Here is a 72,089-nt window from a genome sequence, read left to right as displayed (position 1 = left end):
GCAATCTTAGCAAGTTTAGAATAGCTGGGCCTAAGATTTTCATCAGATTCATTCTCACTTGATTCAGATGAGGTATATTTGAGTACCTTGGCACCCTTTGCCATGAAGCAGTAGGTGGGAGCGTAGTCATCATCCCCTTCATCAGCTTTGTTGGTGAGGTTATTTTCTTCAGTGTTGAAGATAGACTTGCTGACGAATGTAGTAGCGAGAGCTAGGCTCGCCACTCCGGATTCGGACTCCTCAGATGACTCCTCTTCCTCGTTTTCTTCAGATTCAGCTTCAGAGTCCATTTCCTTGCCAATGAATGCCCTGGCCTTCTTGGAGCTGCTGCTCTTGTGATATGAAGGCTTTGAGGATTTTGATGATGAGGATTTTGAGGATTTCTTCTTTTTCTTCGCATCATCAGAACTGTAATCCTTGTATTTCTTCTTCTTTGATTCCTTTTCCCATTGAGGACAACCTTGAATGTAGTGTCCAGGCTTCTTGCATTTGTGGCAGAGCCTCCTCTTGTAGTCACTTGATGAGGAATTATTGCTCCTTGAGGGTCTTCCAAGGCGACCACGTCTTGAGAACTTTTGGAACTACTTCACGAGCAGAGCCAGATCATGGCTCAGTTCTTCAGGATCACCAAGGCTGCTATCAGAGTCTTCATCTTCGGACTCAGATACTGCCTTGGCCTTTAGTGCACGTGATCTGCCATAGCTTGAACCATAGAGATCTCTCTTTTCAGCAAGTTGGAACTCATGAGTATTTAGCCTCTCGAGAATATCAGAGGGATCAAGTGACTTGTAATCAGCACGTTCTTGTATCATCAATGCCAGAGTGTCAAATGAGGAATCAAGCGATCTCAGCAATTTCTTCACCACCTCATGGTCGGTGATGTCCGTGGCACCAAGTGCTTGAAGCTCATTTGAGATGTCAGTGATGCGATCAAAGGTTTGTTGAACATTTTCATTGTCGAGTCTTTTGAAGCGGTTGAAGAGATTGCGAAGAACATCAACTCGAGAGTCACGCTGAGTTGAGACTCCTTCATTCACTTTGGACAACCTGTCCCAGATAAGCTTCGCTGTCTCCAAAGCACTCACTCTGCCATACTGTCCTTTGCTCAGATGGCCACATATGATATTCTTCGCTTGAGAGTCGAGTTGCTTGAATCTCTTCACATCGGCAGCATTCAGAGAAGGTGTGTCTGAGGGAACACCATTTTCCACAACATACCAGAGATCGTTATCAATTGCTTCAAGATGCATTCGCATCTTATTCTTCTAGTAGGGGTAGTCCGTCCCATCGAAGGTAGGACACCCAGCAGAGACCTTGATCATACCTGTGGTCGACATAACTAAAACTCCAGGCGGTTAAACCAAAATCACACAGAACAAGGGAGTACCTTGCTCTGATACCAATTGAAAGTGCGTTATATCGACTAGAGGGGGGTGAATAGGCGATTTTTATGAAATTCTTCACTGAGGAATTTGCCGGTGAGGAAATTCCTTAGCGAAGAACTACTAGCAGCAGAATGAGTACTCAAAAGTAAACATAAAAGAATACAAGCATAGTCATCATGATGAAATGAAGACAGGCACAGAGTACATGAAGCGTAATCACAGGATAACACAGGATGAAGACAAACAGACTGAAGAAATTGAACTGAGGAAATTTGAGGAAGTCTTCGGTCAAAGTCTTCAAACACAGATATGAACAAACACACAACATAGTTATGAGGAAATGAAAGAGTTGAGGAAATAGAACCAGTAAGCTTGGTGAAGACAAAGATTTGGTAGACCAGTTCCAACTGCTGTCTCAGTTATACGTCTGGTTGGAGCGGCTGAGTATTTAAACTCGAGGACACACAGTCCCGGACACCCAGTCCTGAACACGCAGCTCAGGACACCCAGTCCTCACCGTATTCTCCCTGAACTAAGGTCACACAGACCTCGTCCAATCACTCGTGGTAAGTCTTCAGGCGACTTCCAAACCTTCACAAACTTGGTCACTCGGCGATCCACAATTCCTCTTGGATGTTCTAGACCATGACGCCTAACCGTCTGGAAGAAGCACAATCTTCAAAGGTAACAAGCGTCGGATCCACTCAGGATCAATCTCTTCAGTGATGCTCAATCACTTGGGGTTTGTAGGTGTTTGGGTTTTGGGTTTTTGGTTTTTCCTCACTTGATGATTTTCGCTCAAAGTCCTCAAAGGATGGGTTGCTCTCAAATGACAAGTGTCAGTTTCTCTCGGAGCAGCCAACCAGCTAGTGGTTGTAGGGGGCGGCTATTTATAGCCTAGGGAGCAGCCCGTCATGATAAGACATAAATGCCCTTCAATGATATGACCGTTAGGTGGATAGATATTTTGGGACAGCTGGCGCATAGCATAGCAACGGTCGGAATTTTGAGTAGCAAAATCCTCAGGGCTATCATGTTCCTCACTGTGTAGGCAATCCGCACTGGCGAATTCCTAACTCCTCAGTCAGGACAAATTCCTCAGAGACCAGAAGAACTTCGTCTCTGTCACTGAAGAAATTGACTGAACTGTATGAGATTTCCAATGGCTTCACTCGAAGGGATTGGTAGATGTAGGATTTTGAGTTGAGCATCACATGGAAATTTTTCCTTAGTATTTCCTCGACCCCCTTTAACAGTACGGTGTTTCCTATGACTCAAGAAAGAGAAAAACAAAACTATGAAAATGAAAGTCTTCAAGCTTCATATTCCTCGCATGAATATCAAGTCTTCATGGACACACCAATTTCTTCACTTTCAAAGTCTTCATGGAAGTCTTCAGAAATACCAAAATCTTCAATCGAAGATATTCATTTTTAGGGGTCGACTTTTCCTATAAATATCAAACTCCTCATAGACTTATAGACATGTGTACACTCACAAACGCATTAGTCCCTTAACCTATAAGTCTTCAATACACCAAAATCGTAAGGGGCACTAGATGCACTTAGAGTAGTGAGCACAAAGTAACATATATCATGCAACAACGAAGTCTAACGTAGAGAGGTGGAGATATAGTTCCGCTCTCATAATAATTGCAAGTAGGAGCAGCAAGCACATGCATATTATATTCATCAAAATCATCATGTGTAACAGTAAGACGCAACCCATCAATATAATCCTTAATAAGTGCAAACTTCTCTGACATAGTGTAGTCGGGAGAATTCAAAAAGATAATAGGACTATCATGCGTGGATGCAATAGCAACAATTTCATGTTTAACATAAGGAATTATAGCAAGTTCATCTCCATAAGCATAATTCATATTGGCATCTTGGCCACAAGCATAGCAAGCATCATCAAAAAGGGATATTTCAAGAGAATCAACGGGATCATAACAATCATCATAGCAATCATCCTTCGGTAGGAACGATGGGAAATTAAACAATGTATGAGTTGAAGAGTTACTCTCATTAGAAGGTGGGCACGAGTAGCTAATCCGCTCTTCCTCCTTTTGTTCTTCACTCTCCTCCTCATCCTTTTCATCCAATGAGCTCATAGTTTCATCAACTTCTTCCATAGATTCCTGCAAAATATTAGTCTCTTCTTGGACAGCGAAGACTTTCTCAATAAGCGCATTAATATAGGAATTATATTCATAATTATCATAGCAATATTTTAGGATAGATAAATTTTCAGGCCTATAAACATCATCATCAAAATCTTCAAACTCTTTAAACATAGATTCAATTTCATAAGCACCCATAAAAGCAACAAATTCTTCTATTTGTTCCACATCATAGTAATCATATATACCATTAGCATAAGAAGCTAAGGTTTTATTATCATTAAATTCGCATAAAAAGGGAAGGTGTGGAGCCTTCATCCTAGAGCAACAAGTATAATCATATCTCAAGCATAGTTGCCTAGCATACCAATTCAATATATGAATTTGATCCCATAATAGTTTCCCTTTTCGTGTCAAGCGGTAATCCCTAAAGTATTCACGTTGATCCAACATTACTCCCATTACATAATTGAATGGAGTTTTCTCAGGATTATTAAAGTAGTACATAATATCTTTCACATAACCAGCATCGAGGGTTTTAGGAGGTTCCCCGTCTCCATGAGTAGCAAGTACACCTAATTTTTTTGGTATTTCGTGTTCCATATCCATAACTAAAGATAAAGAACAACTAAGAACAACGAATAAAAATTACTTAGTGATAAAGCAAACAAGCACACACGAGAATATTCACCCCACGCTATTGCTCCCCGGCAATGGCGCCAGAAAAAGGTCTTGATAACCCACAAGTATAGGGGATCGCAACAATTTATGATAAGTAAGAGTGTCGAACCCAACGAGGAGCTAAAGGCAGAACAAATATTCCCTCAAGTACTATCGACCACCGATACAACTCTACGCACACTTGATGTTCGCTTTACCTAGAACAAGTATGAAACTAGAAGTACTTTGTAGGTGTTGTTGGATAGGTTTGCAAGATAATAAAGATTACATAAATAAAAAGTAGGGGTTGTTGTAAGTAAGGAAGCAATAAAGTAAATATAGCGAGTGTGGAAAAGTGATGGTAGGAGTTGCGAAATTGCCCCTAAGCAATTGACTACTTTACTAGACCGATAGCAAGTATTATGTGGGAGAGGCCACTGCTAGCATGTCATCCCTAACTTGGAATTCTATGCACTTATGATTGGAACTATTAGCAAGCGTCCGCAACTACTAACGTTCATTAAGGTAAAACCCAACCATAGCATTAAGATATATTGGTCCCCCTTCAATCCTGTATGCATTAATTTCTATGCTAGGTTGAAGCTTATGTCACTCTTGCCCTCCAATACATAGTCCTATCAACATACAACTAACCATATGGTGTGATCCACGCGCCCGCTCATATGATGGGCACCAAAGGACAGCAACATAACCACAAGCAAATTAAATCAATCATAGCAATCCATCAACCACCGATAGGACAACGAAAATCTACCCAGACATCATAGGATGGCAACACATCATTGGATAATAATATGAAGCATAAAGCACCATGTTCAAGTAGAGGGTACAGCGGGTTGCGGGAGAGTGGGCCACTGTAGATAGAGGGGGAAGGTGATGGAGATGTTGGTGAAGATGGCGGAGGTGTTGGTGTAGATCGCGGTGATGATGATGATGATGGCCACGGCAGCGTTCCGACGCCACCATAAGAGAAGGGGAGAGGGGGTCCCTTCGTCTTCTTCTTCCTTGACCTCCTCCCTAGATGGGACAAGGGTTTCCCCTCTGGTCCTTGGCCTCCATGGCATGGGAGGGGCGAGAGCCCCTCCGAGATTAGATATGTCTCTCTGTCTCTCTCTGTTTCTGCGTTCTGTTCTGCTGCCCTTTCACCATTTCGTATACATATATGGAGATCCGTAACTCCGATTGGCCTGAAACCTTCGCCGTGATTTTTTATACCAAAAATTAGCTTTCTTGCGGCCAAATAAGGGCATCAACCGCCTTACGGGTGGCCCACGAGGGTCAGGGGCGCGCCTAGGGGGGCAGGCGCGCCCCCTGCCTTGTGGCCACCTCGGGCACCATCTCGCGTGGATTTTTCTTCCGGAATTCTCCAAATGTCCCAAAAATATGCTCCGTCCGTTTTTATCCCATTTAGATTCCGTTTGATATGGATATTCTGCGAAACATAAAACATGCAACAAACAGGAACTGGCACTAGGCACTGGATCAATATGTTAGTCCCAAAAAATAGTATAAAAAGTTGCCAAAAGTATATGAAAGTTGTATAATATTGGCATGGAACAATAAAAAATTATAGATACGATGGAGATGTATCACATATCTCTGGTCAATAACCAACAGCGAAACCTCGATGCTCATATTGGTTCCTACATATTCTACGAAGATCTTTATCACTCAAACCGCAGTGACAACATATGTTACTCCCTTTGTCATCGGTATGTTACTTGCCCGAGATTCGATCGTCGGCATCCTCATACCTAGTTCAATCTCGTTATCGGCAAGTCTCTTTACTCGTTCCGTAATGCATCATCCCGCAACTAACTCATTAGTCACATTGCTTGCAAGGCTTATCGTGATGTGCATTACTGAGAGGGCCCAGAGATACCTCTCCGATACTCGGAGTGACAAATCCTAATCTCGATCTATGTCAACCCAACAAACACCTTCGGAGACACCTATAGAGCATCTTTATAATCACCCAATTACGTTGTGACGTTTGATAGCACACAAGGTGTTCCTGCGGTATTCGGGAGTTGCATAATCTCATAGTCAGAGGAATATGTATAAGTCATGAAGAAAGCAATAGCAATAAAACTTAACGGTCGTTATGCTAAGCTAACGGATGGGTCTTGTCCATCACATCATTCTCCTAATGATGTGATCCCATCCATCAAGTGGCAACACATGTCAATGGTTAGGAAACTTAACCATCTTTGATTAACGAGCTAGTCAAGTAGAGGCATACTAGGGACACTTTGTTTTGTCTATGTATTCACACATGTATCAAGTTTCCGGTTAATACAATTCTAGCATGAATAATAAACATTTATCATGATATAAGGAGATATAAATAACAACTTTATTATTGCCTCTAGGGCATATTTCCTTCACAAATAACAATTATTTAGGTCTAAAACTAATCTCGAAGGTAGATGTAGAGGTAGCGTGCCAACGACGATCACATCAACCTTGGAACCATTCCTGACGCGCATCGTCACCTCGTCCTTAGCCAATCTTGGTTTAATCTGTAGCTCCTGTTTCGAGTTATGAATATGAGCAACCGAACCAGTATCAAATACCCAGGCGCTATTAAGAGCATTAGTAAGGTACACATCAATAACATGTATATCAAATATACCGTTCACTTTGCCATCCTTCTTATCCACCAAGTATCTGGGCAGTTCCGCTTCCAGTGACCAGTCCCTCTGCAGTAGAAGCACTTAGTTTCAGGCTTGGGTCTAGCTTTGGGCTTCTTCCTGGGAGTGGCAACTTGCTTGCCATTCTTCTTGAAGTTCCCTTTCTTTCCCTTTCCCTTTTTCTTGAAACTGGTGGTCTTGTTAACCATCAACACTTGATGCTCCTTCTTGATTTCTACCTCCGTGGCTTTAAGCATTGCGAAGAGCTCGGGAATTTTTTGTTCATCCCTTGCATATTATAGTTCATCATGAAGCCTTTGTAGCTTGGTGACAGTGATTGAAGAACTCTTTCAATAACACAATCAACCGGAGATCAACTCCCAGCTGAGTCAAGTGATTATAATACCCAGATATTTTGAGTATGTGTTCACTGACAGAACTGTTCTCCTCCATCTTCAATCTATAGAACTTGTTGGAGACTTCATATCTCTCAACCTGGGTATTTGCTTGAAATATTAACTTCAACTCTTGGAACATCTCATATGCTCCATGACGTTCAAAACGTCTTTGAAGTCTCGGTTCTAAGCCGTAAAGCATGGCACACTGAACTATAGAGTAGTCATTAGATAGAGCTTGCCAGACGTTCATAACATCAGCTTCAGCTCCTGCAGGAGGCCTTTCACCTAGCGGTGCATCAAGGACATAATTCTTCTGTGCAGCAATGAGGATAATCCTCAAGCTATAGACCTAGTCCATGTAGTTTGTACCATCATCTTTCAACTTAGCTTTCTCTAGGAACACATTAAAATTCAGGGGAACGGTAGCTCGGGCCATTGATCTACAACATAGATGTGCAAAACTATAAGACTAAGTTCATAATAAATTAAGTTCAATTAATCGAATTACTAAAGAACCCCCACTTAAATAGACATCCCTCAAGTCATCTAAGTGATACGTGATCCAAATCAACTAACCCATGTCTGATCATCACGTGAGATGGGGTAGTCATCAATGGTGAACATCTCTCTGTTGATCATATCTACTATATGACCCACGTTCGACCTTTTGATATCCAGTGTTACGAGACCATGTCTGTACATGCTAGGCTCGTCAAGTTTAACCCAAGTATTATGCATGTGCAAAACTGTCTTACACCTGTAGTATGTGAACATAGAGTCTATCACACCCGATCATCACGTGGTGTCTCGAGACAACGAACTGTAGCAATGGTGCATACTCATGGAGAACACTTTTATCTTGAAATTAAGTGAAGGGATCATCTTATAATGCTACTGTCATTCTAAGCAAAATAATATGCATAAAAGATAAACATCACATGCAATCAAAATATGTGGCATGATACGACCATCATCTTGTGCTTTTGATCTCCATCTCCAAAGCATTGTCATGATCTCCATCATCACCGACTTGACACCTTGATCTCCATCGTAGCGTCGTTGCATCGAGGTTGTCACGCCAACTATTGCTTTTACAACTATCGCTAACACATAGTGATAAAGTAAAGCAATTACATGGCGCTTGCACTTCATACAATAAAGAGACAACCCTAAGGCTCATGCCGGTTGTCAATATTACAAAACATGATCATCTCATACATCAACATATATCACATCATATCTTGACCATATCACATCACAACATGCCCTGCAAAAACAAGTTAGACGTCCTCTACTTTGTTGTTGCAAGTTTTACGTGGCTGCTACGGGCTTCTAGCAAGAACTGTTCCTACCTACGCATAAAACCACAATGGTGATTCATCAAGTTTGCAGTTTTAAACTTCTTCAAGGACCGGTTGCAATCAAATTTGATTCAACTAAGGTAGGAAAAACAGACACCCGCCAGCCACCTTTATGCAAAACTAGTTGCATGTCAGTCGGTGGAACCGGTCTCATGTGCGTGGACATGTAAGGTTGGTCCGGGACGCTTCATCCCACAATACCGCCGAATCAAAATAAGACGTTGGCGGTAAGTACTATTGAAGGAAATATGCCCTAGAGGCAGTAATAAAGTTGTTATTTATATTTCCTTATATCATGATAAATGTTTATTATTCATGCTAGAATTGTATTAACCGGAAACTTAGTACATGTGTGAATACATACACAAACAGAGTGTCACTAGTTTGCCTCTACTTAACTAGCTTGTTGAATCAATGATGGTTATGTTTCCTAACCATAGACATGAGTTGTCATTTTATTAACGGGATCACATCATTAGAGAATGATGTGATTGACTTGACCCAATCCGTTAGCTTAGCACGATGATCGTTTAGTTTATTGCTATTGCTTTCTCCATAACTATACATGTTCCTATGACTATGAGTCATGCAACTCCCGAATATCGGAGGAACACTTTGTGTGCTACCAAACGTCACAACATAACTGGTGTTGGAAATATGCCCTAGAGGCAATAATAAAATGGTTATTATTATATTTCTTTGTTCATGATAATTGTCTATTGTTCATGCTATAATTGTGTTATCCGGAAATCGTAATACATGTGTGAATACATAGACCACAACACGTCCCTAGTGAGCCTCTAGTTGACTAGCTCGTTGATCAAAAGATAGTCATGGTTTCCTGACTATGGGCATTGGATGTCATTGATAACGGGATCACATCATTAGGAGAATGATGTGATGGACAAGACCCAATCCTAAGCATAGCTCAAAGATCGTGTAGTTCGTTTGCTATAGCTTTTCCGAATGTCAAGTATCATTTCCTTAGACCATGAGATTGTACAACTCCCGGATATCTCCGAAAGGTACACTACGGGTATCTCCGAAAGTGTTTGTTGGGTTGGCACGAATCGAGACTGGGATTTGTCACTCCGTATGATGGAGAGGTATCTCTGGGCCCACTCGGTAATGCATCATCATAATGAGCTCAATGTGACCAAGTGGTTGATCACATGATCATGCATTACGGTACGAGTAAAGTGACTTGCCGGTAACGAGATTGAACGAGGTATTGGGATACCGACGATCGAGTCTCGGGCAAGTAACGCACCGATTGATAAAGGGAATTGTATATGGGATTGATTGAATCCTCGATATCGTGGTTCATCCGATGAGATCATCGAGGAGCATGTGGGAGCCAACATGGGTATCCAGATCCCATTGTTGGTTATTGACTGGAGAGTCGTCTCAGTCATGTCTGCGTGTCTCCCGAACCCGTAGGGTCTACACACTTAAGGTTCGGTGACGCTAGGGTTGTTGAGATATTAGTATACGGTAACCCGAAAGTTGTTTGGAGTCCCGGATGAGATCCCGGACGTCACGAGGAGTTTCCGAATGGTCCGGAGGTGAAGATTTATATATAGGAAGTTAAGTTTCGGCCATCGGGAAAGTTTCGGGGGTAATCGGTATTGTACCGGGACCACCGGAAGGGTCCTGGGGGTCCACCGGGTGGGGCCACCTATCCCGGAGGGCCCCATGGGCTGAAGTGGGAGGGTAACCAGCCCCTAGTGGGCTGGTGCGCCCCCCCATGGGCCTCCCCTGCGCCTAGGGTTGGAAACCCTAGGGGTGGGGGCACCCCACTTGGCTTGGGGGGCACTCCACCCCCCTTGGCCGCCGCCCCCTAGGGGTCCTATATATAGTGGGGGGAGGGAGGGAAGCTACACCCTAGCCCCTGGCGCCTCCCTCTCCCTCCCGTGGCACTCCTCCCTCTCCCTGAGCTTGGCGAAGCCCTGCCGAGATCACCGTTGCTTCCACCACCACGCCGTCGTGCTGCTGGATCTTCATCAACTTCTCCTTCCCCCTTGCTGGATCAAGTTGGAGGAGACGTCTTCCCAACCGTACGTGTGTTGAACGCGGAGGTGCCGTCCGTTCGGTGCTAGGCCATCGGTGATTTGGATCACGACGAGTACGACTCCATCAACCCCGTTCTCTTGAACGCTTCCGCGCGCGATCTACAAGGGTATGTAGATGCACTCCCCTCTCCCTCGTTGCTAGATGACTCCATAGATTGATCTTGGTGATGATTAGAAAACTTTAAAATTCTGCTACGTTCCCCAACAGTGGCATCATGAGCTAGGTCTATGCGTAGTTACTATGCACGAGTAGAACACAAAACAGTTGTGGGCGTGGATATTGTCAATTTGCTTGCCGTTACTAGTCTTATCTTGATTCGGCGGCATCGTGGGATGAAGCGGCCCGGACCGACCTTACACGTACGCTTACGTGAGACTGGTTCCACCGATTGACATGCACTAGTTGCATAAGGTGGCTGGCGGGTGTCTGTCTCTCCCACTTTAGTCGGATCGGATTCGATGAAAAGGGTCCTTATGAAGGGTAAATAGATATTGGCATATCATGTTGTGGTTTTGGCATAGGTAAGAAACGTTCTTGCTAGAAACCTATAGCAGCCACGTAAAAACTTGCAACAACAATTAGAGGACGTCTAACTTGTTTTTGCAGCATGTGTCGTGTGATGTGATATGGCCAAAAGGATGTGATGAATGATATATGTGATGTATGAGATTGATCATGTTCTTGTAATAGGAATCACGACTTGCATGTCGATGAGTATGACAACCGGCAGGAGCCATAGGAGTTGTCTTAATTTATTTATTACCCGCGTGTCAACATAAACGTCATGTAATTACTTTACTTTATTGCTAAAGCGTTAGCCATAGTAGTAGAAGTAATAGATGACGAGACAACTTCAAGAAGACACGATGATGGAGATCATGGTGTCATGCCTGTGACAACGATGATCATGGAGCCCCGAAGATGGAGATCAAAAGGAGCAAATGATATTGGCCATATCATGTCACTATTTGATTGCATGTGATGTTTATCATGTTTTGCATCTTATTTGCTTAGAATGATGGTAGCTTAAATAAGATGATCCCTCATAATAATTTCAAGAAAGTGTTCCCCCTAACTGTGCACCGTTGCGAAGGTTCGTTGTTTTGAAGCACCACGTGATGATCGGGTGTGATAGATTCTAACGTTCGAATACAACGGGTGTAAGACAGATTTACACACGCAATACACTTAGGTTGACTTGACGAGCCTAGCATGTACAAACATGGCCTCGGAACACGGAAGACCGAAAGGTCGAGCATGAGTCGTATAGAAGATACGATCAACATGAAGATGTTCACCGATGTTGACTAGTCCGTCTCACGTGATGATCGGACACGGCCTAGTTGACTCGGATCATGTTTCACTTAGATGACTAGAGGGATGTCTATCTGAGTGGGAGTTCATTGAATAATTTGATTAGATGAACTTAATTATCATGAACTTAGTCTAAAATCTTTACACTATGTCTTGTAGATCAAATGGCCCACGCTAATGTTGCCCTCAACTTCAACGCGTTCCTAGAGAAAACCAAGCTGAAAGATGATGGCAGCAACTATACGGACTGGGTCCGGAACCTGAGGATCATCCTCATAATTGCCAAGAAAGATTATGTCCTAGAAGCACCGCTAGGTGATGCACCCATCCCAGAGAACCAAGACGTTATGAACGCTTGGCAGTCACGTGCTGATGATTACTCCCTCGTTCAGTGCGGCATGCTTTACAGCTTAGAACCGGGGCTCCAAAAGCGTTTTGAGCGACACGGAGCATATGAGATGTTCGAAGAGCTGAAAATGGTTTTCCAAGCTCATGCCCGGGTCGAGAGATATGAAGTCTCCGACAAGTTCTTCAGTTGTAAGATGGAGGAAAATAGTTCTGTCAGTGAGCACATACTCAAAATGTCTGGGTTACATAACCGCTTGACTCAGCTGGGAGTTAATCTCCCGGATGACGCGGTCATTGACAAAATCCTTCAGTCGCTTCCACCGAGCTACAAGAGCTTTGTGCTGAACTTCAATATGCAGGGGATGGAAAAGACCATTCCTGAGGTATATTCAATGCTGAAATCAGCAGAGGTGGAAATCAAAAAGGAACATCAAGTGTTGATGGTGAATAAAACCACTAAGTTCAAGAAAGGCAAGGGTAAGAAGAACTTCAAGAAGGACGGCAAGGGGGTTGCCGCGCCCGGTAAGCAAGCTGCCGGGAAGAAGTCAAAGAATGGACCCAAGCCTGAGACTGAGTGTTTTTATTGCAAGGGAAGTGGTCACTGGAAGCGGAACTGCCCCAAATACTTAGCGGACAAGAAGGCCGGCAACACTAAAGGTATATGTGATATACATGTAATTGATGTGTACCTTACCAGTACTCGTAGTAGCTCCTAGGTATTTGATACCGGTGCAGTTGCTCACATTTGTAACTCAAAGCAGGAGCTGCGGAATAAGCGGAGACTGGCGAAGGACGAGGTGACGATGCACGTCGGGAATGGTTCCAAGGTCGATGTGATCGTCGTCGGCACGCTACCTCTACATTTACCTATGGGATTAGTTTTAAACCTCAATAATTGTTATTTAGTGCCAGCTTTGAGCATGAACATTGTATCAGGATCTCGTTTAATTCGAGATGGCTACTCATTTAAATCCGAGAATAATGGTTGTTCTATTTATATGAGAGATATGTTTTATGGTCATGCCCCGCTGGTGAATGGTTTATTCTTAATGAATCTCGAGCGTAATGTTACACATATTCATAGTGTGAATACCAAAAGATGTAAGGTTGATAATGATAGTCCCACATACTTGTGGCACTTCCGCCTTGGTCACATAGGTGTCAAACGCATGAAGAAGCTCCATGCAGATGGACTTTTGGAGTCTCTTGATTACGAATCATTTGACACGTGCGAACCATGCCTCATGGGTAAAATGACCAAGACTCCGTTCTCAGGAACAATGGAGCGAGCAACCAACTTATTGGAAATCATACATACTGATGTGTGCGGTCCAATGAGTGTTGAGGCTCGCGGTGGCTATCGTTATGTTCTCACCCTCACTGATGACTTGAGTAGATATGGGTATGTCTACTTAATGAAACACAAGTCTGAGACCTTTGAAAAGTTCAAGGAATTTCAGAGTGAGGTTGAGAATCAATGTGACAGAAAAATCAAGTTCTTGTGATCAGATCGTGGGGGAGAATACTTGAGTCACGAATTTCGCACGCACTTAAGGAAATGTGGAATAGTTTCACAACTCACGCCGCCTGGAACACCTCAGCGTAATGGTGTGTCCGAACGTCGTAATCGCACTCTATTGGATATGGTGCGATCTATGATGTCTCTCACCGATTTACTGCTGTCATTTTGGGGCTATGCTTTAGAGACTGCCGCATTCACTTTAAATAGGGCTCCGTCGAAATCCGTTGAGACGACACCGTATGAATTATGGTTTGGGAAGAAACCTAAGCTGTCGTTTCTAAAAGTTTGGGGATGCGATGCTTATGTCAAGAAACTTCAACCTGAAAAGCTCGAACCCAAATCGGAAAAATGTGTCTTCATAGGATACCCTAAAGAAACTATTGGTCTATCTCAGACCCGAAGGCAAGATCTTTGTTGCCAAGAATGGATCCTTTCTAGAGAAAGATTTTCTCTCGAAAGAAATGTAACATCCCAAATTTTCAATTTGGAATGTTATACACTGGATCATCATTGCATATCATAATTATTGCATTTTGGTTGATCCTAGAAATTTCACGCAACTCAAGGACCCTCGGAGGGAGTTGGGGATTTTGTTATTTTCATATTTGAGTTGTCTCAAATTTTGAAAATAGGATCATTTGATTTGATTTATTTTATCTTCAATTATTTCTTTTATAAAAATTATGAGAGAGGGAATAAAATGACTTTCCCAAAATAAAGAAATATTGAGGATTTAATAAAAAATCAAATAAGATTTTATTGGGTTTTATTTGCTATTTTATTTGAATTTAGGAAAATTGTGCATTTTTCAAAATTGCATTTAGGCCCCAAATAAATGTTCATCCTGTGCGGCTTGATTTTAGAAGCCAGGGAAAATTTATTTCAGGATTTTTGGAGTCCGTTTAGTAGTCCTTTAGTTTTTTTCTGAGCGTAACTATTTATAAAAAAACGCGCAACCGACCTACGGGTCGTGCCCGACCCGGACACTAAGGCCCGTCCGGCTTTAAAAGCCGGGGAGGCCTAGCCAGAAGCCCCCCCAAACCCTAGCTGCCCCGCGCCGCCGCCGCCGCTGCCGCCGCCGCCGCCTTCGCCCCGCGCCGCCCCGCCGCCCCGCGCCATCCCGCGCCGCCGCCGCCGCTGCCACCGCCCGCCGGAGCTGCCGCCGCCGCCGCCCGCCGCCGCCGGAGCCGGAGCTGCCGGACCCGCCGCCCGAGGTTTACCTCGATCCCGCCGCCGTTTTTTTCAGAAAAAAAACCATTCGGTTTTCCGACGAGCTTTACGCAAAACTGTAACCATAGAGCTTTCCACCAGCCAAATATGCATATAGAATAGCTGTTTCATTCCATTACTCTCTATGTGTTACATTGCCAGCATATTCCATGTGCTGACCCGTTTTTAGGCTGCAACGTTAATGTTGCAGACTTTTCAGACAACGATTAAGGAGTTTTAGGTCGTGGTTCTATACTCAGTGATGCCGTTGGAGTTGATGGACTCACTTATCTTCCAAGCCTTCTGCTGTTATCGTTATTAGATGGCCTTAAGCCATATTTATTGTAATAAGTTCTCCTTGAGACACTCGATGTAATAAGTGTGTGATTGCTACTCTGCTATAAATCCTTCAAGTACTGTGTGGTGTCAGCATTGCTGATCCAGGGATGACACCAGAGCATAGAGATTGGACCGTTTGAGGTCTGGTCGATACAAGATGGTATCAGAGCACACGCTGACTGTAGGACACGACCACTAAGCTAAAGACCTAGATCACTACTCACTCTCTTCTCTTCTGACCTCTCATCTTTTCTACTCTTTTAGGATGGCGGATGCAAGGAACAAGTTCACTCAACCGGATGAAGATACACCCTTTGGACGTCACTTGAAGGAAGTCACTAGATACCTGAACATAGGAGTACCAAGCTTCACCGGAACATACAACGCCACTCTACCTGAAGAAGAGCGCTGGATGATTCAAGTTCAAGTTCCAGGAAGGACGTTCATGCCAGTCATTGAGCCCATAGAGTTTTCTTTTGATGCACCAACTTGGAATCTAGGAAAGAGCATGGCAGCTCACATCGCCATGGGACGCATTGGAGAAGTCTACCGCAATGATCTCAAGGATACTATCTACCAGATTTGTGGGCACCGAGATGAGCACTAGGAGATGATCAGCACCAGAAAGGATAGATCCATTGCTGCTTTTATCCGGGAGTTAAACTAGCACATTCGACGTCAGGAGAACCAGATGTGCGCCGACATGATAGACCTGAAGAAGTCAAAGACAAGAATCAAGGAACTGGAGGAAGAACTCAAGGCTACACGTGAAGATTTTGAAGAAGAAATTGAAGTATTAGTGGAGAAGAATGACGATCTGATCAAGAAGATTGGAATATTTATGGGAGGCCCTACACCAGTAGAAGAAGACGAAGAACCCAAGGAGATTCGCCTGGAAGACTACATCATCATCGACGACACCGACTCGGATCCAGATGATAGCGATGATGACTATGTTGATGAAGCTGGAGCAGATATCATGGAGTCTGCAACCGAAGAATATTTCTAGTAGACCACCCCAACAGTAGTAGTAGTCCACCATGTAAATATAGTAGTCCGAGCACTTTTACGATAGTTAGATCGATTGTATGCCCTTGTTTGATTGATTGAATGAAGTGAATTGTTTGCTTTTGCCTCATGTGCATATGGGTAGTGTTTTCTCTTTAGACCCCCTCTATTCTTAAATCTCATCTTTTCTAAACCCTCAGATGCCTCCGAGACGTGACCCCGGATTTACCTTTCCACCGGAGCTCACTCAGTTCATCCAGCAGCAGAACACATTGATGCAGTTACTAGTCCAGAATCAGAACCAGGGGAACAACAACAACAACCCACCACCACCACCACCTGTTGATCACTTAGCCCGTTTTCTTAGGCTGAATCCACCGGTGTTTTCCAGTAGCACTGAGCCGATAGTAGCAGATGATTGGCTCCGCAAGACAGCTAGAGAGTTGACCATAGCAGGATGCACGGATGCGGAGAAGGTGAAGTTTGCCGCACATCAGCTTGAAGGACCCGCAGCATCATGGTGGGAGAATTTCACAGCCACTTTCCCTGTCGATACTATCACATGGGACCAGTTTCAGCAGGCTTTTCGTACTGCCCATGTTTCAGCAGGAGCTATGGCCATGAAGAAGCGAGAGTTTCGTAACTTGCGCCAAGGAGGACGGACAGTTGGCCAGTATGTGGAGGACTTTAGTAAATTAGCACGTTATGCCCCAGATGACGTTGCTATGGATGCAGCAAAGCAGGAGAAGTTTCTGGAAGGATTGAATGATGAGTTGAGCATGCAGTTGATGGTAGCAACCTTCAACAACTACCAGGAGTTGGTAGATCGTGCTCTTATGATTGAAGGGAAACAGCAGCAAATTGAGAATCGCAAGAGGAAGTATGCACAAGGAAAGTACAATTCAGGAGCTCAGCAAAAGCCATGATTTACCCCTAGGCCGGGAGGACATTTTCAGCATACCCATGGAGGAGGAAGCTCGCACAATCACAATGGCCCCAGGAATGGTAATGGGAATGGGGGAAGCAACGGCCAGAACCGCACCAACCCATCAACCCCAGCCAAGAAAGACCTGAGTCAAGTCACTTGTTTTAAGTGCCAGAAGACCGGACATTATGCCAATGAATGTCCTGAATCCCAGAATGGAAATGGCAATGGAAGCTCTGGGAAGAAGCCGAACCCTTTCAACAGGGGACAGGTGAACCACGTTAACATGGAGGAGGTTGAAGAGCAGCCGGATGCAGTAATCGGTAAGTTTTTGGTTAAGTCATTTACTGCACTCGTTCTTTTCGATACTGGTGCATCACATTCATACATATCAAGGGGATTTGTGGATAAGTATAAACTGCCAACCCAAGCCCTTAGGTCACCCATGTTAGTAACTTCACCTGGAGCAGAATATATGGCTAGTCTATGGTGTGATCGGTTACCATTAAGAATTGGTAACTATGTTTTTCCCTCAGACCTAATAGTGTTGGAATCCCAAGGATTGGATGTGATATTAGGCATGGATTGGTTGTCAAAGTATGAAGGGAATATTGAATGTGCCAGTAAGTCAATTTTACTTACCACCCCAGAAGGGAGAAGGATCAAGTATGTATCCCGACATGTGCCAAAGAGGACTCAAGTAAATTGTTTAACCGGAGTGGTGCAGGAGGAAGTACCAGTAGTGAAGGATTTCCCCGAAGTATTTCCAGAAGAGTTGCCAGGCATGCCACCGGATAGAGATATTGAGTTTTTGATTGAGCTTTTGCCAGGCACAGGGCCAATATCAAAGAGACCATATAGGATGCCTGCAAAGGATTTGGTGGAAATTAAGAAGCAGATTAAGGAGTTACTGGATAAAGGATATATTCGCCCAAGTTCATCGCCTTGGGGATCGCCAGTACTTCTAGTAGAGAAGAAGGATGGATCGTTAAGGATGGTTGTCGATTATCGAGGATTGAATGAAGTAACCATCAAGAACAAGTACCCACTACCGATGATCAATGATCTGTTTGATCGATTGCAAGGAGCTAAGGTATTTTCCAAGATCGATCTGCGATCAGGATACCACCAGTTGAAGATTCGGGAACAGGATATACCCAAGACGGCTTTTACCACCAGGTATGGGCTGTACGAGTATACCGTTATGTCATTTGGTCTGACTAACGCACCTGCATATTTTATGAACATGATGAACAAGGTGTTTATGGAGTTCTTGGATAAGTTCGTCGTAGTGTTCATTGATGATATCCTGGTTTACTCGAAGAATGAAGAGGAGCATAAGGAACATTTGCGTTTGGTTCTTGGAAAGCTCAGAGAACATCAATTATATGCCAAGTTTAGCAAATGTGAGTTTTGGTTGAAGGAAGTTGGATTTCTCGGACACGTTATATCCGGAGAAGGTATAGCAGTAGATCCCACTAAAGTTGATACCGTGACCAAGTGGGAAGCACCAACCACCGTGGGAGAGATCCGGAGTTTTCTTGGACTCGCAGGATACTACCGGAGGTTTATTGAGAACTTCTCAAAGATTGCGAAGCCTATGATGGAGTTGTTGAAGAAGGATACCAAGTTCATATGGATGGAGGAATGTGAGGCTAGTTTTCAGGAGTTGAAGAAATGTTTGGTTACCTCACCCGTGTTGATTTTACCGGATCAGGCCAAGGATTATGAGGTGTATTGTGACGTTTCACGTCGAGGACTTGGAGCAGTGCTTATGCAGGAAGGCAGAGTTGTTTCATATGCCTCATGACAGCTTAAGCCTCATGAGTTGAATTATGCTACGCATGATTTGGATTTAGCAGCCGTAGTGCATGCATTGAAGACTTGGAGACATTTTCTGATTGGAAACCATTGCGAGGTGTACACGGATCACAAGAGTTTGAAGTATATTTTCACACAAAAGGAGTTGAACCTCAGACAAAGGAGATGGTTGGAGCTCATCAAGGATTATGATATGAAATTGCATTATCACCCCGGAAAGGCTAACGTAGTAGCTGACGCATTAAGCCGTAAGAGCCATGTCAACACCCTAATGACGGGATATTTACCAGGGGAGTTAGCCGAAAATCTTCGAGAGCTATGCTTGGAAATAGTTCCAAGAGGCTATCTAGCAGCATTGGAGATTCAGTCTACTTTGATGGATAAGATCAGAGAAGCTCAAAGGACTGATAAGGAAATTGCTTCTATTAAGGAGAAAATGAGCAAAGGAAAAGCTAAGGGATTTCGTGAGGATGAGCACGATACCTTATGGTTTGAAGACCGTGTCTATGTACCAAATGATCCGGAGATTAGGAAGCTAATTCTGCAAGAGGCCCATGACTCACCATATTCGATTCACCCAGGAAATACCAAGATGTATTTGGACTTGAAGGATATTTTCTGGTGGACCGGAATGAAGAAGGATATTGCGGAATATGTAGCAGTTTGTGATGTATGTCAGAGAGTGAAGGCAGAGCATTAGAAGCCAGCAGGATTGCTACAACCATTGCCGATACCCGAATGGAAGTGTGATAAGCTAGGCATGGATTTTATTACAGGATTGCCCAGAACACGTTCAGGCTATGACTCGACATGGGTTGTAGTCGATCGTTTGACAAAGGTAGCTCATTTCATTCCATTGAAGACTACCTATACCAATGCAAAGTTGGCAAAGATATACATGACCAGGATCGTATGTCTGCATGGAATTCCAAGGAGCATTGTATCAGATAGAGGAACCCAGTTTACCTCAAATTTCTGGAATCAATTGCATGAGACTTTGGGAACCAGACTGGAGTTTAGCACAGCTTTCCACCCGCAGACAGATGGACAGACCGAGAGAGTCAATCAGATTTTGGAGGATATGCTAAGAGCTTGTGCGCTAGATTATGGATCTAGTTGGGATGAGAATTTGCCATATGCAGAGTTCTCTTACAACAACAGCTATCAAACCAGTTTGAAGATGGCCCCTTTCGAAGCCTTGTACGGAAGGAGGTGCAGGACCCCATTGTCTTGGGATGAAGTTGGAGACCGCCAGTTGTTTGGACCGGATCTGATAAAGGAGTCTGAAGAGAAAGTGAAATTGATTCGCGATAGGCTGAAGGTAGCTCAGTCCAGGCAAAAGAGTTATGCAGATTCTAAACGCAAGGAGACAGTTTACAAAGTAGGAGACTGAGTTTATCTTCAAGTATCTCCACTTCGAGGAGTTAAGCGCTTTGGAGTTAAGGGAAAACTAGCGCCACGTTTTGTAGGCCCATACAAAGTTTTGGAGCGTATGGGAGAAGTAGCCTACAAGTTGGAATTACCCGAAGGACTGTCAGGAGTTCACGACGTGTTTCATGTATCCCAGTTGAAGAAGTGCCACACAGAAATGGCTGACATACCGCTGAGGGATACGGTACCACTGGAAGCAATTCAATTGGACAGCGATTTGACCTATGAGAAGAAACCAGTTAAGATTCTAGAATATGCCAGTCGAGTCACCCGCAGCAAGGTTATCAAGTTTTGCAAGGTTCAGTGGAGCCACCACACGGAGGATGAAGCCACCTGGGAACGAGAGGAAGATTTGCTGAAAGACCACCCTCACCTATTTTCTAGCCAACCCGAATCTCGAGGGCGAGATTCATCTTAAGGGGGGTAGGTTTGTAACATCCCAAATTTTCAATTTGGAATGTTATACACTAGATCATCATTGCATATCATAATTATTGCATTTTGGTTGATCCTAGAAATTTCACGCAACTCAAGGACCCTCGGAGAGAGTTGGGGATTTCGTTATTTTCATATTTGAGTTGTCTCAAATTTTGAAAATAGGATCATTTGATTTTATTTATTTTATCTTCAATTATTTCTTTTATAAAAATTATGAGAGAGGGAATAAAATGACTTTCCGAAAATAAAGAAATATTGAGGATTTAATAAAAAAATCAAATAAGATTTTATTGGGTTTTATTTGCTATTTTATTTGAATTTAGGAAAAATGTACGTTTTTCAAAATTGCATTTAGGTCCCCAAATAAATGTTCATCCTGTGCGGCTTGATTTTAGAAGCCGGGGAAAATTTATTTCGAGATTTTTGGAGTCCGTTTAGGAGTCCTTTTGTTTTTTTTCTGAGCATAACTATTTATAAAATAAATAAAAAACGCGCAACCGACCTACGGGCCGTGCCCGACCCGGACACTAAGGCCCGTCCGGCTTTAAAAGCCGGGGAGGCCCAGCCGGAAGCCCCCCCAAACCCTAGCCGCCCCGCACCGCCGCCGCCTTCGCCGCCGCCGCCGCCCCGTGCCGCCGCCGCCGGAGCCACCGCCGGAGCCGCCTGCCGCCGCCATCGCCGGAGTCGCCGCCGCCACCGCCGAACCCGCCGCCCGAGGTTTACCTCGATCCTGCCGCTGTTTTTTTCAGAAAAAAACCATTCAGTTTTCCGACGGTTTTGTCATTTTTTAGTTTTGGTTTTTTTTAAATAGATCGGTTTTCCGGTTTATTTAAATAGTGAGTGTTCGTTCGTTCGTTCATTTTAGCGAACGTTCGTCATTTTTCTTTTCCTCGGATTAAATCCGTGATTTTTCTGATCGCGATTTCTGATCCGATTTTCGTTTTAGTATATCTTTTCGCTCGTTTATCGGAATCAGGCGATTCAAGCGCCTGGAGTTTTGCCTCGAAACCCTCTTTCCGTTTAACCAACTTAAACAAGTTTTTGCCACTGTAAAAATTGCCTTAGATCCAGAATAGTAAACGAAGCATGTTTCTTTTACCGTTTGTCTTTCGTTGCTTCGTTCGATTTGATTCTTTTTGCCAACCGGAGTTCTTAAATTGAACTTTCTGGTTAGATCTCTTATTTGAGTTTTACCTGTGCATTAGTTGAGTACTTATTGTATGCTTGTTTGTTTGCGATAGAGTACCCAGAGTGCGCCGCTTGTTACTTTGAATCGCTAGGTTTTCCGGATCATCAGCAAGGCAAGTAACACTTTGATCATACCTCCTACTACCCAGTTTTATTGCATTAGACCAATCCGCACACCCTGCATGTTTTAGGATCTAATTAAATTGTGGGTTTGGGAAGTAGTTGAGGTAGAACCTATTACCTGTTTATTATCAAACCTTTGGGAGTTACTCTACGTTTGCTTATTATTGCTATGCTATGCTAGTAGACGTGGATTGGGTGAGTGTATCCATGACAGATGTGAGCTTTGTTAATTAATGGTTTACTTAAGGTGGCAACCTAAACACACATTTGGGTGGATTGAGGCACCTGGGTATTCCAGGATTGCCTGTTTTCTTTTGGACCGCCACCCAGGCTCAAAGGGATCATGAGATTATTCATGCTAGAAACTTCCGTGTGCAGCCACAAGCTATTATGGGCTCTAGCATAGTTGACTAAGTCGTGCGAACTCTTACAATGGTAGACTAGCAGATGTAGGGGATGTAGGTGGTAAGGTCTACCCATCGTAAGGTGCTAGTGCTTCTGAAAGACTATGTCTCGGTCATCCGTTTCTCAAACACCATGTAGTGAGAGAAATCCAACGGAGGAGATCGAGTCTTGTGGGGAAAAGTGTGCAAACCTCTGCAGAGTGTATAAACTAATCATGGTTAGCCATGTCCCCGGTTATGGACATCTTGAGTATTTAGTACCTGGATTATCATGTGAATCTCAACATGTTACTCTAAAAAAATTAATTGTGCTGGATTGTTTAATGATGATGTTTAATTGGGATTGAGAATGCTGTCAACCATTCTCAATGTTTAACAACCACCATGATAGTTAAATAAATTTATTCCTTTGTAGTAGGGAAAAATTGGCTTTACGCAAAATTGTAACCATAGAGCTTTCCACCAGCCAAATATGCATATAGAATAGCTGTTTCATTCCATTACTCTCTATGTGTTACATTGCCAGCATATTCCATGTGATGACCCGTTTTCGGGCTGCAACGTTAATGTTGCAGACTTTTCAGATGACGATAAGGAGTTTTAGGTCGTGGTTCTATACTCAGTGATGCCGTTGGAGTTGATGGACTCACTTATCTTCCAAGCCTTCCACTGTTATCGTTATTAGATGGCCTTAAGCCATATTTATTGTAATAAGTTCTCCTTTGAGACACTCGATGTAATAAGTGTGTGATTGCTACTCTGCTATAAATCCTTCAAGTATTGTGTGGTGTCAGCATTACTGATCCAGGGATGACACCGGAGCACAAAGATTGGACCGTTTGAGGTCTGGTCGCTACAAGAAACAAGTGGGAGGAAAGTAGAACTTTATGAAGTATTACCTCTTGAACCGGAGAGTGGCGCGGCTCAAGAAATTGTTACTGAGGTGCCTGCACCGACTAGAGAGGAAGTTAATGATGATGATCATGAAACTTCAGATCAAGTTGCTACTGAACTTCGTAGGTCCACAAGGACACGATCCGCACCAGAGTGGTACGGCAACCCTGTCTTGGAAATCATGTTGTTAGACAACGGTGAACCTTCGAACTATGAAGAAGCGATGGCAGGCCCAGATTCCGACAAATGGCTGGAAGCCATGAAATCCGAGATAGGATCCATGTATGAAAACGAAGTATGGACTTTGACTGACTTGCCCGATGATCGGCGAGCCATAGAAAATAAATGGATCTTTAAGAAGAAGACAGACGCGGATGGAAATGTAACCATCTATAAAGCTCGGTTTGTCGCTAAGGGTTATCGACAAGTTCAAGGGGTTGACTATGATGAGACTTTCTCACCCTTAGCGAAGCTGAAGTCCGTCCGAATCATGTTAGCAATTGCCGCATTCTATGATTATGAGATATGGCAAATGGACGTCAAAACGGCATTCCTTAATGGTTTCCTTAAGGAAGAATTGTATATGATGCAGCCGGAAGGTTTTGTCGATCCTAAGAATGCTGACAAGGTGTGCAAGCTCCAATGCTCGATTTATGGGCTGGTGCAAGCATCACGGAGTTGGAACATTCGTTTTGATGAGATGATCAAAGCGTTTGGGTTTACGCAGACTTATGGAGAAGCCTGCATTTACAAGAAAGTGAGTGGGAGCTCTGTAGCATTTCTCATATTGTATGTGGATGACATACTGTTGATGGGAAATGATATAGAATTCTTGGAAAGCATAAAGGCCTACTTGAACAAGTGTTTTTCAATGAAGGATATTGGAGAAGCTGCTTACATATTAGGCATCAAGATCTATAGAGATAGATCGAGACGCCTCATTGGTCTTTCACAGAGTACGTACCTTGACAAGATATTGAAGAAGTTCAATATGGATCAGTCAAAGAAGGGGTTCTTGCCTGTATTGCAAGGTACTAGATTGAGCACGGCTCAATGCCCGACCACGGCAGAAGATAGAGAAAATATGAGTGTCATCCCCTATGCCTCGGCCATAGGGTCTATCATGTATGCTATGTTGTGTACCAGACCTGATGTAAACCTTGCCGTAAGTTTGGTAGGAAGGTACCAAAGTAATCCTGGCATGGAACACTGGCAGCGGTCAAGAATATCCTGAAGTACCTGAAGAGGACTAAGGATATGTTTCTCGTTTATGGAGGTGACGAAGAGCTCGTCGTAAAGGGTTACGTCGATGCTAGCTTCGACACAGATCTGGATGACTCTAAGTCACAAACCGGATACGTGTATATTTTGAATGGTGGGGCAGTAAGGTGGTGCAGTTGCAAACAAAGCGTGGTGGCAGGATCTACATGTGAAGTGGAGTACATGGCAGCCTCGGAGGCAACACAAGAGGCAATCTGGGTGAAGGAGTTCATTACCGACCTAGGAGTCATACCCAATGCGTCGGGCCCGATGACTCTCTTCTGTGACAACACTGGAGCTATTGCCCTTGCCAAGGAGCCCAGGTTTCACAGGAAGACCAGGCATATCAAGCGTCGCTTCAACTCCATTCATGAAAGTGTTCAAAATGGAGACATAGATATTTGTAAAGTACATACGGACCTGAATGTGGCAAATCCATTGACTAAACCTCTCCCTAGAGCAAAACATGATCAACACCAGAACTGCATGGGTGTTTGATTCATCACAATGTAACTAGACTATTGACTCTAGTGCAAGTGGGAGACTGTTGGAAATATGCCCTAGAGGCAACAATAAAATGGTTATTATTATATTTCTTTGTTCATGATAATTGTCTATTGTTCATGCTATAATTGTGTTATCTGGAAATCGTAATACATGTGTGAATACATAGACCACAACACGTCCCTAGTGAGCCTCTAGTTGACTAGCTCGTTGATGAAAAGATAGTCATGGTTTCCTGACTATGGGCATTGGATGTCATTGATAATGGGATCACATCATTAGGAGAATGATGTGATGGACAAGACCCAATCCTAAGCATAGCTCAAAGATTGTGTAGTTCGTTTGCTATAGCTTTTCCGAAAGTCAAGTATCATTTCCTTAGACCATGAGATTGTGCAACTCCGGATACCGTAGGAGTGCTTTGGGTGTGCCAAACGTCACAACGTAACTGGGTGACTATAAAGGTACACTACGGGTATCTCCGAAAGTGTCTGTTGGGTTGGCACGAATCGAGACTGGGATTTGTCACTCCGTATGACGGAGAGGTATCTCTGGGCCCACTCGGTAATGCATCATCATAATGAGCTCAATGTGACCAATTGGTTGATCACGGGATCATGCATTACGGTACGAGTAAAGTGACTTGCCGGTAACGAGATTGAACGAGGTATTAGGATGCCGACGATCGAGTCTCGAGCAAGTAACGTACCGATTGACAAAGGGAATTGTATACAGGATTGATTGAATCCTCGATATCGTGGTTCATCCGATGAGATCATCGAGGAGCATGTGGGAGCCAACATGGGTATCCAAATCCCGCTGTTGGTTATTGACCGGAGAGTCGTCTCGGTCATGTCTGCGTGTCTCCCGAACCCGTAGGGTCTACACACTTAAGGTTCGGTGATGCTAGGGTTGTTGAGATGTTAGTATACGGTAACCCGAAAGTTGTTCGGAGTCCCGGATGAGATCCCGGATGTCACGAGGAGTTTTGGAATGGTCCGGAGGTGAAGATTTATATATAGGAAGTTAAGTTTCGGCCATCGGGAAAGTTTCGGGGGTAATCGGTATTGTACCGGGACCACCGGAAGGGTCCCGGGGGTCCACCAGGTGGAGCCACCTATCCCGGAGGGCCCCATGGGCTGAAGTGGGAGGGAAACCAGCCCCTAGTGGGCTAGTGCGCCCCGCCCATGGGCCTCCCCTACGCCTAGGGTTAGAAACACTAGGGGTGGGGGCGCCCCACTTGGCTTGGGGGGCACTCCACCCCCCTTGTCCGCCGCCCCCCTTGGAGATTGCATCTCCTAGGGCCGGAGCCCCCTAGGGGTCCTATATATAGTGGGGGGAGGGAGGGCAGCTACACCCTAGCCCCTGGCGCCTCCCTCTCCCTCCCGTGGCACTCCTCCCTCTCCCTGAGCTTGGCGAAGCCCTGCCGAGATCACCGTTGCTTCCACCACCACGCCGTCGTGCTGCTGGATCTTCATCAACTTCTCCTTCCCCTTTGCTGGATCAAGTTGGAGGAGACGTCTTCCCAACCGTACGTGTGTTGAACACGGAGGTGCCGTCCGTTCGGCGCTAGGTCATCGGTGATTTGGATCACGACGAGTACGACTCCATCAACCCCGTTCTCTTGAACGCTTCCGCGCGCGATCTACAAGGGTATGTAGATGCACTCCCCTCTCCCTCGTTGCTAGATGACTCCATAGATTGATCTTGGTGATGCGTAGAAAATTTTAAAATTCTGCTACGTTCCCCAACAACTAGGTGATTATAAAGGTGCTCTACAGGTGTCTCCGATGGTGTTTGTTGAGTTGGCATGGATCAAGATTAGGATTTGTCACTCCGATTGTCGGAGAGGTATCTCTGGGCCCTCTCGGTAATGTACATCACTATAAGCCTTGCAAGCAATGTAACTAATGAGTTAGTTACGGGATGTAGCATTACGGAACGAGTAAAGAGACTTGCCGATAACGAGATTGAACTAGGTATTGAGATACCGACGATCGAATCTCGGGCAAGTAACATACCGATGACAAAGGGAACAGTGTATATCGTTATGCGGTTTGACCGATAAAGATCTTCGTAGAATATGTAGGAACCAATATGAGCATCCAGGTTCTGCTATTGGTTATTGACCTGATACATGTCTCGGTCATGTCTACATAGTTCTCGAACCCGTATGGTCTGCACGCTTAACGTTCGGTGACGATCGGTATTACGAGTTTATGTGTTTTGATGTACCGAAGGTAGTTCGGAGTCCCGGATTTGATCACGAACATGGTGAGGAGTCTCGAAATGGTCGAGACGTAAAGATCAATATATTGGAAGCCTATGTTTGGACATCGTAATGGTTCCGGGTGAAAACGGGAGTATACCGGAGCACCGGGAGGTTACCGGAACCCCCCGGGAAGTATATGGGCCTTATTGGGCCTTAGTGGAAGAGAGGGGAAAGAAGCAAAGGACAGGGGTGCCCCCTAGCCCAATCCGAATTGGGAGCCCCCCCCCTTTCCTTCCTTCTTCCCTCTCCTTCCTTCTCTCCTAAAACCAACAAGGCAAGGGGGGAATCCTACTCCCGGTGGAAGTAGGACTCCCCTTGGGGCGCACCTAGGAGGCCGGCCCCCTCCCCCTCCTCCACTCCTTTATATACGGGGGAGGGGGCACCCCATAGACACACAAGTTGATCATTGATCTTTAGGCGTGTGCGGTGCCCCCCTCCACCATAATCCACCTCGGTAATATCGTACTGGTGCTCAGGCGAAGCCCTGTTCCGATAGCAACATCATCATCACCATCACACCGTCGTGCTGACAAAGCTCTCCCTCGAAGCTCTAGTGGATCGTGAGTTCACGTGACGTCGCCGAGTTGAATGTGTGCAGATCATGGAGGTGTCGTATCTTTGGTACTAGATTGGTCGATCATGAAGACGTACGACTACATAAACCGCGTTGTCATAACGCTTCCGCTTACGGTCTACAAGGGTACGTAGATGATACTCTCCCCTCTCGTTGCCATGCATCACCATGATCTTGCGTGTGCGTAGGATTTTTTTGAAATTACTGTGTTACCCAACAGTGGCATCCGAGCCAGGTCTATGCGTAGATGTTATATGCACGAGTAGAACACAAAGGAGTTGTGGGCGTGGGTATATACATATTGCTTGCCGTCACTAGTTGGTTCTTGATTCAGCGGTATTGTTGGATGAAGCGGCTCAAACCGACATTACGCGTACGCTTACGCGAGATTGGTTCTACCGACGTGCTTCGTACACAGGTGGCTGCTGGGTGTCAGTTTCTCCAACTTTAGTTGAATCGGATTCAATGAACAGGGTTCTTTCTGAAGATCAAAAAGCAATCACTATACCGCGATGTGGTTTTTGATGCGTAGGTAAGAACGGTTCTTGCTTAGCCCGTAGCAGCCACGTAAAACTTGCAACAACAAAGTAGAGGACGTCTAACTTGTTTTTGCAGGGCATGTTGTGATGTGATATGGTCAAGACGTGATGAGATATAAATTGTTGTATGTGATGATCATGTTTTGTTAAAGTTATCGGCAACTGGCAGGAGCCTTATGGTTGTCTCTTTATTGCATAAGATGCAAGCGCCATATAATTGCTTTACTTTATCGCTATGCGATAGCAATAGTTGCAAAAGCAATAGTTGGTGAGATGACCATGTGACGACACGTTGATAGAGATCAATATGATGGAGATCATGGTGTCATGCCAGTGACGATAGAGATCATGACGGTGTTTTGGAGATGAAGATCAAAGGCACAAGATGATGATGGCCATATCATGTCACATATTTTGATTGCATGTGATGTTTATCCTTTATGTATCTTATTTTTCTTAGTTCGACGGTAGCATTATAAGATGATCTCTCACTAAATTTCAAGGTATAAGTGTTCTCCCTGAGTATGCACCGTTGTGACAGTTCGTCGTGCCAATACACCACGTGATGATCGGGTGTGATAAGCTATACGTTCACATACAACGGGTGCAAGCCAGTTTTGCACACGCGGAATACTCGGGTTAAACTTAACAAGCCTAGCATATGCAGATATGGCCTCGGAACACTGGAGACCGAAAGGTCGAGCGTGAATCATATAGTAGATATGATCAACATAGTGATGTTCACCATTGAAAACTACTCCATCTCACGTGATGATCGGACATGGTTTAGTTGATTTGGATCACGTGACCATTTAGATGACTAGAGGGATGTCTATCTAAGTGGGAGTTCTTAAAGTAATATGATTAATTGAACTTTAATTTATCATGAACTTAGTCCTGGTAGTATTTGCATATCTATGTTGTAGATCAATAGCTTGCGATGTAGCTCCCCGTTTATTTTTTGATATGTTCCTAGAGAAAAATAAGTTGGAAGATGACAGTAGCAATGATGCAGACTGGGTACGTGATCTGAGGATTATCCTCATTGCTGCACAGAAGAATTATGCCCTTGATGCACCGCTAGGTGACAGACCTATTGCAGGAGCAGGTGCACATGTTATGAACGTTTGACAAAGCTCGGTATGATGACTACTTAATAGTTTAGTGCACCATGCTTTACGGCTTAGAACCGGGACTTCAAAAACGTTTTGAACGCCACAGAACATATAAGATGTTCTAAGAGTTGAAATTGGTATTTCATACTCATGCCCGTGTCGAGAGGTATGAGACCTCTGATAGTACTTTGCCTACAAGGTGGAGGAGAATAGCTCAACCAGTGAGCATGTGCTCAGATTGTCTGGGTACTACAATCACTTGAATCAAGTGGGAGTTAATCTTCCAGATAAGATGGTGATTGATAGAGTTCTCTAGTCACTATCACCAAGTTACTAGAACTTCGTCATGAACTATAATATGCAAGGGATAACGGAAATGATTCCCAGTCTCTTCGTGATGCTGAAATCGAGGAAGGTAGAAATCAAGAAAAGCATCAAGTGTTGATGGTTGTCAAGACCACTAGTTTCAAGAAAAGGGCAAAGGGAAAAAGGGGAACTTCAAGAAGAACGGCAAGCAAGTTGCTGCTCAAGTGAAGAAGCCCAAGTCTGGACCTAAGCCCGAGACTAAGTGCTTCTACTACGAAGGGACTGCTCACTAGAAGCAGAACTACCCCAAGTATTTGGCGGATAAGAAGGATGGCAAAGTGAACAAAGTTATATTTGATATACATGTTATTGATGTGTACTTTACTAGTGTTTATAGCAACCACTTAGTATTTGATACTAGTTCAGTTGCTAAGATTAGTAACTCGAAACGGGAGTTGCAGAATGAACAAAGACTAGTTAAGGGTGAAATGATGATGTGTGTTGGAAGTGATTCCAAGATTGATATGATCATCATCGCACACTCCCTATACTTTCGGGATTAGTGTTGAACCTAAATAAATGTTATTTGGTGTTTGCGTTAAGCATGAATATGATTTGATCATGTTTATTGCAATACGGTTATTCATTTAAAGTCAAAGAATAATTGTTGTTCTGTTTACATGAATAAAACCTTCAATGGTCATACACCCAAGGTGAATGGTTTATTGAATCTCGGTCATAGTGATACACATATTCATAATATTGAAGCCAAAAGATGCAAAGTTAATAATGATAGTGCAACTTATTTGTGGCACTGCCGTTTAGGTCATATTGATGTAAAGCGCATGAAGAAAATCCATGCTGATGGGCTTTTGGAATCACTTGATTATGAATCAGTTGATGCTTGCGAACCATGCCTCATGGGCAAGATGACTAAGACTCCGTTCTCCGGATCAATGGAGTGAGCAACAGACTTGTTGGAAATAATACATACTGATGTATGCAGTGCGATGAGTGTTGAGGCTCGCGGCAGGTATCGTTATTTTCTGACATCCACAGATGATTTGAGCATATATGGGTATATCTTCTTGATGAAACATAAATCTGAAACATTTGAAAAGTTCAAATAATTTCAGAGTGAAGTGGAAAATCATCGTAATAAGAAAATAAAGTTTCTACGATCTGATCATGGAGGAGAATATTTGAGTTACGAGTTTGGTCTTCATTTGAAACAATGCGGAATAGTTTCGCAACTCATGCCACCTGGAACACCACAGTGTAATGGTGTGTCCGAACATCGTAACCGTACTTTATTAGATATGGTGCAATCTATGATGTCTCTTACCGATTTACCACTATCATTTTGGGGTTATGCATTAGAGACAACTGCATTCACGTTAAATAGGGCACCATCTAAATCCGTTGAGACAACACCATATGAACTGTGGTTTGGCAAGAAACCAAAGTTGTCGTTTCTTAAAGTTTGGGGTTGAGATGCTTATGTGAAAAAGTTTCATCCTGATAAGCTCAAATCCAAATAGGAGAAATGTGTCTTCATAGGATACCCAAAGAAGACAGTTGGGTAGACCTTCTGTCACAGATCTGAAGGCAAGACATTCGTTGCTAAGAGTGGATCCTTTCTAGAGAAGGAGTTTCTCTCGAAAGAAGTGAGTGGGAGGAAAGTAGAACTTGATGAGGTAACTGTACCTGCTCCCTTATTGGAAAGTAGTTCATCACAGAAATCTATTCCTCTGACTCCTACACCAATTAGTGAGGAAGCTAATGATGATGATCATGTAACTTCAGATCAAGTTACTACCGAACCTCGTAGGTCAACCAGAGTGAGATCCGCACCAGAGTGGTACGGTAATCCTGTTCTGGAGGTCATGTTACTTGACCATGACGAACCTACGAACTATGAGGAAGCGATGATGAGCACAGATTCCACGAAATGGCTTGAGGCCATGAAATCTGAGATGGGATCCATGTATGAGAACAAAGTGTGGACTTTGGTTGACTTGCTCGATGATCGGCAAGCCATAGAGAATAAATGGATCTTCAAGAAGAAGACTGACGCTGACGGTAATGTTACTGTCTACAAAGCTCGACTTGTTGCGAAAGGTTTTCGACAAGTTCAAGATGTTGACTACGATGAGATTTTCTCACTCGTAGCGATTTTTAAGTCTGTCCGAATCATGTTAGCAATTGCCACATTTTATGAAATCTGGCAAATGGATGTCAAAACTGCATTCCTTAATGGATTTCTTAAAGAAGAGTTGTATATGATGCAACAAGAAGGTTTTGTCAATCCTAAAGGTGCTAACAAAGTGTGCAAGCTCCAGCGATCCATCTATGGACTGGTGCAAGCATCTCGGAGTTGGAATATATACTTTGATAAAGTGATCAAAGCATATGGTTTTATACAGACTTGTGGTGAAGCCTGTATTTCCAAGAAAGTGAGTGGGAGCACTACAACATTTCTGATAAGTATATGTGAATGACATATTGTTGATCGAAAATAATGTAGAATTTTCTGGAAAGCATAAAGGAGTGTTTGAAAAGAGTTTTTCAAAGAAAGACCTCAATGAAGCTACTTACATATTGAGCATCAAGATCTATAGAGATAGATCAAGACGCTTGATATATTTTCAATGAGTACATACCTTGACAAGATTTTGAAGTAGTTCAAAATGGAAAAGTCAAAAGAGTTCTTGCTTGTGTTGGAAGGTGTGAAGTTGAGTAAAGACTCAAAACCCGACCACGACAGAAAATAGAAAGGGAATGAAAAGTCATTCCCTATGCCTCAGTCATAGGTTCTATAAAGTATGCTATGATGTGTACCAAACCTATTGTGTACCTCACCATAAGTTTGGCAAGAGGGTACAATAGTGATCCAGGAGTGGATCACTGGACAGCGGTCAAAAATATCCTTAGTGGAATAAGGAAATGTTTCTCGGTTATGGAGGTGACAAAGAGTTCGTCGTAAAGAGTTACGTCGATGCAAGCTTTGACATCGATCTGGATGACTCTAAGTATCGATCTAGATACATATCGAAAGTGGGAGCAATTAGCTAGAGTAGCTTCGTGCAAAGCATTGTAGACATAGAAAAATTGCAAAATACAAAAGGCTCTGAATGTGGCAGACCCGTTGACTAAATTTCTCTCACAAGTAAAACATGATCACTCTTTGGGTGTTAATCACATAGCGATGTGAACTAAATTATTGACTCTAGTAAACCCTTTGGGTGTTAGTCACATGGAGATGTGAACTAATCACATAAAGATGTGAACTATTGGTGTTAAATCACATGACGATATGAACTAGATTATTGACTCTAGTGCAAGTGGGAGACTGAAGGAAATATGCCCTAGAGGCGATAATAAAGTTGTTATTTATATTTCCTTATATCATGATAAATGTTTATTATTCAAGCTAGAATTGTATTAACCGGAAACTTAGTACATGTGTGAATATATAGACAAACAGAGTGTCACTAGTTTGCCTCTATTTAACTAGCTCGTTGAATCAGTGATGGTTATGTTTCCTAACCATAGACATGAGTTGTCATTTGATTAACGGGATCACATCATTAGATAATGATGTGATTGACTTGACCCATCCGTTAGCTTAGCACGATGATCGTTTAGTTTATTGCTATTGCTTTCTCCACAACTATACATGTTCCTATGACTATGAGATCATGCAACTCCCAAATACCGGAGGAACACTTTATGTGCTACCAAATGTCACAACGTAACTGGGTGATTATAAAGGTGCTCTACAGGTGTCTCCGATGGTGTTTGTTGAGTTGGCATGGATCAAGATTAGGATTTGTCACTCTGATCGTCGGAGAGGTATCTCTGGGCCCTCTTGGTAATGTACATCACTATAAGCCTTGCAATCAATGTAGCTAATGAGTTAGTTATTGGATGTAGCATTACGGAACGAGTAAAGAGACTTGCCGGTAATGAGATTGAACTAGGTATTGAGATACCGACGATCGAATCTCGGGCAAGTAACATACCGATGACAAAGGGAACAACGTATATCGTTATGCGGTTTGACCGATAAAGATCTTCGTAGAATATGTAGGAACCAATATGAGCATCCAGGTTCCGCTATTGGTTATTGACCTGAGACATGTCTTGGTCATGTCTACATAGTTCTCGAACCCGTAGGGTCCGCACGCTTAACGTTCGGTGACAATCGGTATTATGAGTTTATGTGTTTTGATGTACTGAAGGTAGTTCGGAGTCCCGGATTTGATCACGGACATGACGAGGAGTCTCGAAATGGTCGAGACGTAAAGATCGATATATTGGAAGCCTATGTTTGGACATCAGAATGTTCCAAGTGAAAATGGGATTATACCGGAGCACCGTGAGGTTACTGGAACCCCCCGAGAGGTATATGGGCCTTAGTGGAAGAGAGGGGAAAGAAGCAAAGGAGGGGGCGCCCACCCCCCAAGCCCAATCCGAATTGGGAGGGGGGCCGGGCCCCCCTTTCCTTCCTTCTCTCCTAAAACCAACAAGGCAAGGGGGGAATCCTACTCCCGGTGGGAGTAGGACTCCCCTTGGGGCGTGCATAGGAGGCCGGCCCCTCCCCCTCCTCCACTCCTTTATATACGGGGGAGGGGGCACCCCATAGACACACAAGTTGATCATTGATCTTTAGTCATGTGCGGTGCCACCCTCCACCATAATTCACCTTGGCAATATCATAGCGGTGCTTAGGTGAAGCCCTGTTCCGATAGCAACATCATCACCGTCATCACACCGTCGTGCCGACGAAGCTCTCCCTCGAAGATTTAATGGATCGTGAGTTCGCGGGACATCACCGAGATGAACGTGTGCAGATCGCGGAGGTGCCGTATCTTCAGTACTAGATCGGTCGATCGTGAAGACGTACGACTACATCAACCGCGTTGTCATAACGCTTCCACTTACGGTCTACGAGGGTACGTAGACGTTACTCTCCCCTCTCGTTGCTATGCATCACCATGATCTTGCGTGTGCGTAGGATTTTTTTTGAAATTACTGCGTTACCCAACACGTATGACTATCACCGCCCACAACTCTTTGTGTTCTACTCATGCATATCATCTACGCATAGACCTCACTCATGATGCCACTGTTGGGAATCGTTGCATGGAAAATAAAATAAAAATTCTACGCACACGCAATGATCTATCCATGGAGATGCATAGCAACGAGAGGGGGAGAGTGTGTCTACGCACCCTCGTAGACCGTAAGCGGAAGCGTTTCACAATGCGGTTGATGTAGTCGAACTTTCTTCGCGCTCCAACCGATCTAGTACCGAACGCACGTCACCTCCGCGTTTTGCACACGTTCAGCTCGGTGACGTCCTTCGCTTTCTTGATCCAGCAAGATGGCGAGGTAGCAGATGAGTTCCGACAACACGACGGCGTGGTGACGGTGATGGTGATGTGATATCCGCAGGGCTTCGCCTAAGCACTACAAAAATATGACCGAGGGAGTAAACAGTGGACGGGGGCACCGCACACGGCTAAGACAATGTTGTGTCTGATACGTCCATTTTGCATCATGCTTTTATATTGATATCTATTGCATTATGGGTTGTTATTACACGTTATAGCACAATATACTTATGCCTTTTCTCTCTTATTTTACAAGGTTTATATGAAGAGGGAGAATGCCGGCAGCCGGAATTCTGGACTGGAAAAGGAGCAAATCTGATAGACCTATTCTGCACAATTCCAAAAGTCCTGAAACTTCATGGAGAATTATTTTGGAATATATAAAAAATATTGTGTGAAGAAAGCACCTGAGGGGACCCACCAGGCATCCACAGGGGTGGGGGCACGCCCTACCCCTTGGGTGCGCCCCCTGCCTTGTGGGACACCTGGCAGGCCCCCGATGCCCATCTTCTGCTATATGAAGGGTTTTTACCTGGAAAAAATGAAGAGGAAGCTTTTGGGACGAAGTGCTGCCATCTCGAGGCGGAACTTGGGCAGAACCAATCTAGGGCTCTGGCGGAGCTGTTCTACCGGGGAAACTTCCCTCCCGGAGGGGGAAATTGAAGCCATGGTCATCACCAACAATCCTCTCATCGAGAGGGGGTTAATCTCCATCAACATCTTCACCGACACCATCTCCTCTCAAACCCTAGTTCATCTCTTGTATCCGATATTTGTCTCAAAACCTCAGATTGGTACCTGTGGGTTGCTAGTAGTGTTGATTACTCCTTGTAGTTGATGCTAGTTGGTTTATTTGGTGGATGATCATATTTTCAGATCCTTAATGTTAACTAATACTCCTTTGATTATGAACATGAATATGCTTTGTGAGTAGTTACGTTTGTTCCTGAGAACATGGGAGAAGTCTTGTTATAAGTAATCATGTGAATTTGGTATTCGTTCGATATTTTGATGAGATGTATGTTGTCTTTCCTCTAGTGGTGTTATCTGAACGTCAACTACGTGACACTTCACCATGATTTGGGCCTAGGGGAAGGCATTGGGAAGTAATAAGTAGATGATGGGTTGCTAGAGTGACAGAAGCTTAAACCATAGTTTATGCGTTGCTTTGTAACGGGCTGATTTGGATCCATATGTTTCATGCTATGGTTAGATTTATCTTAATTCTTATTTTGTAGTTGCGGATACTTGCGAGAGGGGTTAGTCATAAGTGGGAGGCAAGGAAGGATAGCACCCAAGCACCGGTCCACCCACATATCAAATTATCAAAGTAACAAACACGAATCATACGAGCATGATGAAAACTAGCCTGAAAATAATTCCCATGTGTCCTTGGGAGCGTTTTGCTTTATATAAGAGTTCATCCAGGATTGTCCTTTGCTACAAAAAGGATTGGGTCGGCCACCTTGCTGCACCTTATTTACTTTTGTTACTTGTTATCTGTTACGAATTATCTTATCATACAACTATCTCTTACCGGTAATTTCAGTGCTTGCAGAGAATACCTTGCTGAAAACCGCTTGTCATTTCCTCCTGCTCCTCGTTGGGTTCGACACTCCTACTTATCGAAAGGACTACGATAGATCCCCTATACTTGTGGGTCATCAGCGTCCTTGTGTGGCGCCCCCTCCCCACATATATATAGGTGGGAGGGGGGAGGAAGCAGCCTAGGGCGCCCCCCAAGGGGCTGGCCGCCGGCCCTAGGGCTCCTGCCCTCCCACGCCACCCTTTCCTTGTATGAAGAAGGGGGAAGGAAAGAGGGGGGAGAGGGAAGGAAGGGGGAGTCCTACTCCACACTTTCCTTTCCCTCCCCTCTTTCCTTCTCCTCCCATAGGGCCGGCCTCTATAGGGGTGCACCAACCCCACTTTCTTGGCCCATAAGGCCATATCTTTGCCGGGGGGTGCCCAAAACTCCTTTCCGGTGACCCGATAAGTACCAGGTACCCTTCAAAACACTGCCTATGTCCGAATACCATCGTCCTATACATCAATCTTTACCTCTCGACCATTTCAAGACTCCTCTTCATGTCCGTGATCTCATCCAGGACTCCGAACAACATTTGGTCACCAAATCACATAACTCATATAACACCATATCATCAACGAACATTAAGCGTGCGGACCCTACGGGTTCGAGAACTATGTATACATGACCAAGACACCTCTCTGGTCAATAACCAATAGAGAAAACTGGATGCCCATATTGGCTCCTACATATTCTACGAAGATCTTTATCAGTCGAACCGTTATGACAACATACGTAATTCCCTTTATCTATCGGTAGGTTACTTGCCCGAGATTCGATCAATATCTCTATACCTAGTTCAATCTCGTTACCGGCAAGTCTCTTTACTCGTTTCGTAATACATCACCTCGTGACTAACTCCTTAGTCATTTGCTTGCAAGCTTATGATGTGTACTGATTGCGGCTTGAGCTACGTCGGTATTTCCCCAAAGAGGAAGGGATGATGCGGCACAACGACGATAGATATTTCCCTCAGTGATGAGACCAAGGTTATCGAACCAGTAGGAGAAACACGCAACACTATGTAAATAGTACCTGCACACAAAGAACAAATACTTACAACCCGACGTGTTAAAGGGGTTGTCAATCCCTTTCGGATAACGGTGACAGAAATTGTCAAGTTGACGGGATAAAAATATGATAGATTGGATAAATAGATCTCTAATAAATGCAAAATGAAATAAAGTGCAGCAAGGTATTTTTGGGTTTTTTGGAAATATAGATCTAAAAATAAAAGCGAATAAAAATAGATCTCGAAAGCAAATATAATAAAGAAGAGACCCGGGGGCTGTAGATTTCACTATTGGCTTCTCACGAGAAAAATAGCATGCGGTGGGTAAACAAATTACTGTTGGGAAATTAATAGAACTTCAAATAATCATGACAATATCTAGGCAATGATCATTATATAGGCATCACATCCAAGATTAGTAGACGGACTCCTGCCTGCATCTACTACTATTACTCCACAGATCGACCGCTATCCAATATGCATCTAGTGTATTAAGTGCATGGAGAAACGGAGTAATGCAATAAGAATGATGACATGATGTAGACAAGATCTATTTATGTAGAAATATACCCCATCTTGTTATCCTTAATAGCAACGATACATACGTGTCGTTTCCCCTTCTGTCACTGGGATCGAGCACCGTAAGATCGAACCCATCATAAAGCACCTCTTCTCATGGCAAAAATCGATCTAGTCGACCTAACTAAACCAAATATTCGAAGAATAAATACGAGGCTATAAGTAATCATGCATATAAGAGATCAAAACTCAAATAACTTTCATGGATAAAATAGATCTGATCATAAACTCAAAGTTCATCGGATCCCAACAAACACACGCAAAAAGAGTTACATCAAATAGATCTCCAAGAGACCATTGTATTGAGAATCAAAAGAGAGAGAGGAAGCCATCTAGCTACTAACTACTGACTCGTAGGTCTACAATGGACTACGCACGCATCATCGGAGAGGCACCAATGAGGATGACGAATCCCTCCGTGACAGTGTCTAGATTGGATCTATGGTTTCTAGAACTTGCGGCGACTGGAATTGATTTTCGTCGACTCCCCTATGGCTTCTGGAATATTGGGGTATTTATAGAGCAAAGAGGCGGTGCGGGAGGCCACCGAGGTGGGCACAACCCACCTGGGCGCGTCTGGGCCCCCAGGCACGCCCTGGTGGGTTGTGCTCTCCTCAGAGCCCCCCTCTGGTACTTCTTTGGCCCAACATATGTCTTCTAGTCCAGAAAAAATCTCCAAAAAGTTTCGCTTCGTTTGGACTCTGTTTGGTATTGATTTTCTATGAAGTAAAAAAAAAGCAAAAAACAACAACTGACACTGGGCACTATGTCAATAGGTTAGTCCCCAAAAAAGATATAAAGTTGCTATAAAATGATTGTAAAACATCCAAGAATGATAATATAACAACATGGAGCAATCAAAAATTATAGATACGTTGGAGACGTATCATGTATTACCGAGAGGGCCCAGAGATACCTCTCCGATACTCGAAGTGACAAATCCTAATCTCGATCTATGCCAACTCAACAAACACCTTCGAAGATACATGTAGAGCATCTTTATGATCACCCAGTTAAGTTGTGACGTTTGGTAGAACACACGGTATTCCTCCGGTATCCGGAAGTTGCATAATCTCATAGTCGAAGGAATATGTATTTGACATGAAGAAAGCAATAGCAATAAAATTAAACGACCATTATGCTAAGCTAACAGATGGATCTTGTCCATTATATAAGCCTTGGTTCATTCCCAGACCGGCGATGGTGGCGTCTTGACGCCGTTCCTCTGTTGAGAGCATCATGTGTGGAGACTTGGCATGGGGGCTCTATGTTGTGGTTCTCCGGTGCTCGTCACTGGTCCGAGTAGATCTTCTTCGGCGCTATGCACGTCGGCGTCGGTGAGTCCAGACGATGGCTATTTCAGGACCGACCAAGTCCCGCCACCCACTCGCCATCTCCTTTTCGGCATTCAAGGGTGGTTGGTGCGTCAGCAAAGGGAGTCTGATGGTAGTTGTTCCTCTTTGAGGTAACCGGTGTTGGTCGAGATGCGACTTTGTTGTTCTATTCAGGGCAAGTTCCTTTGCGTTGTGTTTAATGTGTGCGGTGACTTATCTTTGGATTAGCTCGGTGTGGAGTTTGTACTACACTTGTTGTTCGCAGCGAGTGATAGTCTCTTGTAATTGTCTTCTGCCTTTTTATAAAAATATGATACACCTTTGGCGTACTCTCAAAAAAATAAAATTCACCACGCCTCCATGGCCCTAAAGCCACAGTAGACGAGACGGTCCGACAGCGACGTCGGGAGGTGGAGAAACCCAAAGCCTTTTTCTTAGAGAGGAGACAGTGACAATTTGATAATATATTTGACAAACAAGGACACCGGAACACCTTTTTTTCTAAGAAAAAAAGTATGCTAAAGCAATTTGTTCAGATTTTTTTTTGAGACAAAGAAGTGTCTTGATGATTAGTAGTTCATTTTAGTCTGGACATTTGCAAAAAAAAAGAAGAGAGAGTGAAAGGCAATGGGCTTTGTTGAATATAATTCTACAAATAAAAGTGCTTTAATGAAACTGCTTAAGTGTATCTGTTGACAATTTATTCATAGGAATCATATGCTATGTAATTTACCTCTAAAATATGCAACATTTTCTCTCGGAAGTGCTCATAGGAGTAGAGTGTGCGTGTGTGCATTCATAGGGGTGAGTGTATGCGCGTTTGTATGATCGCTTGCGTCCGTACTGTGTTAAAAAAAATGCAACATTTTCTCGAGGTAGTTTTTGGGGGACAGTTTATACCCTTCTAGAGCAATCATGAAAATTCTAATTTTTTTTGAGACAATCATGAAAATTCTAGTTTTTTTTTGAGACAAATCATGAAAATTCTAGTGTTATATCTCGAGGCGACCTCAGCTTGGCCCACGTAGCATGACTAACCCTAATACCCTGATGGCCCAGCTAGCCCACCATTCCATCACACGGCCCATAACCTAGCTCCTCTGCAGTATAAATTCCCGTCCGCCTGCTCTCACGCACCCCGCCTCCAGAAAAACCCTAGCCCTCGCAGCCGCAGCGGCGCGCACACCTCTCCCTCCTTCCTGAAGACAGCGCCGCCGCCGGCCAGAGCACAGGATGGCGACCGTCCCCGCTCCCGCAGCCGAGACCGCGGCCTCCACGGCGCGCACCGTGAAGGATGTCAACCCCCACGAGTTCGTCAAGGCCTACTCCGCGCACCTCAAGCGCTCCGGCAAGGTAACGCAATTCAGTTCTCGTTAGATCCGTCGCTAGGGTAGCTTCCTTTTGGGGATTTGTAGCGGGAGGCCTCCTCTTGTCAGGATCTTACCGCCATGCCTCGCTATTTCATATGCGGTCCAGCGTACAATCGTTCGTTTCCAAATGAATCCTGAATAGTCCTGCTTCGTTAGGTGCACGACGCCCGCCTCGGTGGAAATTTCTTGCATCGTAGGGCTAGTTGTAGCTATTTTAATTTTCGTGGATCACGATTCGTTTCCGCAGTCTACCTCGATTTCATATGCCGCGCTAGTACCCAAGATCGAGTGATCCGACAAGGACATTAATATGTTGGTTTCGTTATTGCAGCTGGTGGATTTCCTTTGTACTCAAGATATGGTATTATGGTTGTTGCCTGTCCACTCCCATATGTGAATGTTATTTAGCGTTCACCTCTTAGCTAGTGTGACTTATCTGATGTTATTTACTTGAGTGTGGTCTAGACGGTTCAACTTTCTTCGGTATCCTAAATATGTTTGTTTAGGGAGCGTTGGAAATTTCTTGTCATGCAATTAGCAATACTTTGTTATAGCAAGTGTACTCACATTAGTGATTTGTGTTACTACATACAATGCCAGTACAGATGCACACACCACAATATTGATTTGATTCAACTTGCAACGCTCTACGGATACTCACTTCCTAGATGATTTATAAGAATGGCACATCAGTTATTGCTAGTTCATGTTACCTTCTTGCATTGCCTGCTTGTATTCTGAGCACTGAAATTGTAATATATGGTTATGCAGATGGAGCTTCCAGAGTGGGTTGACATTGTCAAGACTGCAAGGTTCAAGGAGCTGCCACCTTCTGATGCTGACTGGTACTACATCAGGGCTGGTGAGTACATATTTTCTGCCTGGTTGCATACTTGATTTATTCACATGTAGTATTGATGTCCTTGCCACTCTCTGATTTTTACCTGCCATTTCAAATCATGACAGCCTCCATGGCAAGGAAGATCTACCTGAGGCAGGGAATCGGGATCGGCGGCTTCCAGAAGATCTACGGTGGCCGTCAAAGGAACGGTTCACGCCCACCGCACTTCTGCAAGAGCAGCGGTGCTGTTTCCCGCAACATCCTCCAGGAGTTGCAGAAGATGGGCATCATTGATGTCGACCCCAAGGGGTAATCTTGTGGCTTCCCTGTGTTCCTGTGGTGGTACCGTCTTCAATTCTATTTGGTTGTAGGTTGCTTATCCTGTGTCTTCACTTTGTGCTGCAGTGGAAGGCTCATCACCTCCCAGGGAAGGCGTGATCTGGACCAGGTTGCCGGAACTGTTCCTGCTGAATTCTGATCAGTTGAAGTCCCCTCTATGCAATCGTGTTTGGTAGTAGAATTTGGCTACAGTTTTGAATTATGATACCCACCCTGTGTTTGTTATGCAAGACTTTGTTGAAGTAGATCGCATGCTATCATGGTACAATGGTTATTGTCTGAGCTTTTAAATTATCTGCCCGCCAGGGAGAATCTTATGCTTGTGAGTTCTTGTGATAAAGTTGGATTTTACTCCTTGCGTGAATGTGATGTTAGTGATTGGCCTATCGTAACATTTCTCATATAACGGCAGCAATTTCAGTCTTTTAAACTGAAATTAGAGCTAGAGTCATCCTGAATTCAGATTTTTACTCTCAACACTGATAAGTTCATCAATCTGTTCAAAACAAAATTCCTTTCTATCTCTGAGTGAGATTATTATAGCAGGGAGAAAGAAAGTAGTTGCTGAAAAAAAAATGCATGCATCAGTTTTCTGAATTAATGGAAGTCAGTTCTAACGCCAACGGTGATGTTTCCGGTATTCTGAAAACATACTCCGGTTGAGAGCTGAACCGGTTTCTTTGTGAATCCTCTGAAACTTAATATGGCACACTTAAAATTTCTACTTGCAAGCCGAAGTTCCTCTGTATGGGGAAATGACGGGCCCTGTTCTGCATTTAGTTGTACTCGGGAGGAGAAATGTATCTCTCATACCTCGATCTAAATCCACGTCTCGTGTTGGTGCCGTCTTTAAAACAGGCGCTGCACCAGATTTCCCGGCGAGGCTGCTCTCTCCGCGAACCTTTGCCGGCTACGGCAGGCCTCTTCTTCCAGAGTACTAAGCACGAAAGACGGAGATCTAGAACATCTCCACCGTTCAGAGGCCACGGCTCTCACCCTAACCTCCTTGCTCCCGATCCCATCGCTCTCCTGATCCCGCTCGAAAAAAATTCTCATCCGAAACCTCCCTTATGCGCTCCTCTAGTTCGTTTCTAACACGTTGTTCGTCCCTGGTGGCATCCCCGCTCGAGGTCCTTTTCCACCCCATCCCCTGGGTTGGATCCATGTGCTTGCTGGTGATTCTAGGATGTTGTGTGCGTGTGTGTATTTTCAGTTGTGTGATCTCTGGTTACACTTTTGAGAGGCAGAGTTTTTGGTAAGAAGCATATGCTTGATTTGATATACGATTGCCCAGACTACACTCTAGCTCTTGGGCGAGGGGCATTTTATGTGATCCTATAATGGCAGAGATGGACCGAGCTGAAATTATCATCATCATGTCGACTATTTGGCACTCACGCAACAGGTTAAAACATGACCAAAAGGGCCTGGATCCTGCTACTTCCTTGCGCTCCATCAAGGAGTCGCTTGCATTGCTGGAATTGCCACGGAGTAATACCAAAATACTCCCAGGTTATGGATGGAGGCCTCTGGATGCGGGTACTGTTAAGATCACGACGGATGGGGCAATCAACTTCGCTCAAAATTGCAGTGGTGCGGGTGGTGTCGCATGCTCGAGCACTGCATTCCTGGGAGCTTCGTGTAAACCACGTGTGGGTATTTCTGACCCACTCATCGCGGAAGCTTTGGCAATGCGTGATGGTGCTCGCTTTGCCAAAATTCGTGGACTCACGCATGTCATCATGGAGATGGATTGCCTAGAGATGGTGCAATTGTGGAGTAATCGTCACAATTCTCGTTCAATTGTGGCCCCTATCTTACTAGAAATTGGAAAGCTAGTTAGCGATTTTTCGTTATTTGATGTACTTCATGTAAATCGATCAGCAAACGTTCCGGCACATTTGTGTGCAAAGCATGCTTGCACGCTGAGTGTGACTGAGTGCTGGCTCGATGAGACACCTAGCTTCCCAGTGACTAGCCTGTTGGCTGACTGTTTTGGGAACGCCTTGATTTAATAAAGCTCTTTGAATTACTGTAAAAAAAGAGGCAGAATTTTTGTTTCAGGCGAATTGGGGTGACGGCATGCTGCTGGGTAGCAAGAAACTGCAATTTGAATGCATTCATGTGGTTGGGGGCGCTTCCAATTGTGGTTACAACAGCGAGGTAAATCAATGCGACGTTCTTAACTAATTTTATTTCTGCCATGCCGCAGTATGATCACAAATCTGCTTGTTCTCAGGTAAACCAATACTTCAATAACTGACGTATTCTTGCAGCATATGAAGTTCAAATAGAGGTAGAATCAGAATGGTACAAGTACACTCATGTCGTTTGTCGTGTATAATGATCCAAAGAACAATTTCAATGTTCTGTCTTATTTACAGTTTACTCACGCAAGCTTCTTTCACTACAAATATAAATGAGGAATCAAGAAGACACAATTGCTCTAACAGTCTATTCTTGATAAACACATATTTCTAGGTTGCCAATTCCAATGTTTTTTTGGTTCTTGAATGACATGCTTACAACCCTTTTTACAAGTTTTAAGTGTTGTGCTAAGTGGTTGTTTGGCTAACAAAGATTAGCCATGGGATTATACAGAACGTGTTTTTAGCTGATGTTTAGCAAAACCGGCTTTACAAATTATTTTATGTAAAACCAGTTTATAGAAAAATATGTTTGGCTTACTCTTGAGTTCTGACTCCTCCCGTGACCTTCCCTCGATAAAATACTCTTGCCGTGACTTTCTCTTTCTCTCTTGCTTCCTCGACTTGGCCATTGGAGACGGTACGCAAGCTCCAACATCCATTCCTCCTCTGTTTTCGGTCCTCGGTCCCTCAACGCCATTACTCGCCTTCCCTTGGACTGACCTTGGACGACTCCACGCGCAGCCGCCAGTACGTGCTTCACTTCTGCTCATACTAGTCAAGTACGTATACGACCATCGCGGGCGTTGGGTACTCGCCTGAAGTACTCTAGGTCTCGGTGTTCTACGTGCCATGTACCCCATACATGTCGAGAGACTCGAGGGAGGTGCAGTCGTCCTTGTCCAGCATGAGCTCGCGCGCGCCCTTGCTGACCATGCGGTTTCAGGAGCTCGCCGAGGGTGCCGTCGCCGTCGGGGCGCTCCTGGCCGCCATCCCGTATGTGGTCTCTATATACACCGACCAGCCGGTGACATGCCACAGGTGACGCACATCACCGATGGCGTCGATACATCATCCTAGCTCCGGCTGCGAGCCAGCGGAATCCTGGGCGCAAACGCAGCGACGGCCATGTCGTGGCCGGAGGACGAGCACGACTACTCGAGGAGCATCCCTACCAGACAGCGGCACGTCGATGCGTTCATGGCCATAGCCGAGGCTGGAGGACGAATCACGAGGAGTATCATATCAGGCAGCGGAGATGTGACGCGGCGTCGGCCATGCCGTGGCAGGTTGGAGGACGCCGATTAGTTGCGATGGAGTATATGCAAATCAAGCTTTTACAAAAACGACTAATAGTCGTTTTTCTATAAACGCAGATTTTGAGGTTTCTGAAAACCAAGTATTCCAAAAACGCAAATTAGTTAGAGCATCCAAACGAGATTTTATTCTGTTAGCCTCTGTTCCTGGTTTATAGAGAATTCGTTTTCTATGTACCACCTATCCAAACAACCCCTAAAATATGTTGCTAAAATGTGTTTTTGTGTGACCAAACCATTCAGATTCAGTGCTGTAGAAATCTCAATGAGGAGTCGAATGTGCAGTCCATCAACATCGCTGTCACAAACTCTGAACATGCTGGTACCATCAACAACAAAATTTGTGTGTATTCCTCATTTTTCAAGTCATCGTGGATTCCTTCTGCAAGGGACATTCGTCTTTAATTTTGAGTAGTATTTCATCTCTATACTTGCAAGCTCATCCTTGCCAGTTTCAATGCTGAAACATTGAAAAAAAGTTGTTTTACACCCCCTCTGAACTTTCAAGCCCATTCTTGTTATTTTGATAACATAGCAACTTGCTGTTCTATTGATTGGCATTTTCTTTTTGGATATCCAACAAACTTGATTATTTCTTCTAGTATTTGATAATATACTTGCAGGTACAAGGTCTTCACGACTTTCTTAACTCGGTGTATTTGTTTTGTGAAGAGGTAGTTAAAGTTTAATACATTCAGAAGTTAAGCTTAAAGAATATATATATGCTAAGCACATGAGTAATGTTCTTAGTTTATATTTGCTAGGCAAGGCAACTTATTTATCATACTAACCCATGTTAATACATTCATTTCTGCTACATCAACGTAATTTTGGAATGCATAGCTCCTGAGTGCCGAACGCATGAGGTTGAATTTGGTTACCCACAACATGATTTGGTCTTCTTATTGATAACAACATGAACTTTCAGGAAAAAAATTTAGTTCATTTGTCTTTTCTTATAGTGGACGTGAAATCTTTCTTTGGCCTTTTTCCTGAGTGACTTTTGGGTTATGTACAGATTTGTAGTTTCTTTCCCTGGTTCTAATTTTGTGTTAGATGCCTTTTTCCTGAGTAACTTTATTTTTATCTTACTTTGTTTGTGAGGTACTATTTCTTTGTGGGAAGTATGCTTGTATTCAAATCACAAAATAATACAAAGTTCTTGACCCATACAAGCATACCCTAACACATGCACATATAACTAATTTTGTGTCATAGGTTTTGACAGCAAAATCTCCGTGGAATGTACAATGTAACTTTTCATAATAATTATTCCATGCATCCTTGGTACCTTAGCATCCTTCTGGAGTTGAGATTTGATTTCCTGGTGCAGAGGTGGTGATGCTACATGGTCAGTGATGGGTGCTAGGAGAAGTGCAACTCTACCAACAGAGAAAATCTACTCTTCACAAAGGCCATGACGGGTAGTTGGATCCAAAGCACAGAGAATCAAGATTTATTTTCTTGGAGCTCCTGTGTCGGAGCTGATACTATTGTGTTACGTTGAAGTTTTATCATACTAACCCATGTTAATACATTCATTTCTGCTACATCAACGTAATTTTGGAATGCATAGCTCCTGAGTGCCGAACGCATGAGGTTGAATTTGGTTACCCACAACATGATTTGGTCTTCTTATTGATAACAACATGAACTTTCAGGAAAAAAAATTAGTTCATTTGTCTTTTCTTATAGTGGACGTGAAATCTTTCTTTGGCCTTTTTCCTGAGTGACTTTTGGGTTATGTACAGATTTGTAGTTTTTTCCCTGGTTCTAATTTTGTGTTAGATGCCTTTTTCCTGAGTAACTTTATTTTTATCTTACTTTGTTTGTGAGGTACTATTTCTTTGTGGGAGGTATGCTTGTATTCAAATCACAAAATAATACAAAGTTCTTGACCCATACAAGCATACCCTAACACAAGCACATATAACTAATTTTGTGTCATAGGTTTTGACAGCAAAATCTCCGTGGAATGTACAATGTAACTTTTCATAATAATTATTCCATGCATCCTTGGTACCTTAGCATCCTTCTGGAGTTGAGATTTGATTTCCTGGTGGTTTCAGAGGTGGTGATGCTACATGGTCAGTGATGGGTGCTAGGAGAAGTGCAACTCTACCAACAGAGAAAATCTACTCTTCGCAAAGGCCATGACGGGTAGTTGGATCCAAAGCACAGAGAATCAAGGTTTATTTTCTTGGAGCTCCTGTGTCGGAGCTGATACTATTGTGTTACGTTGAAGTTTTATCTTCACTGCTTCTTTTCCTCATGTGTGAGCTGAGTACCGATTTCACATCCTTCCCATTCTATGCTAATACTCCTTCTAAATCCAACAGAGGTGGTGATGCTACATGGTCAGTGATGGGTGCTAGGAGAAGTGCAACTCTACCAACAGAGAAAATCTACTCTTCACAAAGGCCATGACGGGTAGTTGGATCCAAAGCACAGAGAATCAAGGTTTATTTTCTTGGAGCTCCTGTGTCGGAGCTGATACTATTGTGTTACGTTGAAGTTTTATCTTCACTGCTTCTTTTCCTCATGTGTGAGCTGAGTACCGATTTCTTTTTTTTAAAGGACACACGTAATAAGTGTACTATAAGTGAAATTTCAAGATCGATGAAATCATCACATACAACTCGTTATCGGTTGGAACATAACCCCCCACTAAAATCTTAGTCACGTCCATTGACCTGACCTATGTTATTTTTCGTTCAACATTTTGGATGCTGATTTGACAGTTGAGATATTTAGATGTGCAAGGGTGATCCTAATAAATGGTACACGTTGCATCCATTGCATTTGTCCATGAGTACTACAAGGGATTCATATCCAATATACAGAACTCAACAACCGTGTAAGGTTTGTTCTTCAAGGGAGGTTGCCAATGCTTACTTTCTGAGTGCACAGGGAGTAGGATATACATTGCTTTCAACGTGTGAATGGATGACCATTAATTCAAGAGGGCGGCTGCTTGGGCATGGAGCAAACACTGTTGAATGAATGCTGGTACAAATAATTCGGGAGCCTAAGCATGCAACTTGTGACCTTGTAAGTTGCAAGTCATGGTTGATTGTGATGCGCTGTTGCTGCACCAGTGACAAAATAATTAATTTAATAAATATACCATTTGCGTAACAATATGTTTTATCACCCATCTTTCTCCGCCGTGGATGTTTCCTAGCTAACTACTTTGATATCTTCCTCGCATAAGATGATGTTAAGTATAATGTTTATAGCTTCGAGTAACTTTACTACCACAAAAAACAAATCAAGCAACTTTTGATAGTACATAATCTAACATAATTATTACCATAGTCTATAGTGAGATCGCCCCACCCTCCCGCGCTAGAATCTTGGAATTGAAAACGGAAGTCCTATTCTGCACCCGAGCTCAAATGCTCCTTGATGAACAGTAAAATAAAAAAATATTTAACTTTTTTAAAAATTCTAATTTTTTGTGGTAACTTTGACAAGTGTTTTGTATTCTTACAAAATTTCAGCACGAAATGACATTCGTGTAAGGCGTGACAAACAAAACAAAATCAGCACTGCAAAATGTTTTCAAAACTAGCATTTTTGGAACATCGATTTTGCTTTTTTGCGATGACTTCCGCGAATATCATTTCGTGCTGAAACTTGCAAGCATAGAAAACATTTGTCAAAGTTTACCATAATTTTTTTTGATTTTTTTATATTTTACTATTCTCCAGGGAGCATTTGAGCTCGAGAGCAAATACTCCATGTCCGATTGAAAAAGACATGTATAGATACATATAGATCATAACCTTACATGCACAACTCCTCCATACTTTGCACTTCAACTCCCGCGTCGCCTCCACGGCGGCTCTGGTAGCAAACCCTTAGCCACGTTGTTCCTCCTTCCTTCCTTGTTACCATCGAGTGACACAACCGAGCAAATCTAGTACGAAGGACAGCGGTGGCGGTGCCCATCAAGCTTTTTCTTGAAGATTTGAACAACTCGAGCTCTCGTCATTGGTCACCTTCCTGAGATGTGCTACTCGGTGGTGAGGACTTCGTCGGCAACGCCGACGCGCCTTGCATCGTGGGTGTTGTCATGCGGTCACCTTGCTCTCCCTCTTCTGTTTGGTTCGGCTTCGACCCTCGACGGCGACGAATTTGTGCGAGGTGGCGCAACGCGACTCCTTGGGAGTTATTGTTGCTAGCCTCCGGCCCTCCTCACGCCCTGACTTAGCCCTGTATCGGTGGTGGCTTATCTGACCCGGATTGGTGGTGGCCGATCTGCCGTGGCTCCTCTGCCTTTAGATTGGGCTTGTTAGGTCTGTAGATGACGGGTGGTCAATTCACAGGTGCTTTAGGTGGATCAGTCGGTCTTGGGTGTGGGATGGTGAGGCTGTCGGCTGAAGTCTGGCTCGACTTTGGTCGATGTTAGTGACGGTGACGCCCTTGGGTGTCGCTGCCTTCCTAAATGCATTATGGAGGTCTATTTTTGTTGCCCCTCCCATTTTGCTTCAACGCAAACCCTTGATTCAAGTCTTTTAGGATGATACTCAATGTCGCGCTCCCTCTTGAAGTCATGTCTTGGGAGTAAGATTCGACTCGGGGAGGGGGTGGCTCTTTGCAGTAGTGTTGACTGCTGCGCTCGTTCTAATGTTGGTGTTGTCTTGGTGAAATGAAATTGTCGAAACACCGTCTTTGCTCTTTTCCTTTTAGAGGGGTATCTAACTGTCTTGCACCACTTTCAAATATACCTGTGTTGCTCAAGCACACGATTAGACCACAAATTGCGTTGTCATCTACTTCAAAATCACTTAGAGAGGGAAATGTCCTTTCGTCGGCGATATTCGTTTGGTGGGAGGAGACATTCCCATCGACTATATTATGACTTTGTTAACTTTTAACATGATATGCCTGGTCAGTATCTTGAGATGCTCACGAAGATATGGTGTGTGTATGTGTTTTTATAATGGGTATGTGTGTCTGTGTGAGCATCTCCGAAAGAGTGAAAAAATATTTATGCGGCAAGGAAGTGTATAAATATTTTATGATGAAAAGTGTCACAGATCCAGTAAACGGAAGGGGGAAAATCTTCACTTTCACTCAAAATATTTATGCGGCAAGGAAGTGTATAAATATTTTACGATGAAAAGTGTCACAAATCCAGTAAACGGAAGGGGGAAAGTCTTCACTCTCACTCAAGCCCGGCAAGTGGGCCAGGCACACAGTCAATCCGTTCCCTCATTCCATTTTCTTTCCGATTCTCTTCTTCATTTCGTTTTTTTTTCTCCTTATTAGGTTTCTCTCATTGATTTTCATTTCGTCCTCCCCCCTCCGCTGCCAGCCACCTCCCCCGAAGCCGAAGGAAGCGCCCCCCCTCGATCCCCTCCCCAGCCCCGCTGGCGGCGAGCTCCCACGGCGCGACGGCTGACCAGTAAGCAGACCCCACCCTCCCCACTCCCACCCCCCGCCCGACTCCCCCCCGCGAGGAGGGGATCCTCTCGATCTCGGCCAGATCCATCCGGCTAATAATTCGGCAATTATTGGTTCCCGATTCGTCGTCGGTTTCGCTAGGCGGCTGACCCGCATCGCTTTCGCTGAATCTAATTCGGGGCGAACCCTTGTGATGATAGGTCTCGATTTCACCGCTCCGGCCGCTGATTGATCGGTCGACCGCCGCGGCGATGGGAGGAGGGTCATGGCGGCGCCGTTAGGGGCTTCTTGGTCGGCTCCCTGTTGCGATGGCGTCCAAGGCCGTTGCTGAGATAGTCGATGACAAGCAATGCAGTAAAAGCGCCGCCGAGTCGTCCGAGGCGGCGCCTTCTCGGAGGCAGTCCGAGGAGCTAATTGGGGGAGCAAGCAAATCGGGGCCTGCCTCACCGAGAGCAGTTCCCCCAGGTGATGTGGCCACGTCCAGTGGAGTGAAAGAACAAGATAAAGACTGCAGTTCTGTTGACGGCTCTGTGAAACTGGACGAAGACGAAGATGCGGAGAAGAGCTCGCTGCGAGGGAGCGTCAAGGATAGCTCCGTTTCTGCCAAGTACAGCGACGGTGCAAGCAGCCTGACAAAGGCGAGCGGCAGCACCAAGGTCAGCGGCCACGCCGATTTGGTCCAGAGCGGGAAGAGCAGCGTTTACCGGGCCAGCGCTGGCAGCGATGTCAGTGATGATAGCACCTGTAGCAGTATATGCAGCAGCGCTAGCAAGCCTCACAAGTCCAATGATTCAAGGTGGGAGGCGATTCAGGTGATCCGAACCAAAGAAGGTTCGCTAGGATTGAGTCACTTCAGGCTGCTTAAGAGGCTTGGCTGTGGTGACATTGGCAGTGTTTACTTGTCAGAGCTTAGTGGCACGAAATGCTACTTTGCTATGAAGATCATGGACAAGGCGTCTCTAGCTGGCCGCAAAAAGCTTCTGAGAGCCCAGACTGAAAGGGAGATATTGCAGTGCTTGGACCATCCTTTCCTTCCGACTTTGTACACCCACTTTGAGACTGATAAATTCTCATGCTTGGTGATGGAGTTTTGCCCTGGAGGGGACCTGCATACCCTAAGGCAGAAACAGCCTGGGAAGTATTTCCCCGAACAAGCTGCCAAGTAAGAGTCTTCTCTCTCTTTATTTATCTATTTACTTATTGTACTGATAGATATGCAAATGTTATCACACTCATGATCAACCAATCCTTATCCGTTCTTATAAATCATCTAGTTGTCTACTAATACAACTGGGTCAGTACAATAAATTGAAGATCTTTCAACTTTCAAGATGTGGTGACAAATTATATCTTTTATCTTATTGTTCAATTGTTGATTTCAATTTCATGGAATGTATGGTCCTCTTGTATTTTATTAGGTTTAACAGTATTGTGTTTTTTTTGGCCTCTATGGTTAACAACTATATTTTTCTTTAACTGGGGAACTTATCTATTACTGTTAGCAAGCAATGTTGGAAATTTTAATTGCTGCTGTTGCTGGATTCATTTTGGATTTAGAAGAACATAATTTTCAGAGCGATTTCATATATCTAAAATCTTAGGGATCACAAAATCTGTAGGCACGTATTATTTGTCGTTGGTAGTAGGCTTGTTAGCACTAGAAGTGGCAGTAATGCTCCAAATTATCTGGAGCGCCTCTAATGGACGAGCTTCTGTAAATGCCACTTCTTTTACTTGAGGTACTTAGACTCCTGGGATCTTACCTGTTAAATACAACATTGATTACTGTGTAGTGATTTCTCCTTTATCAGCTCCTATCCCGTGCTTGCATTATCTGAGTAGTCAACCAAACTATGATTAACACTAGGCTTTTGTCTTCTGAACTGGGTATATTTGCTCTCGAACACTACAAGTTGTAATGCTAAAATAAATGCTTTGTAGCTACCTCTATCATTGATTTGGAATCCCTAATCTATATAAATAATCCGACCACACATCCATGTCCAATACTCCCTACGTTCCTATGAGTTGGGCGTAAATTTCTCAGCGCCCACCCCAAGGAGAGCCCACAGTCAAAATTAGCTTCCCAACTTACCCCTGGAAAATTACTCTCTTGTGGGTTCGGGAACGATTCTTTGGACGCGAGGAGTGAGGTAATAGTGGAGCCAATCTTGAAAGGAGCTGTAACTGCATGCAATTAATGTAGCCGTGATCTAAGTGATCCGTTCAGCAAAAGTAGTGATTAAACGAGGGTATTATAGGCTAGGAATTTTTTGGCAAAAAGTATGTATGCCTTGTTCTCAGGAACTGAGGGAGTATGTGGTAACATAGGCCTTGAGGTACATATAATGTGATAAGGTAATGTGATATAGATTTACTTTTTTTATGGCAATGTACTTGAAGTCTTAAGTGAAACGTTCTTCAGTTGGGTGCGTTGTTCATGAGAGACTAGTGTTTTCTGTACTGTGGAATATACTTTTTGTTTCTTTTATCAGTCTATTTAATGAAGCTTGCTTTGGAGTGGACATAACTGCATATTTTAAATGGTTAAGCCGTATCAACTGTCTGAATAAAGGCATATGAAAAAAATACCTTCAGCATGTCTGTAACATTTTTATTTTTCTATACAGTATTTTATATTGTTTGTGTTCATTTTTCCTACTGTTTGGGGAGTTACTTTCTGTACCCACATAAAATGTTGCAGCGTAGTAATACCCATTGTGTTTTGTACGTTCTTCACTTATGTATATGTGTATCTGATGCCTAATTCAGTTACACTATTCATCTTTCAAGGTACTAACTAGGGTCTAGGGCAACATTGCATGCTCAATTACAAATCTTAATTGTATTTTAGGATTTATGCAAACTTACAATCTGTCCTTCTGCCCTATTGACATCATGCTTTGTTGTTGTTGTTCCTTATTATGTCTGAGATGTACTCCCTCTGTCCCATAATGTAAGACGTTTTTCGACTCTAATGTAGTGTCAAAAAACGTCTTACATTATGGGACGGAGGGAGTACTATGTAGTGTACTTTCAACACTTTTTGAACTACAACTGCACATGTACTCATGTCTTCTGCGAGTTTCCCTTTCCCCCACTTCTGTATGCAGCGGTTTTTATTAATATTGTTTGTGGTTAGTGTTGAGTTTCTTATGATTAATGCATTTCCTCTCTATTTTTCACTATTATCTGCTGTTAGACAGATGGATGGTTTAAAAGGAACTCGTTTCTCTTTCTTGAAATGACTCTTTTGATAGTTTATCTCCTAATTTTTCTTGATATAGCTGGATTTATTTTATCCGATCATTTGTTTACGAAAACAGTTATGTCGCATTTCGTGCTATTCTTGATACTTAACATATGTTGCCTTGTTTTCATGCCGGATTAACTACTGCCAGTAGGTTAGGGACAGTGTGGCTTCTAGGGATAGGAGAGATTAAGACCGGGATGATTCATTGTAGTGCTCTTGATTGGTTGATCTATTCCTCATGGGCAAGTCCATTAGATATAGGGAGAAGCTGATCAAAGATCCCAAAAAATACAAACAATATGGAACTAACCAACCGAATCGCTAATTGAAAGGTGGCAACTAAAGTAGAGATAAAAGGCATATCTCTAGCTAAGGGTGCAAGCGGCGCGGGCTGCCCGCCAATCCCGCGCCGCAGCCCCGCTAAACACATCATAAGTGGGCTCCCGCGGCTGTACGCAAAAGTCAAGCGGGTTTATGCGTATGTCCTGGCGGTGCCCGCAATTTGCCTGTGTCCATGTATATTTATACGCATGCGTCATTATTCCCGTGACCGCAGCCGAGCTGGCTATTCCCGTTGAACGTTGGCCTTGACCTGAAGGACCTCCTCGTGCAATACGTGCAGTCGGAAGATAGAAATATCAGCTCGTATCAGTCGGTGAGAAACTTTGATACTACATGCATATCAGTGCGCACACATGCGTACGTGCGTATAGATGGCGGGCTGGCGGCGCCGCGGCGGCCTGCCTATCCCGCATACGACGACCCGTGTCTCCCGTGTGGGCGCTCGCGGGTTAGAGCGCGGGATGCGGGCTGCCCGCAACCCGTCCCACTTGCACCCTGATCTCTAGCTCAACCTTGTGCCTATGGTACATTTCCTGGCGCACAGGCTTGGCGCGCTACATGTTCAGCAATTACATAACATTCTTTATCATGTGATGGTTTTAGGTACTAACAAACAGTGTTAAGTGTACAAACTCATGTTTATCTTTAAAATATTTGTACAGGTTTTATGTAGCAGAGGTGCTTCTTGCTCTAGAATACCTGCACATGCTCGGTATCATATATCGGGACCTCAAGCCAGAGAATGTTCTTGTGAGAGAAGATGGCCACATCATGCTGTCAGATTTTGATTTGTCCCTTCGTTGTGATGTGAGCCCTACACTTCTTAAATCTTCCAACCCTGGTGTAGATCCTAACCAAAAGGGCAATCAAGCTTATTGTGTACAACCGGTGTGCATTGAGCCAGCCTGTATCCAGCCTGCTTGCGTTACGACAACCACATGCTTCTCTCCTCGCTTTTTCTCCTCCAAGTCCAAGAGGGAGAAGAAGGAAAAGAAGGCAAAGGCAGACATGGCAACCCAGGTCAGACCGCTCCCTGAGCTTGTTGCAGAGCCCACAGATGCAAGGTCTATGTCATTCGTTGGCACTCATGAATACTTGGCACCTGAGATCATAAAGGGTGAGGGGCATGGGAGTGCTGTGGACTGGTGGACTTTTGGCATATTCTTGTATGAACTTCTTTTCGGCAAGACTCCATTCAAAGGTTCAGGGAACAGGGCAACGCTATTCAATGTTGTTGGCCAGCCCCTCAGGTTCCCAGAATCACCTGTTGTGGGTTTTGCTGCAAGGGATCTCATAAGGGGGTTGCTGATCAAGGAGCCACAGCATCGATTGGCGTACAAACGTGGAGCCACAGAAATAAAGCAGCACCCATTCTTTGAAGGTGTTAACTGGGCATTGATAAGGTGCGCTACTCCTCCAGATATCCCCAAGCCAGTTGAAATCCCTCGGCCAGGAGCCTCGACAAGTCAGAAGGCAACACCGTCAGCCGAGAAAGGTCCAGACAATTATCTTGAATTTGATTTCTTTTAGTGGATTCTTCCAAGACCATTTCATGTGCAAGCTGTAAAGTTCTTTTTTCCTAGACATTTTCTGCATTCTAATAACTTGATATGTAGATGGCATATGTTCCTAGTGTTGTTGGTAAGCTCCGTTCGCAGTTCATTTCACCTCCATTGATCACATTGGATGGGAGCCTCTATCAGGAGTAAGCTGTAATCCCTCATCAATTATTGAGAAGTAGGGTCTCTTGAATAACAAATAAATGTTTCCGTTCTGTCTGCAACCGCTGTTTTGAAAGCTAAATTTGGTGGTGTACCGGAAGCTGATCACACCTTTGATGTGGTAAATAAATGTCAGCTGGAGCAGCTGCATTTATGCCCTTCAAATCGGTATGTATTTCTTCAGGTTGCCGTCCCTGAGTTCAGTAATACCTATAACTGTATGATATGAATTGTGCCAGGCAAGGAACTCGTCCTGCCGTCTGAAAAACAGGGGGAAACCTAAGATGTTACAATGCTAATGCTCAGTAGAGGACCAATCTTCAGACTGGGTTGTTCAGTAGAGGACCAGCATGCCTGCTATGTATAAATGTTGTTTATGCTGCATTGCTATGAGTTGCTGCTTGCTGAATTGTTGCCACTGATGATACTTTAGTGGATTTGCCTCTGCATCACGGGAAAGATAGTTTCCGAGTTGGCACGTGAATTACAGTTCTGAGATGTGCCTTTTTTTGTGTGTGCACTAGTTCTTACTTTTCTTCGCCAACCACTCACTAATCAGCAATAAAATAACAGTGTTCAATGGCTTGTGAGATCACCCCCCTGTTGAACTTTGTTCACATTCGGATCATGTCTTGGTTTCTATAGAACCGCCTTACAATTTGCCCCCTTTCACCTGCATTCTATGTATTTGTTCATATGAATAATGCTGTCATCCTGCTCTCTAGAACAGGCTTTTGTGCGCTCTTAACCAATCTAGATTTTGGTACCGTATTCGATCTACTTGATCCCAAAGCACTAGGGTAGTAGGGTTCCCCACACATAGGGCCGTTTCCAGAAATTTGGGGCCCCGGTGCGAAAAGTAAAATGAGGCCCTAACATTTGAAAGAAATCATATAATATAACTCAAGATAAGCACTTAATTATACAATTTAAACTTATGTTATTTAGTACAATTTTTGAAAAATTCTCAAGTAGCAATGCAAATTTTCACAACTGTTTCTTCTTACGCTTTAAGGCACAAAATCATACTTTCTTCTAGAACTAGAAGGCATGATTGTTTCTGTTTACGAACAAAAAAATAAAGCATACTGATGAACGCACATGAATTATAGGCTTGTGACTTGAATAGTAAGAATCAGATAGAACCTTGATTTTGGACATGGACCACGGGACGAGCAACCGTTGAAAATCTTGAATCTACTATGACAATTTCTGCACTTCAACAACTAGACAAAAATTGTTCCAAAACATATTTAGTGTAATCTTAATAAAACTTTGCAGTTTGTATCAAAATTAGATGAAAAGAACAGGAGGAGCTTAGGGCACTGCTTGGTCTTCTGTTCGGCGGCACCGCATCAGTGTCGGCCGGCGCGGCGGCGCCGGCGCTGGCAAGTCCGGTGCAGTTTTGCTTCCGCCCATTTGCTGGCTGCAAAGCGATCGCCGTCGAGCCGCTGAAGCAAAAAGATCGATCGCAGGGATGAGATGGAAAGCGAAGCCATTACGGAATAGGGAACGGCGGAAGTCACGGAACGTACGTACACGTACTGCGCTGGCTGCCGTTTCGTTTATGATATGATCGCTCGGATTGATCCACGCAGGGTATGGCTTGAGGCCTCGAGCGGACCAGGCCCAAGAAGATGAAAATGAGTGCTTCAGCAGCCTTCAGGTGACACACAGAGGCAACGTTTGGGGGCCCCTTGATTTTTGGGGCCCTGTGCGAGCGCACAGCTTGCACAGGCTCCTCAACGGCCCTGCCCACACACATGGGTTAGGCCCCAAAGTATTAGGGTTCTCCACCCTCATGGGTTATGTTCGACGTTTACATTGTTATTTATCCTTGAATAGCTTTTATACACATTGCATCAAAATAACTCCGACATGGGCTTTCTGTTTATTGTCTTTGGTGGGCATTTACAATGGTTGATAAGACACTTCTATCTTAATCCAGCCACGTAATCTAGAGATGACAGAAAAATATGGTGTATAATGGATTCTGTCTTATTCTTATCTCTAGTAACAAGTTATTTCTAAAAAAGTGGCCAGCTAAGAGCATCTTCAGCCGTTGCCCCCCCCCCCCCTAAGGAGGCATAAAAATCGCCGCCTGGGGGCGAGCCGGCGGTATAATCAGCGTTGGGTGGTTGGGCACCCAACCGTCGCCTCCAGGCGCCAATATCAGCCCATTTTTGGCGTAAATGTGGCCGCCTTTTGGCAAAAAATGTCCCATATCGGCACGAATCGGCCCATATTCGATGTGGTTCGGCGTGAATTCTCAACGTAAGTAATTTTTTATCACATAGTTTCTCACAGAAAATCAATAGAAATCAAATAGTTCAATACAAATTATATAGTTCAACAAATAAAAACTCATATTTCATCACACGTCGAGCTAGGCATCGCCCTTGATCCTCCATAGATGCTCCACCAGATCCTACTGCAGTTGTTGATGCACCTGTGGGTCTCGGATCTCCTGACGCATATTGAGGTAGGCAGTCCAGGTTGCCGGTAGCTGGTGATCAACTTCGGCAGGAGGACCCTGCCTGTAGTATGGTTCAGTGTTAAACACTAGCTCTTCCTGTTCGCTCTAAATGATCATATTGTGCAAGATGACACAACAAGTTATGATCTCTCACATTTGATCTTTCGACCAGGTCTGAGCAGGGTACCGGACAACAACAAATCGAGATTGGAACTGTGACGCCCCCGATTCAATCGTACACTAATCATACACGCAAACGTGTACGATCAAGATCAGGGACTCACGGGAAGATATCACAACACAACTCTACAAATAAAAAAAGTCATACAAATATCATATTACAAGCCAGGGGCCTCGAGGGCTCGAATACAAGAGCTCGATCATAGACGAGTCAGCGGAAGCAACAATATTTGAGTACAGACATAAGTTAAACAAGTTTACCTTAAGAAGGCTAGCACAAATTGGGATACAGATCGAAAGAGGCGCATGCCTCCTGCCTGGGATCCTCCTAAACTACTCCTGGTCGTCGTCAGCGGGCTGCACGTAGTAGTAGGCACCTCCCGAGTAGTAGTAGTCGTCATCAACGGTGGCGTCTGGCTCCTGGACTCCAACGCCTGGTCGCAGCAATCGGGTATAGAAAGGGAGAAAGGAGGGAGCAAAGCAACCGTGAGTACTCATCCAAAGTACTCGTAAGCAAGGAGCTACACTACATATGTATGCATTGGTATCAACTGGAATAAGGCTATCATATGTGGACTGAACTGCAGAATGCCGGAATAAGAGGGGGATATCTAGTCCTTTCGAATACTACACTTCTCGTAACCTCCATCTTGCAGCGGGAGAAGAGAGTAGATGGTAAGTTCACCAAGTAACATCGCATAGCATAATCCTAACCGATGATCCTCCCCTCGTCGCCCTGTGAGAGAGCGATCACCGGTTGTATCTGGCACCTGGAAGGGTGTGTTTTATTAAGTATCCGGTTCTAGTTGTCATAAGGTCAAGGTACAACTCCGGGTCGTCCTTTTACCGAGGGACACGGCTATTCGAATAGATCAACTTCCCTGCAGGGGTGCACCACATAACCCAACACGCTCGATCCCATTTGGCCGGACACACTTTCCTGGGTCATGCCCGGCCTCGAAAGATCAACACGTCGCAGCCCTACCTAGGCACAACAGAGAGGTCAGCACGCCGGTCTAAATCCTATGGCGCAGGGGTCTGGGCCCATCGCCCATTGCACACCTGCACGTTGCGTACGCGGCCGGAGAGCAGACCTAGCAACCTCCATTACAAAGGAAGTTGCGTTACGCGGTCCAACCCGGCGCGCGCCGCTCAGTCGCTGACGTCACGAAGGCTTCGGCTGATACCACGACGTCGAGTGCCCATAACTGTCCCCGTGTAGATGGTTAGTGCATATATGCCAGTAGCCAGACTCAGATCAAATACCAAGATCTCGTTAAGCGTGTTATTCTGAAATAACCACGGACGCCGACCAGGGCCAGGCCCACCTCTCTCCTAGGTGGTCTCAACCTGCCCTGTCGCTCCGCCACAAAGTAATAGTCGGGGGCCTGCGGGAAATCAGGCCCACCTCTACCGGGATGGAGCCACCTGCCCCTTCAGCCCCCAACATCGGAATCACTCGCGGGTACTCCTACGAGCCGACCCAACTTTAATCACCACAAGTATCATATATTATGTATAAGTATATACCCGTGACCACCTCCCAAGTGATCACGGCCCGATAGTATAGCATGGCAGACAGACAAGAATGTAGGGCCACTGATGGTAAACTAGCATCCTATACTAAGCATTAGGATTGCAGGTAAAGGTAACAACAGTAGTAGCAAGGACAGGCTATGCATCAGGATAGGATTAACTGGAAGCAGTAACATGCTACACTACTCTAATGCAAGCAGTATAGAGAGTAGAGTAGGCGATATCTGGTGATCAAGGGGGGGGGGGCTTGCCTGGTTGCTCTGGCAAGAGAGAGGGGTCGTCAACACCGTAATCGTACTGGGTAGCAGCGGCGTCGGTCTCGGTGTCTAGCGAGAGAAGAGGGGGAAGAAACAATAAATATAATGCAAACAAATGCATGACGATGCATGACATGACAAAGCGTGATGCTAGGTGTGCCCTAACGCGGTACGAGGTGGTACCGGTGAAGGGGGAAAACATCCGGAAAAGTATTCCCGGTGTTTTGCGTTTTCGGACAGATGAACCGAAGGGGGGAAGTTGCGTGTTTGCTATGCTAGGGATGCGTGGTGGACGAACTGGCTGCGTATCCGGGTTCGTCTCGTCGTTCTGAGCAACTTTCATGTACAAAGTGTTTCCATCTGAGCTATGGTTTATTTTATATTAATTTTAAAAGGATTAAAATCAATTTTGGAATTAAAAGATTTAAATTAATTAGAAAATGCAATTATTGTGTCTGTGTGACATCAGCATGATGTCAGCAGGTTGACTAGGTCAACCCTGGCACACGGGGCCCGTTTGTCATTGTCTCAGTTTAATTAACATGATTAATTAAGTTAATTAATTCATTTGACTAATTAATTAATTTAATTATTATCTTTATTTTAAATCTTCATTATTATTATTATTATTATTATTATTATTATTATTTTAACATTCTCAGGGGTGGGGCCCCACTGTCAGTGACCGTTTAGGGTATTCCTTTTGTTAGCGTTTAAAGACCCTAGGCCCATCTGTTAGTGCCACTAAGTGTTCAGGTTAGTGGTAATTAGTGGGTTAGCGCCCTAATCTAATGACCAGGGCCTGCTAGCTAGCGGCACAGAGGCCGGTTCGAAGCGCTACGCGCCGGCGTCCACAGGTACGGCGGCGATGGCACGGGATCTTGCCGGAATTTCCGCGCCGGCAACGGAGGGACGAGCGGGTGGGCTCTGCAGCAGCAATGGCAGCACGCAGCAACCGAGCGTGCAGGCAGAGGAGCATGGCACGAGCACGAACGGGCGCGCACGCGATGCAGCGCGACCGGCTGGCGCTGCAGGGGGCGGGCACAGTGGCAGGCGCGGTGACGGCCGCAGGGACTAGCAGAGGCGGACGGTGAGCGGCGCTAGCAACGACGAGAGCCGGCGTAGGCGGCGGGCACAAAGGGGGAGGCGCGTGCTGGGCGCACGCGGGCGCAAAGGGGGAGGCGCGTGCTGGGCGCCCGCGGGCATAAGGGCCAGCGTGCGCGGGGCGACGGTGAGCGCGCGCGGTCGGCCCGTGGTGACCGGACAGGGGGGGGAGCGAAGGGGGCAGAGGGGGGAATAGGCACAGGGCCTCACCGACGGTGTATACGACCAGGGGGCGAGGCTCGATGGGGTCCGATGAGGGGGTAGACGGGGACGACCGGCGAGGTAGCGAAGGGGACGACGACATGCGCCGGGGGCGATGCGGGGATGAGGCGAGGTCGGCGGAGTCTGGCAAAGAGGAGGTCGAGGATGGGACGGCGTTGGCTTGGACTACAGGCGTCGATGGCGACGGGGCCGTGTCGTGCGAGGAAGGAGGAGAGGCCGGGGGGGGGGGAGGGGCGACGGGGGCCGTGCCCCGTTCCAGATCCGGTCGGGGGAAGGAGACGGGGAAGCGAGAAGGGTTCATGGGGGTAGTGGGGGTCGTGCGAGATGAGTGGGGGGGGGGTGGTGCGAGAGGAGTAGAGCGGCACGCTAGGGTTAGGGCGCTCGGGGTGGGCGGCTGGGCCGGCCAGCTAGGCCGGTTTTGCCCAACTGGGCCAGTCGGCCCACTTGGGGGGGTCTAGTGTTTTTTTTCTTTGTTTAAGTTTTAGTTTTTATTCATTTTTCCTTTCTCCTGTTTTATATTTTTCTTTCCGTTTTTTACTCTATATTAATACTAGAAAGAGTTTTGATAAATATGAGACTTGTCTCATAAATACTCTGCAATATTATGGGGTTGTCCATAAAGTTTGGGGTCAACTGGAAAATGTCTAGCCTTTTGTTAATTTTGAAAAGGCCGTATTTGGTGTTGTTAACCCCGTTTTAAATAGGTTAGGAGCATCTAATTACTTCTAAAGATCTTTCTTCTTATATGAAAATTACTTAGTGATTAATTGTAATGCAATGAACATTTTTAATTCACTGTTTTTATGAAATTATAATTTGACTTATTTTTTGAATTTAAATTTGATCTCAATTTGAAACAAGCGAGGTTTAGAAAAGTTTAATTATAATGACATGGCATGATTAGCAAAGGTTTACTGTAGCTTAACTATCAGGGTGTCACAGGAACACACCAAATGCCCGCTCGACATCCTTCCTGCAAGCCTCCTGAACCTTAGCAAAGTGGGACTTCTTGCCTCCTGGCACAACGTTTGAGATTGTCTTCACAAATGTAAACCATCTCGGATAGGTGCCATCAGCTAGGTAGTACTCCTTGTTATAGTGCCGCCCATTGACCTTGAAGTTCACCGGAGGAGAATGGCCTTCAACAAGCTTGGCAAAGACAGGGGAGCACTGCAACATGTTGATGTCATTGTAAGTTTCTGGCATACCAAAGAAGGAGTGCCAAATCCAGAGGTCCTGTGTGGCCACCGCCTCAAGTACCACACTGCAATCGCCTTTGGCGCCTTTGTACATCCCCTGCCAAGCAAATGGACAGTTCTTCCATTTCCAATGCATGCAGTCGATGCTTCTAAGCATTCCAGGAAATCCTCTTGCTGCATTCTGTGCTAGGACCCGAGCAGTGTTTTCCGCATTGGGTGTCCGCAAGTATTGCGGTCCAAACACTGCCACCACCGCCCTACAGAACTTGTAGAAACACTCAATGGTCGTGGACTCGGCCATGGGCCCATAGTCGCTGAGTGAATCACCGGGAGCTCCGTATGCAAGCATCCTCGTCGCTGTCGTGCACTTCTGGATTGAGGTGAATCCAAGTTTGCCGGTGCAATCCTTCTTGCACTTGAAGTAGCTGTCGAACTCTTGAATGGAATTCACAATCCTGAGAAAAAGCTTTCGGCTCATCCAATAACGATGCCGAAATACTTTGTCGCCGTGCAGTGGAGCGTCGGCGAAGTAGTCGGAGCAGAGCATGCAGTAGCCTTCCAGACGATGCCGGTTCTTTGCTTTCATCTGCCCCGGCGCCGAGCCACCTCGCCGCGGCTTTTCATTGCTTGCGAGCAGGCCGGCGAGGGAGGCGAGGACCATGAGATGTTCCTCTTCCTGGACGTCGGCATCAGCTTCCTCCTCCAGCATTGTGGTGAGCGCCTCCTCGTCGTCCAAGTCCATCGCCGAGCAGGCAAATCGCCGAACACCTTGCGGGCTTGGTGGGCGCACACCCGCCGGTACACCGCCCTGCGTGGCCGGAACGTCGGAAAAATCGCCCGGACGGTGGTGGAGAGGCTGCCGCGGCGAAACCTCCTCTCTTTTCCGGCGGGGAATGGCCTATCTAGTAGTGATGGGCGGTGGGCGGCGACGGGATCAGCAGGGTGGCGGCCGAGCGCGTGGGGGGTGGGAGGCGAATCTGGACGAATGGCTTGACTTTTCGCTTGACAGTGTGGGCCAGGCATGTTTTTCCCTTGTGTCGGAGCCCCCGAGCGCCCCCAGTGCGCCGGGTTCGGCCTGCGATCGCCGGGCCCAAAAACGGGCCGAGCCGAAAGATTTCGACGTCTCGGGGGCGCGACTGGGGTTTTTTGGGCGCCGGCGCGTAAAAAGTTGCCTGAGGGACCTGTTGGGGACGTGGCTGGAGATGCTTTAAGAGATCATCTTTTAAATAAAAGAAGGCAAAGCCTTTTTTTGTTTTTCTTTTCTCCACCTTATTATTTATTCTACATGGCACTGCTAAGATGGAACCATTGTACATGCCCTGACGTGGCCGGTAATGCCCAGTGGGGTTTGTAACTCCACCTTAATCTGATACAAACAGGGTCATATGTCAACAAAACTAGGTGGCTGCCGGCAGCTGATATATGACTGTCAGCTCAAACTCGCGCCTCTAGACTAGATAGCAACGTCACGCCCAATTGGATCTAGGTACGCGGTCATATGTACTCTCATGTGGGTCTCGGAGAAACATCACTTGGGTGGATTCATTCATTCTTTCATTCGTAGGGATCATATTTTGTTTGCTTAGTAATCAAGGAACACAACCCAGAATCCCTGAAATTTAAAAGGTAACAAGCCCGGGTGTAATTTCCATATATTTCATCTGCAGTAAAAATATGCACATATTCTCAAAACCTCTCACAAAAGTAAACTCTTATCCCTTGCTAAAAAAGAAAAGAAAAGAAAAGAAAAGAGAGACACTCTAGCATTAGGTTCCTGAATGCATTACTAGATGCTACACATCTGGTGATTAGCGTCACACATATTTATTCTCCGGCAAGCAGAATGAAGCCTTTCGGCGTGGAGGATGATGGGTGCATCAGGGATGCTTAGCATTGGTTCCTTTACAGTTAACCCCAGTTTGACAGTACGAAATTTGTCACTCACTTAAACTTGCTAGTGGGCATCGGCTAGTTTAGGACTAGGAAACCCTTTTCCTGTACCCTGCCTAGCTTTTCCGTCAATGGTCTCTGTAAAGAAATATTTTTTTACAGCGGGAGTTCTATATTTTTGAGATAAAAATAGACGATTAGTGGCCTTCAATTGATAGATACTACATGTATGTGTATATAGAAGGGCTAGCTCTTTGTTTTCTGTCATCTCTGGAATCAGATCTACTTTGCATTCTACATTTTCTTTTCATTCGCGATTGTTGCATCTATCTGTCAGGAACACAATCATAGCATAACAGAGGCACAAACCTCACCCGCACAGATGTCCTATATAAAGATTGCAGTCGCCCTTTCTCCAGTAAAGTTTGTCTCAGCTTATTAGTTGGACCACTCAATTAGTTGCTGGTGACATGTATGAGCAATTTTCCAATGAACTGCAATCTAAGCTCAAATCCGATGGAACCAACCAATTGGAACCCTTAAAAATTCCTCCACTTCTTCGTCGTTTCAAACGAGACCTAATATTTAGTTAATACTCCCTCCGTTCCTAAATATTTGTCTTTCTAGACATTTCAAATGACTACTACATACGGATGTATGTAGACATATTTTAGAGTGTAGATTCACTCATTTTGCTTCGTATGTAGTCACTTGTTGAAATGCCTAGAAAGACAAGTATTTAGGAACGGAGGGAATAGCTAATACCGACCAACATATATCTCCCTCAACATGTAAACATGTCTCCTCAACATACAACTATGCATAGAAAAAAGCACACCTCAACTTGCAACTATGCATTCCGTAAAAAAAACCCTGCAACTATGCATGAAAAAGAAACTTTCCACCCTACTTATATTAAATAAATATTATGAATCCAAACATTCATATTCCATAGAACCAAGATCTCATTGGGTTATATTGCTGCAATTTAGTCTATTTTGGGCAGCCCAATAACTATTTCAGAAATTCCTAATAAATCCTAGAGGCCCACTTAGCCCATTTGTGCAAGACAAGGGATACTACTAAAGTTTAGTCCCACATTGCTAGTTTAGTGGGAGTTGGACCTCCTTATAAGGGAGGTTCTTTCCCCACTTGTACGAGTATGAGAACAAGAGGGATATCCACGCGCGCTCCTCCTCCGCCGCCCGCCTCACCACGCCTCGTCACGACGCGCCGCGGGTTGCGGGAATGAGCCGAGCCGTGGGAGTTGAAACGTTTTCTGTAGTGGACACTGAATTCGAACGGCGCACCTCTTCGGCCACTGCCTGTTCGCTTCATCTCCCTTCGTTGCTTCACCTCCTGCCGCAGCCTCTTCGCGTCCTTCTCCTGTGCCTATATAAGAGAGGTCGCTCCTCTCCAGAGAGACACAACAGAAGCTCATCTTCCTCTCGTCACAAAGTTCCGACCACTGCGCTGCTGCTACGTTCTTCCCCATCCCGTCTTGTGGCGTGCACCGCAGGTCGGGACAGTAGGCCTCCAAAACCGCACCTTTTGAGTCCTGTACGGGAGAAGGGTGATAAGGTTTTTGGGGAGCGCTCAGCGCGACTACTGGCTGCTTCATCACGGACGATCCGGTCGCCGACGACTTATTCCCCGACGTCCACGACCTCCTCGACGACATGGTAGGCGAGGACACCAACCCTAAGTCCAGCGCTTCTGCTGCTGCTGTCCCGTACGTGTTCTTGTCTTTCCTGTTAAAGGTTCTGCCACAGTTCCTTGTTCTAGTCCTTGTCCTACACATGATAGGTTCTACTTCATATATGCTACTTGCTATACTGTCTGCTTTAGATATGATAGGCTACGGTTCATATATGTAGAAGCTATTTACCTTCTCTCTGTCAGAACGCATGACTTGTTTTATCTCTACTATATTAGTCATGCTTTATCTAGTATTTCTGTTAATAAAATCATTTGGTAAATTGCTCATATTTCCAACAATCTAAAAACCTTATTATAGGCAATTTACCCCAAGTGGTTTTGCTGCTTCCATGAGACCTCCTATGTTTGAGGGTATCCACTATAAGAGGTGGCGCGTGAGAGCAGTCTTGTGGTTTCAAACCATGAGTTGCTATGACGCCACTCTCGGCAAACCTGAAGGAGAGCTTGATGCTCAACAGGCACAAGCTTTTCAGAAAATGGATACTCTGTTTAAGGCTGCTCTCTTGAGTGTTCTTGGTGAGAACATAGTTGATGCTTATGCGTCAATTGATAATGGAAAAGATATGTGGGATGCACTCGAGGCCAAGTTTGGGGTCTCGGATGCTGGCACTGAGCTGTACATCATGGAGCAATTCTATGATTACAGGATGACTGAAGAGCGCTCCGTGGTTGAGCAAGCTCATGAGATACAGTCATTTGCTAGAGAACTTGAGCACTTCAGTTGTATGCTACCAGACAAGTTTGTTGCCGGAGGTATCATCACTAAGCTTCCCCCTTCATGGAGGAACTTTGCTAGCTTGCTGAAGCATAAGAGGCAGGAGTTTTCCGTCCCGGATCTCATTGGCACTCTTGATGTGGAAGAAAAGGCGAGAGCAAAGGACACACGTGCTTGAGGTGTTGAGGGAGGATCTAGCCAATGTGCTACAGAAGCAGAACTTCCAGCCCCACAAGTTCAAGAACAAGGGCAAGTTTGATGAAAAAGCAAAATTTGATGGGAAGAACAAGACTGTGCAACACACGAACTTCAAGAAGAAGAATGGCAAGAAGAAAGGTGCTTGTCATGTGTGTGGGGATCCTGATCATTGGGCTCCTAGTTGCCCTAATCGCTATGACAAGCGTCATCCTGGGAAAGGCGGCAAGACCGCTAATGTTGTCATTGGAGACACTGACATGAAGGATGCTGGGTATGGTATATTTCCCACTATTCTTTCAGTATGTCATTCTCCTGACTGGTTGATTGACACGGGTGCTAATGTGCATGTATGCGGTGATATTTCCATGTTTTCGTCTTATCAGACCGCAGGGACTTCAACCGTGCTGATGGGCAACGGTTCAAGTGCTTCTGTTCGTGGTGTTGGCACGGTCGATCTGAAGTTTACTTCAGGGAAGATCGTGCGGCTGAAGAACGTGCATTATGTCCCCTCCGTCAATAAAAATCTTGTTAGCGGATCTCTTCTGTATAGAGATGGCTACAAGCTTGTCTTTGAGTCGAATAAATTTGTAATATCCAAGTATGGAACCTTTGTTGGTAAAGGCTACGAGTCAGGAGGCTTGTTTCATTTATCCTTATTAGACGTTTGCAATAAAGTTGTTAATCATATTTGCAACAATAGTGAATCCAATGTGTGGCATTCACGTCTTTGTCATGTCAACTTTGGTTGCATGTCGCGACTAGCGAAGTTGAACTTAATCCCTAGTTTCACCACCGTCAATGGATTTAAGTGTCAAGTGTGTGTGCAAGCTAAGCAACCTCGTAAGTCTCACACGACTGCGGAAATAAGAAATCTTGCACCACTAGAGCTCATACATTCAGATCTATGTGAATGAATGGTGTGTTGACAAAAGGTGGAAAGAAATATTTCATGACGTTAATTGATGACTCCACTAGATACTACCGTGTGTATCTTCTGAAATCTAAGGATGAGGCTTTGAACTTTTTCAAGATCTATAAAGCTGAAGTGGAAAACCAACTTGATCGGAAAATCAAGAGGCTTAGGTCCGACCGTGGTGGAGAGTATTTTTCCAATGAGTTTGATGTTTTTTTTTGTGCGGAACATAGTATAATCCATGAGAGGACGCCTCCCTACTCACCTCAGTCAAATGGGATGGACGAAAGAAAGAACCGTACTCTAACTGATTTGGTTAACGCCATGTTAGACACATCGGGTCTCTCCAAGGCATGGTGGGGGGAGGCGATATTGACAGCATGTCATATCCTGAACCGAGTCCCCACAAAGAACAAAGAGATAACTACATTCGAGGAATGGGAGAAGAAAAGGTTAAAACTCTCTTATCTGCGAACATGGGGTTGTTTGGCGAAAGTCAATGCTCCAATTTCAAAGAAGCGGAAGCTTGGACCAAAGACTGTGGATTGTGTTTTCCTGGGATATGCTTTTCATAGCATTGGCTATAGATTCTTGGTTGTAAAATCTGAGGTACCTGACATGCATGTCGGTACGACCGTGGAGTCGAATGATGCGACTTTCTTTGAAGATATCTTTCCCATGAAGGATATGGCTACCTCATCTAATCAGGAGATGCCTAGTTCATCGAATCAGGAACCAGTTACAATTACCAAACCTACAATTTCGATGGAACACTTTGAAAGTCCTGTGGAGGAGAACAATGAAGTTCCTATTAGGAGCAAGAGACAGAGGACTGCAAAGTCCTTTGGTGATGATTTTCTTGTGTACCTCATAGATGACACTCCCAGTTCTATTTCAGAGGCCTATGCATCTGAAGATGCTGACTACTGGAAGGAAGCGGTTCATAGAGAGATGGATTCCATCTTGGCGAATGAAACTTTGGAGATAACTGATCGTCCTTATGGGTGCAAACCTATAGGATGCAAATGGGTATTCAAGAAGAAGCTTAGGCCTGATGGTACTATTGAAAAGTACAAGGCTCGGCTCGTGGCTAAGGGTTATACCCAAAAGGAAGGTGAAGACTTCTTTGATACTTACTCACCTGTGGCTCGACTGACCACTATTCGAGTTCTACTTTCACTAGCTGCCTCGCATGGTCTTCTCGTTCATCAAATGGATGTTAAGACTGCTTTCCTAAATGGAGAGATGGACGAGGAAATTTATATGGAACAACCAGATGGGTTTGTACTAGATGGTCAGGAAGGGAAAGTGTGCAAGTTGCTGAAGTCTTTGTACGGACTTAAGCAAGCACCCAAACAGTGGCATGAGAAGTTTGAAAGAACTTTAACAGCTGCAGGATTTGTTGTGAACGAAGTTGACAAATGTGTGTACTATCGCCATGGTGGGGGCGAGGGAGTTATCCTGTGCTTGTATGTTGATGACATACTGATTTTCGGAACCAATCTGAATGTTATTAAGGAGGTCAAGGATTTCCTATCTCGTTGTTTTGAGATGAAGGATTTAGGAGTGGCTGATGTCATTCTGAACATCAAGTTGTTGAGAGACGATGATGGTGGGATTACATTGCTTCAATCTCACTATGTGGAAAAGATCTTGAGTCGCTTTGGCTATAGTGACTGCAAGCCCTCTCCAACACCATATGATGCTAGTGTGTTGCTTCGAAAGAATCGAAGAATTGCTAGAGACCAATTGAAGTATTCTCATATTATTGGCTCGCTTATGTACTTAGCCAGTGCTACAAGACGTGACATCTCTTTTGCTGTTAGCAAACTGAGACGGTTTGTTTCAAAACCAGGAGATGTGCATTAGAAAGCTCTAGAAAGAGTTTTGCGTTATTTGAAAGGCACTGCAAATTATGGAATTCACTACACCAGGCATCCAAAGGTGCTTGAAGGGTATAGTGACTCAAACTGGATCTCAGATGCTGATGAGATAAAGGCCACGAGCGGTTATGTATTCACTCATGGAGGTGGCGCTGTTTCTTGGAAGTCTTGCAAGCAGACCATCTTAACGAGGTCAACAATGGAAGCAGAACTCACAGCACTAGATACAGCTACGGTTGAAGCAGATTGGCTTCGCTGGCTCTTGAATGACTTGCCGGTTGTTGAGAAACCTGTACCGGGTGTCCTTATGAATTGCGACAATCAAACTGTGATCACGAAAGTGAGCAACTCAAAGGATAACATGAAGTCATCAAGACACGTTCAGAGAAGGTTAAAATCTGTCAGGAAAATGAAAAACTCCGGAGTTATTGCGTTGGATTATATCCAAACGTCTAAAAATCTGGCAAATCCTTTTACCAAGGGTCTATCACGTAATGTGATAGATAATGCATCGAGGGAGATGGGTATGAGACCCACAATATGAGTTGTTCACAGTGGTAACCTATTCTTTGTGATCGGAGACCCCGTGAATTAGATATAGAAGACAAGCTGTTGGTCAACTGAGAGGAGAGTATCCTTACTATTCACAATACCACTCCATGAAGATGCAATACTCTCCTAATCTGCATGGCAGGTTGATGTATATCTTAATGTGTTCTAAGTGGCTTATTTAAGCAGAGATGTTATCCTGCAGAACATCTTTTGAAGAATACACCTATATGAGTCTGATTGTCAAACGTCGCAATCTATGAGAGTAGGGTTCTCTCTAGTAAACTCATGAAAGGTCATGGAGTATGACGCATAAGCTCCATCCGCGGGGAAGATCCACGGTAGCCACGTATCGGTCAAGGCTTTATGTGAAGCTAGATTCGCAGAAAACTTGCAGTTCAAGGCCCA

General features: G+C 44.6%; 2 protein-coding genes across 2 annotated transcripts; both read left to right on the top strand.

The window, feature by feature from the left end:
- Nucleotides 1–41,211: 41,211 nt before the first annotated feature.
- On the top strand, nt 41,212–43,013 carry LOC125508922 (40S ribosomal protein S19). The gene is made up of 4 exons (XM_048673730.1): nt 41,212–41,452; nt 42,241–42,331; nt 42,436–42,619; nt 42,716–43,013. The coding sequence occupies exons 1-4, from the start codon at nt 41,333–41,335 to the stop codon at nt 42,786–42,788; spliced, it is 468 nt and encodes a 155-aa protein (XP_048529687.1). The 5' UTR covers nt 41,212–41,332; the 3' UTR covers nt 42,789–43,013.
- An 8,353-nt stretch (nt 43,014–51,366) lies between these two features.
- Nucleotides 51,367–56,902, top strand: LOC125508921 (serine/threonine-protein kinase D6PK). Its single transcript, XM_048673729.1, has 3 exons — nt 51,367–51,525; nt 51,725–52,686; nt 55,782–56,902. Exons 2-3 carry the CDS (start codon nt 51,833–51,835, stop codon nt 56,647–56,649), a joined length of 1,722 nt encoding a protein of 573 aa, XP_048529686.1. The 5' UTR covers nt 51,367–51,525; nt 51,725–51,832; the 3' UTR covers nt 56,650–56,902.
- Nucleotides 56,903–72,089: the final 15,187 nt, after the last annotated feature.

The sequence above is a fragment of the Triticum urartu genome, chromosome 5, assembly GCF_003073215.2.
Source record: "Triticum urartu cultivar G1812 chromosome 5, Tu2.1, whole genome shotgun sequence".
NCBI classification, from domain to species: domain Eukaryota; kingdom Viridiplantae; phylum Streptophyta; class Magnoliopsida; order Poales; family Poaceae; genus Triticum; species Triticum urartu.
The sequence above is the reverse complement of the archived record's forward strand: the minus strand, read 5'-3'. Positions and strand labels throughout refer to the sequence as shown.

Bases quoted from the DNA above. Each gene is read 5' to 3' on its own strand.
- LOC125508921 (XM_048673729.1), top strand. From the start codon at position 51,833: ATGGCGTCCAAGGCCGTTGCTGAGATAGTCGATGACAAGCAATGCAGT. The intron at 52,687-55,781 runs GTAAGAGTCTTC...ATATTTGTACAG, and splicing joins TTCCCCGAACAAGCTGCCAA to GTTTTATGTAGCAGAGGTGC.
- LOC125508922 (XM_048673730.1), top strand. From the start codon at position 41,333: ATGGCGACCGTCCCCGCTCCCGCAGCCGAGACCGCGGCCTCCACGGCG. The intron at 41,453-42,240 runs GTAACGCAATTC...ATGGTTATGCAG, and splicing joins ACCTCAAGCGCTCCGGCAAG to ATGGAGCTTCCAGAGTGGGT. The intron at 42,620-42,715 runs GTAATCTTGTGG...TTTGTGCTGCAG, and splicing joins ATTGATGTCGACCCCAAGGG to TGGAAGGCTCATCACCTCCC.